The sequence below is a fragment of the Saccostrea echinata genome, unplaced genomic scaffold (genome assembly GCF_033153115.1).
Source record: "Saccostrea echinata isolate AGI-Se365-2 ecotype Australia unplaced genomic scaffold, CSIRO_AGI_Sech_v1 ptg000030l, whole genome shotgun sequence".
NCBI lineage: Eukaryota > Metazoa > Mollusca > Bivalvia > Ostreida > Ostreidae > Saccostrea > Saccostrea echinata.
The window spans coordinates 9,516,127-9,588,215 of NW_026889779.1; the positions used below are offsets into that span (position 1 = coordinate 9,516,127).

At 33.4% G+C, this 72,089-nt stretch overlaps 3 protein-coding genes and 1 pseudogene across 4 annotated transcripts; 2 read left to right on the forward strand and 2 right to left on the reverse strand.

Moving 5' to 3' along the window:
- LOC133196174 (uncharacterized) overlaps positions 1 to 819 on the reverse strand; it is a 1,037-nt pseudogene extending 218 nt beyond the window's left edge.
- A 5,867-nt stretch (positions 820 to 6,686) lies between these two features.
- LOC133196299 (uncharacterized) lies at positions 6,687 to 12,657 on the reverse strand. The gene is made up of 3 exons (XM_061332206.1): positions 12,567 to 12,657; positions 8,752 to 9,045; positions 6,687 to 8,368 (listed from the first exon to the last, which is right to left on the reverse strand). The coding sequence occupies exons 2-3, from the start codon at positions 9,026 to 9,028 to the stop codon at positions 6,717 to 6,719; spliced, it is 1,929 nt and encodes a 642-aa protein (XP_061188190.1). The 5' UTR covers positions 9,029 to 9,045; positions 12,567 to 12,657; the 3' UTR covers positions 6,687 to 6,716.
- Positions 12,658 to 14,265: 1,608 nt separating this feature from the next.
- LOC133197241 (alsin-like) lies at positions 14,266 to 43,069 on the forward strand. 2 transcript variants are annotated; one of them, XM_061333175.1, is made up of 34 exons: positions 14,266 to 14,341; positions 21,585 to 21,829; positions 22,006 to 23,376; positions 23,503 to 23,617; positions 23,706 to 23,802; positions 24,158 to 24,232; positions 24,320 to 24,432; positions 24,689 to 24,752; positions 25,037 to 25,208; positions 25,315 to 25,397; positions 25,517 to 25,689; positions 26,185 to 26,350; positions 26,532 to 26,666; positions 27,008 to 27,136; positions 27,392 to 27,418; positions 28,013 to 28,080; positions 28,217 to 28,283; positions 28,670 to 28,863; positions 28,992 to 29,057; positions 29,199 to 29,294; positions 29,547 to 29,713; positions 29,919 to 30,028; positions 30,292 to 30,369; positions 35,669 to 35,811; positions 35,963 to 36,136; positions 36,365 to 36,485; positions 37,052 to 37,209; positions 37,377 to 37,472; positions 38,371 to 38,547; positions 39,938 to 39,980; positions 40,694 to 40,755; positions 41,579 to 41,642; positions 42,374 to 42,556; positions 42,826 to 43,069. In XM_061333175.1, exons 1-34 carry the CDS (start codon positions 14,313 to 14,315, stop codon positions 42,871 to 42,873), a joined length of 5,109 nt encoding a protein of 1,702 aa, XP_061189159.1. In that variant the 5' UTR covers positions 14,266 to 14,312; the 3' UTR covers positions 42,874 to 43,069. The 2 variants fall into 2 exon arrangements, with proteins under 2 accessions (XP_061189159.1, XP_061189160.1); XM_061333176.1 differs by lacking the exon at positions 27,392 to 27,418 and having other exon boundaries at positions 42,826 to 43,068.
- An 8,682-nt stretch (positions 43,070 to 51,751) lies between these two features.
- Positions 51,752 to 53,533, forward strand: LOC133196300 (uncharacterized). The gene is made up of 8 exons (XM_061332207.1): positions 51,752 to 51,853; positions 51,978 to 52,225; positions 52,490 to 52,534; positions 52,670 to 52,756; positions 52,854 to 52,904; positions 52,987 to 53,049; positions 53,206 to 53,295; positions 53,420 to 53,533. Exons 2-8 carry the CDS (start codon positions 52,172 to 52,174, stop codon positions 53,480 to 53,482), a joined length of 453 nt encoding a protein of 150 aa, XP_061188191.1. The 5' UTR covers positions 51,752 to 51,853; positions 51,978 to 52,171; the 3' UTR covers positions 53,483 to 53,533.
- The last annotated feature ends 18,556 nt before the right edge of the window (positions 53,534 to 72,089 follow it).

The window sequence follows — 72,089 nt, forward strand, 5'->3', positions numbered from 1 at the left end:
TGAACTCCTCGTTTTTGTCCGGCTGAACTATTAGCTCTCTGCGCCGGTATGAAAGGTTGCAATACACAAAAGTCATTAATTTGAGGCTGTCCATCGCCAGTTTCGTAACCTCACCAATTGGAGCCGCTTCACCCCCCTTCTTTTTTGACTTGAGCAGTAAATCTAACTGTTGGAGTTGTGGTACAATAGCCTTGCACACCAGTGCCTGAGTTTTTTGAAGTCGGACGTCCTGTGTCCTGACTTTTCTGTTCGATGTGCCCAGATTTCGCCGTTTACTTTAGGCGTGACCAGATATGCAACGTTTTTCGGTCTGCTATATTTTTCACTGATCTCCTTTATTTTGTCATTGTTTAACTTTGTTCGCATGCCTTCATTTGCGACTTTCGCTAATTTCTCATAAATTGGTTCACTACATTTGTCATCAGAACCAAAACATTCTGCCAGCTCTTCTAAGAGATCGTCGGGATCACTTTCTTTTTCTTCCGTCACTTCGGATAGAAGTTCTTCAAATTCGTCTTTGGTATTGTCCGCATCCGACTCGGAATCGGACACACTACAGTCATGTGCCTGCTTTTTACTTGTTAATTCAGACTGGGGTTTATCCTGCGCCTTGCGCTTCTCCCCCTTTTTTGTTGGTTCGCCGTTCATGCGTTCTTGCATCTTTTGTACCGTTTGTGTAAGAAACAACATTGTCTTTTGATTTTCTGATAACTGTTTTTGCATTGTGGCAACTAATGATTCCACAGCTGTCTCAGGTGCGTCACCTTTGAGAGTTTGATCATTGTCATTGACGGCCATTGTTTCAGAGTCTGTGCTCATGTCTTTGGGCGCGTCGCCACTAGACAATTAATGATATATAATGTTCAATCAAGAAAGTTCCAAAGATAATTAATCTGTCTTGAAACCACTAAAATAAGTCCAATAAAAAAGTTCACACATTATCTAAACTAAAACTACTGCACTAAACTAAAACACAAATAATTAATAAAAAATCCAAGAGTATAAAAATTTTGCTGCCGTACGAATCACGTTTGCTTTATCTCTGAATCACGTGGTAAGCTTATCATCTCATTTGAGACTGAGGCACACAATTGGGAGAAGAAATGCGCTTCTTTTGGCTCTACGGAGCATTTAATATGACCTTTTTGCACTGTTATTATGTCTTACACGTAAATCAATTTTCTGAAGTTTTCCTCCAATATTATTTATTCAAATATCGGAACAAACACAGTCCAATTTCATCCTGAATAGACACATTAAAATTTGTGACAACAAAAAAGTTTCAAATTACTTCGCATGGTCAGTTATTTGACCTTTCTGCACTCAAAAAATGTCATTTTTCTGGCATTAAAATTTTAAAAAGCAATAAAATCATTCGAAAGAAATGTTATTTTACTGAATTTAAGCAGAATGTTTAAATTATCATATATATTCAGAAAAGAAAATTAAAAGTGGGGTCTTTGATGTTGATTTAAGGAATGAATTTAATAGCTACCCAATTTATACGGTATAAAGTGGGTTGGGACAATTTACGCTTTATAAACCGCGAAGCGGTTTATTAAAAAGTGTAAACTGATCCAACCCACTTTATACCGTATAAATTGGGTAGCTATTAATTTCATTCCTTTATTGTAAGAAAAAATATGATTATCTTTGTAAAATGACTTCAAATTGTACAAAATTTAAATGTAACGTCAGGCGGAACGATACGTTTTTGACGCAAGTCATTGTGACGTAGGCAACCCAATTTATGCGATATAAAGTAAATTTTTTATCCAATCAAATGGCGCGTTACAATTAGAATTAAATTATTTTTAGATATTACTTGTAAAGTGTTAATTTTAAGCTTAAATTTGGACTATTTTTTTCTGGACGTTCACAATATATTTGCTATATTTGTCAAATATGATGATACGGTTAATTAGATATGTAATTTAGGACCAGTCTGAATAAAACAGTACACTGCACAAAATAATTCTGTGTGCAGGTTGCATGGAAAAATGGGAATCCAAACTTAACAGTACTGTAAATACTTCAAAAGAGAAAAATTGATCATTTTCTTCTTTAAAAAAAAAAAAAAAAACATCTTCCGCCACAAAATATAGTTCCTCACTTAATGCTTTTGATATGGAATGTAATCATGGGCTTTTAATCTAATATACAGTTGAACTTCAGGATCTCGAACACTGATATCACTAATAACATGGTATGTCAAAGTGATTTTTAAGTCCCAAACACTTACTATTCTCCAAGTATTTTACCTTTGATGTCTCAAGTCCTTGAATATCTTGAACTTTTTTCTTGGTCCCATTGAGTTTGAGATAACGAGGTTTGACTGTAGTTTAATTTGCATTGTAGAATCCAAATTTATCATAGGAACTAAAACATTACACAGATTTTTTTAAATAGGGGTCAAGACAAAAATCTGCTCAAAAGTTCAGGAGCAAACCTCTTTAAATACCTAGGTAGCTATTAATAGCTACATATATAGGTAGAAAGTCTTTGGATTGGACCTGTTAAATGGGTGTAAACCAAAGTACTGAAGTGCTCCTGATTTACCGATATGCCCCTGAAAACTACCGAAATTCCCTTTAAATACATTTATATATTATATATGTTGTAATGTATGTTAAATTTCATTTGAAAAAAAAAAATGTATTTTGAACAAAATTACAAAAATGATGCTAATTTCACTCAATATCATGACATCAAAGAAGGATAACTCTTGCAATTTTGTCAGTTGAAATGCTTTTTGAAACTTTTATTTTTACAGTTTTATGAAATAGTTTTAAATCTGAAAAAAATCTACCTCAAATCATGTATTATATGGCAAATTGAGTATATAACCAGCAGTATACATTTATTGACTGGGCAACATGCGTTTTGTTGGACCTAAGAACTAAACTTTTAAGCAAACAGTTTGGTTTGAGGGGTCAACAAAACACATTTTGCTGGAGAACACAGTCAATAAATGTTTTGTTATACCTTTTGACATATCTTATGCTGGCTTCCATGTTTGCAATAATTGAAGATAAAGCTGATCTTGCCTACAGTGTGATGTAAAAAAAAGTTATAGCAGTCCAATATCTCATCAACATGCAGGTCCAATATCTCACTCAGCTGTCCAATATTGATTTTTTTAAGTGCTCAAAAACACAATCGAAATGTTTCAAAAATTTTTTAAAGTATAGATTTATATAGGAAATGATTTTTAAAGGTATAACAAAATAATATAGAGTAAATGGGTTTTGGCATAGAATTATATGTGGTAAACAAGACAAAATGTCATTTCTCTGATTGTAGAATGTCCGAGTTATGGTTGCAACAGTATTCTCCAAAAAAAAAAAAAGGTGTCAAAATTGATAAAAAATAGATTAATGGATCAATTTAAGCAGAATTAATTGGTATGCCAGTATTTTAAAATATGTCAAAAATTCTTAATCATAGGTTATTTAAATTTAGAACATTGTTTTGAGAAATATAAAATATATCTTCTAAAAAGCTTGAGAAAAGCTTTATGTAAGTTTCGATTTATGAAATCGCAGATTTCCAATTGAAATAGGTTATTTTTGGGGAGCTAACAGTGAGCCTTTTTGATTGAAATTTGTCTTTCGTTCTTGTCAGAAAAGTTTCACAATTTCATCTTCTTCTCCAGAACCACTGTGTCATTTCCAACCAAACCTGGCACAGAGCTTTCTTGGGTAAAGGGGATTCAAGTTTGTACAGTGTATTATGAAAATGAAGGGCCATGCTCAAGGGGAGATATTTATCTAAGAATTAGTGAAAATTTAATGGCATCTTTTAAAAATCTTTTTCTCAACTTCAAGAATCTCTAGGCCAGAGAAATGAAACTTATGTGAAAGATTTGTTAATTAGGTAAAGTGAAATTTGTTCAAATCATAACCCTCAGGGAATTATATAGAAAAAAAAAATCTTAAAGAATCTTCTTAAAGAGAGTGGCATATCCATGATAAGTAACATTTATATAGTAGCATCCTCAGTTAGTGCACATTAAAATTTGTTCAAATCATGATCCCTGGGGGTGGGGAGGGGCTAAAATGGGGATCAAAGTTTTCCATAGAATACATAGAAAAAATCTTTAACATTTTATTCTCAAGAACAAAGCCATGATTTGTGATATTTATATGGAAGCATCCTGAGGTAGTTTAGATTCAAATTTATTCAAATCATGACTTTGGGGGTAGGGTGGGGCCATGAAGGGTGATCAAATTTTCACAAAGGCCTATATAGAGGAAAATCTGCTGATGAAGAACAGCAGGGCCATAATGACTCAGGTGAGTGTTGTGGCCCATTTATTGTTTTGTACCATAAGTATTTCTTCAGTCATTGATGGGTTGTCTTTTACTATTAATTCACTATTAATTCAGCATTTTTCACGTACTATTAGTTTTTTGTTTTGGCTACTTCACATTGGATATTTATGTGTATTTCTTAACACATGTAGATGTATTTGTGTTCTACATATTTAGCGTCCTTACAACTTCAGGGACCCTGAGCTCTCTTGGCCATGGGACCCCTGAAAAACTTCTTTCGTTTTTTTTGGGCTGATCGACTTCTCTCATTGAGAGAATCAGATTGGGTCTTCAATAAGTATACAAAAAATGTAAACAGAAAGTAAGCCATTAATATTAACTTCTCAGTACATGTGATACAGGTTTTTTGTCACCAAAAGACTAAATGTGATTGGCTGAGAGATAAGAAAAACAATCAGGATTTGTAATTTCTCTAAAGATGTCACTACCATCAACTTGTAAAAAAAGGAAGCTTTTCAAAGATTTACAGCCTTGAGTGGACTAAGGAACCCTGACATTGTGAGAGTGCATATGTAGAGGACAAACTCTGGACTGTGCACACCATTTCAAAAAATCTTTCTGAAGATACTTAATTCTTGCAATGAATTGAAATATATATGTGTATTATTTTATGTGACTATAAAAACAAGATTCGTATCATTTACAATCAGTTTATTGCAAAAATACATACACCTGTAGTCCTGTACCAATATATATACCAAGCATTTCATAATTACGTGATTGTGATTATAGCAATGGATAACATTATATAAAAAATATTCCTCTAGAATTTACTTTTAAAATATAATATTGCATGTGTAGCTGGCAATACTTGTATACATTTTACAACTTGACACCAGACAATCATGGGTTTGTAAAATGATAAGTGTGATGGTGAAAATGTTTTGATTCTGTCACACTTGACATTTGAAGTGGAAAATTGAGAGAAATAAAAAATTTCAATAAGCATCAGCATAATATTGCCAGGCAGCATGTCACATATGGGTGTATGTTAATCGGGTCAGAATATGAAACATAATTATCATTTATGTTCAGCAAGCACTTGTACTTATTGAACTATTTTAATTTATCTAGTCAGAAGGGTGCTCTGTTTATGTACATATACAATTAAACTGGATACATGTAATAAAGAGAAATAGGATACATTTTATGATATAAAATTCCCAGGATTCCCTTTTTTAATAAAGAAAAAAGGTCTTTAACCCCCCCCCCCCCAACCCCCCAAGAAAAGAAAGAAAACCAAAGAAACCCTTCCTTTTGGTTTGGGGGGGGGGGGTTTAAAGTCTTTTATTCCTTTGTATACTTGTAAGATCTGTTGTACATAGAATTGCATTATTTTTACCTGTTAATGACCATATTGCCACAATAGAAATAGATTTTACTAGCATATATTCACTTCCCTATTTAAGATAAATAATGCATGATACCTCATCAATTATGCAGCAGTACCTCACGTGAAAGCTCCATTTCTTTTGTATCTAACATAGTACATATTCAACAGTAGAGAACAAAAAGAAAATTTCTTGGAATCAATATCAGTAAATATACATTCCAACAAAAATGTAATATTATGTGTGGGGAGTGCCAGACCCAGCCAGCTTGAGAAATACAAATGTTTATGGTAAAACAAATTCAGATGTATATAGCATAGCAGCTAGATTTTCTGATTGTATATTTTGGGTATTACAGATTGGTATAAAGAATATATACACTAGTTCTTAAATACTTATTGATTACATAACACCTCAAAGGCTGTATCATATCTGATAACAGGATAATTATTGATTAAGTGTAATCTGGAATAAATTTGATATCTCACACATAAATATAGGTACACATACATGTATCAAGCATTTAATAAAAATATCTCAATGACATACTACAAATTAAAAATCTGTCATGTTTTTCCATATTCTGATTTTGTGATGCTGTACCTCATATGCATACCATTATTTATAGGATAAACAATATATGTGCTACAATCAAAGTACCTTTTTTCAAAACTTTATAAAAATCAAAAAACTCGTAAACAGATCACATAAAATTCTAAGGACTAAGAAATTTTTCCATAGTTTTAAGCTGTGAATTCTGTATGAAACAAATGTGATGTGCTGAAAAAATACTGCAACTTGCACGTAAATTATATTTTACATTTCTAAGTAGCATTTTTTCACAGATAAAAATGCTTTATTGCAATTTTTAACATGATAATCCATTTACTAGTATATGTAATAAATTTTCAGTCCATGGTAAAGAGAAAAAAAAAATTGCAGTCTCCTGTATTGAAAATGCAAATGGGACTTCATGTAGCACTGTCTGATTTTGACCAATGAAAATACAGAATGAGCCATATAAAGTTTGTCTTTGGTCTTTGGTTTCAAATTATAAAGCAGCATCTGCGGAACAGCAGAGCAGAGAGGGAGCACTGTGAGAGAACTTGGTGTGGACACGGACAGGAGACCTTGGCTCCAGATGGATACCGGCTTGTCCATTTTGTATGTGTCCATTTGGATGAGGGGAGAAGTGGGGGAAACGTTTAGGACGGTTGAAAAGGGGGACAGAATTTCTCTTCTCAAGGTTGACAGGATCAGAGCATGGTCCAATATTGACAGGCATTTCTAGTAATAACTGACCTCCACAAGTGGAGAAATGGACCACTATACGGAGGTTGTATGTAACCTGTATAAGTCTACATCCTGGATTTATGCTTGGTAAAATATTCATTTGAGTTGGCAGTGTGATGTCAAAGCAAGCCAGAGTTTGTCGTAGTTTGTTAGTTATCACAGTTCCTTTGGGTTCTTTTACTCCAAACGTTGACAGATCAAATATAAAATGGGATTTAGGCTTCACCAGGGTTATTTTTTGTTGTAGACAACCATCGATCATTTTAATACGTTTTGCATACTGATTCTCTACTTCGAGTCTGACTTGTATGTCATCCCCTGCTAGGAAACAGGAACGATCTATACACAAGTTTACACTGGCAATATCACTGGAGAAAAACGAACAAGACGAAAGTGTGATGTCCTCCTGATGAATCACAGGCAGGAGTGCATTGGGAATGGAGTGAATGTCAAATCTCCTTCTCACGGTGAAGGAATTCTTACGAGAGAGGATGATTTTTACCAAGTTGTTCAATGAATGGGTACTTCTAGCAGAAGATGATCCAATGTCATCACATATTCTAGCTTTCACTGTGTAAACAATCTCAGCACCAAAACCATTGTGTTCATCCTTGTATTTCATTGAGGATGGAATGTTACTAGGGAGGAGGAATTTGAATTTTGAAACATAGTGACCAGGAGTGACCAAAGACGTCCATTTACCATCCGGTGTCCCCACTATGTAGTTACGTTTGTTCAGAAACACGTCCCGAAATGTTTTGGTTTTTCCTAAGTTTGCATTTCTAAACAATGTAATGGCAGAGTGTCCTGTGACAAGAAACTCAATGAATCGGATTTCTAATTTCCCTTGAATGTCAAAGATAATTTTGCCAGAGATTTCTTCACCAGGATGATATCGATGTCTCTCATGCTGGTCCAGCTCTATATCAAATCGCTTCACTAGATGTTCTTTGGGTTGATAACTTCTTCGGAAAACCACAGACCCTTTTGAAAGAGTCCCACTTGGATATCCTTTAATAGTTCCATTGATTGGTCTCCTTACATGCAAAGGAATGCTACTGTGTACACTTTGTTGGCTGTGGACAGTGGCACCTCCTAAAGAATGGTGGCTCCTGATGGTACCACTCAAGTTTTTGGTTCCCAAGTTATCAGGTAATCCCCTCAGAGACCCCATTTGAGAGGTAGGCCTTGAAGGTTTAGACTGAGAGCTTTGTGGCCCCCATGTGGAGCCTCCAGGGACTGTGATCATTTTGTTGAGTTTGGCCTTGGTTCCCTCCCTGTATTTAGCTGCTCTGGGACTGATGCTGTTAAAAACAGCATTATTTTGTTTGTAGTGTTGTCTTCCTTCTAAGTTTTCAGAATTATGGGGAGAAGGGTCAATAATGGCATTTATCGTCTTAATTTCATCATCTGAAAAATCAATATTTCTATATATATATACACAATGTATATGTCTTAGTACTAAAAATAGATCATAGAAGACTGTACATTTATTATTAAATTGTGATAATTCATAAATGTCTGGACTTGGGTCATGGCGGCCCTCAGTGTCATAATTAAATTCAACACAAGGTCATTTGTGTTAGAATGTCAAGTTAGACTATGGAGGAATGTCTAATGATTATAATAATTAAATCAGTGATATCTGAAACTTTTTTGCAATTTGAAATTCATAATACATGTAAAATATTTCAGTAATGTAGCTATAAATTTAAATAATTAAAAAAAAATTAGGTAAATACTAGGCACAGTAAAAGAACAATGTTGAATTATTAAATATAAAACTGACTTACTTTCAACATTGAGTTCCTCTAGTTCTATTTTATGAGGGGAGAGAATCTCATCCTCTTCAAGTGCCAGATTTATGTGCCCCTGCATTGTGTTATTATTCTCCAATTCCCCAGGGGTCAGATGAGATTTCTTTATTCCGACATTTTCCTGGCCATGAACAGTGACCGTGACCTGTCCTTGACCTTCCATAGATGCCATGTTGATTCCTATGGGATAAAACTCATAATTTTTCTTGTAAAGAAGGCCTTCCACTGGGCCCTTCAGAGGATATTGGTTCATATGTGAGGTCCCTCATTCTAATAAATAAATCAAGAAACTTGTTAATAGGAGGAAAAAAAATCTGCTAGCTTGTGATTTTTTATTGCATGACTAGACTTGAAATTAACATAAATAATGAATTTGAAAGAAATGCAACATTTGTTTTCTTGGAACTGCTACTAGTATAATTAAATTTGAATTTGTTTGGGAATATATATTGTGTTTTATGATTTTTCTCTATAGTATTGGATTGCAGTAGTAATTTTTAAGATAAAAAAAAAATGAATTATCAAAAAATTCAAATGAGTCTGTAGAAAAATGTTTTTAACTAAGTCTATTTCACCTAACGACCAGTATACCAGTCTTATATACAGAAGGTTCCAGGGAAAAACAAATGGTTGGCATAAGGACATATTTAACAGTTTTAGTAGAAAAATACTTACTTACAAAATAAATTAACGTAGGTCGCGGGTTTGCTGACGTCGTTAAAACTGAGTACGCAATTTATATGATTTGGGCGACTTTCTTGTGCACATTTGATTATGACGTCACAATGAGTAAGACATTTTTTTAACTCTTCAGTACAACAAACTGAAGTCACAGATTGAAAACTTTTTTGCGATTTTTTTAATGTTCGAAAATCGAAAGCGTTAGAAATTTATCATCACATTGAGACCACAACAGTATCACGAAAAGATACGGAGCAACTGAAAAAGTGTCAACTGCATGATTATTTTTTTTTTTTCTTTTGACGTATTTTAATAAAAAATTTGTTGCACTGATAAACCGTCATTATATAAACAACCGCAGTTACAACTGTTATGTCAAAAGTTTAAACTTTATTTTTAAAAAGGAAATTTTAAAAATACATGTACATCTATATCGTAATTGAAAAACTGCTCAGGTATGAAGTTGTTTCGCCTGATTAAAAAAGATCGCTGGCAGACTCTGGGTTAGAAACTCCCTAAAATTACAACTCGCAAATAATTGCGAGTACCAAGAAAGTGAACTCGCAATTTTATAAGACTACTCGCAATTTTCATATAAAATTAAATTAATATAAATTAAATACATGTAACTTTAGGAAAAAGTAACTACCGTACAATACACAAAATACAGCTACAGTGTGACTTTTATTTAAATTACTGATTTAAATCAAAAGCATTGTGTTCTGTCATATTATATAATTTTGCTACAGTTTCAATGCAAAAAAATCAACTCGCAAGTTTTTGCGAGTTACCTAATTTTTAACTCGCAATTTGGGAATTCTAACTCGCGTTTTGCAAGTTGTATATAGTGAATTTCGAACCCTGAGACTTACATTGTATGAGGAATTCGTGCTGAAGAAGATATTAATTCGGTAGGAATCTGAGGAGGGGCGTGCCCCCATAATTTTTTCAATGTATATAATAATAAATTACTTTAGAAAATCGAGCTATTTTACAGTTGTTGTCCCCCTCGATAATATTACCAGTACATGAAAATATGATACATATTAGAAAACAGAGCTAATTTGCGGTTGTGTCCCATCAAGAATGTCTGCTTCAGGCCCGTAGAACGCGGGAGCTGCGGGGGGGGGGGGGGGGGGGGGTGTCCCCCAACTTTTTTCTGAGTATAGTATTTTTCCTATAGATGCATGCTGGTTGCCCCATCCCCCACACTTTTTGTTGCTGTTATGTCGAGCCTGGCAAATCCAGGATTTGGACAGCTTATTAGTTTTTTTTTTTAGGTTGCCCCCCCCCCCCCTCCTTATTGAAACCATTGCTACGGGTCTAAACTTTTCTGTATCTGTTAGGTTGCCCCCCCCCCCCCCCCCCACTAAAAATTGCATCCTATGTTCCTAGCTGTGTATCTTAGTATCTTTAAAAAAGCTCATCAAAGACTAAATTCTTTAAACTATTACCGGTATAACACCATGTTTTGCAAATACTTTGACAATATCGAACGGTGTCGAGAATGAAAAATCGGACGCTCAAAAAATGACAAAATTCGGTGAAAAATTGTGATCTTTTCATATAAAACACGAGTAGTTCTTGTTTCTTGTTTTTTATTTACCAACAGAATGGGATTTATTTGGAAAAACGCTGCATGACATGATACCACAGCGACATCCTGTTAAAAGAGCAGTTGTATGCAGCGTGTGTACTCGTATAAGCATTACCAATATGAAAATTCCGTATACGGATCATTTGAAAGCACTTGATATACGTATCACAGGCATCAGAAGCAAATTACATCTAGAATACAAGTGTGTTGGGGGTCCAAACTGCGTTGATCAGTATTGAATTAAGAACAAGTCTATTTGTTAGCACTTCAGCTGTTGCTTGTGAAGATTATTTATTTAGGATTTATATCAAGCAAAATGAAACGAAAATTAGTCTTCGATTTAGGAGAATATTGGACATATAACATGTATCATTTCAACTCTACAGAGAATAGATATGTATTTGTTGAAAAAAGATTATGTACTATACTCATCCCCTACCACATTTGCTCCTGAATAATAGTTGTACCTAACCACTCACCATTTCTCTTCCCTAACGTTTTGGCAATTACCCATTTTCTTACTTTTCAGAAAAATTTGAACTTTTTTTTCTAATGTTATTCTCTAATTAATGTTCGCTCCCCATTCTTGTAAGTAAAAAGTCTCTGAATCACGCAAGGAGTACTGTTCCTGCAAGCCCCCCCCCCCAGCCTTCTCTCTCTCTCTCTTAGTTACAGCTTAAACAAGGTGTTTCAGACAAGATACATTGTTACATAACTCATACATCTGTGCTTATTTTAAATACAAATTTTACATTAAATGTATATAAACATAAATTTCTTTTTTCTTTTTTGTATTTCTGCACTTTATACCGGACCGTATTCACGACGTCATGCGTGACGTCGCCATAGTTTATAGCGTCATTCTTAAAAATGCTACATTTAGCAATGTAAAAGCAATTATTCGCATTTAAATTACGAGAAAACTAACTCGAAGACATACTAATTTTTTTACATAGATTTATCTGAAATCATCTTGGGGTGAAATGACCCAAAGGGAAACAATTTCGTCTGCACCATTTAAAAGTTACTGAGATTTTTTGAAAAGAAATCTTTCCTGAAAACGAGTCAAAAATGACGTTTTCCCTATAGAATTCAATAGAATAACGACGAAAATGTTACGACAACAATGACATGTTTGGGATTTAATAACGCAAAAACGATGCAGACGAATTTTATAAAATTTTCAGAGAATGTACAACAAAAGTAGGAGATTCATATATGTAATTTTCTTGGTATGTTTTCAAGCAATTTTAAAAGGTCACCAACCCCGCGACCTACGTTAACATGACTACATTTCAACATTTCAACAAAAGTGTTTGTATCGATATATTGAGTATCAGTATAAGTAGAAAACATTCCAGATTCTATAGAAAAGAAATTGTTTACAAACTTGTATGTGTGTACGTGAGACATTCATACTTCTTAGTCTTATGCATTTTAATGATACAAGTTTTGTTACCATTGGTCTTAAAATCTAATCTTCTTTAGTAGAAAACAATTAAATCATTCCTACCTGAATTGTTAAAACATTTATATGTCCATGTGAATATTTCCTAACTAGGAGCCCTGGCCATGCTTAGTAGACCAGAAGTATTGATTAATTCAGAAGGAAAATAAATTCTAGGTGCAGGTGCGATGTAAACCTTCCAGAGAGTGTAGCATAGAATAGTCTGGGTGAATACCGCTATAATTAAGCAAAGGCAGAGAATGCTTTGTGGGTGCACTGCGAAAAATTTGTATGAGTGCTTGAAAACTTGTTTTTCAAGATATAAGCTGCCTTTACACTGCTATCATGCCTGGTTAGGTTTTTGTTATTGAACTGAGCACAACAATGGGACAAATAACTTGTTTGCATAATCATTTAAATCTACTTATCAAGAATATTTATCAATATGGTCGAGAATTTGTTGAAATGTTTTAAATTTGGTTTTAAAATTTTTACACATTGTGTTTTAACATTATATTTGGCTGTTAAAATGTGAGTGTATGCTCAGCAGTTTAATGATTTTATTTAGCTCAAACTCTAAATGGTTCATAAATTTATGGATATATTATGAAATTGATAAATGATCTAGAAAATAATTGGTTTTCTCTGAGATGAAAAAGAAACCCATTAAAAGCATTTAAAACCTATAAGACAAAATGTTCAAGCTTGAGAACTGTGAATTATCTAGTTTTTTGGGGTGATTTTAGTAAATCTCAATGTGCTAACCAGAAGAAGAGTAGATAGATTTAAATATTTTTGCTGTTGTATTTCTTTTTAACAGTTTTGAGTTGAGTGTAAATATTGTTATGATTGGACCATCCAGAAAATACCCCATTTGTTGGCTGCTTTAACTTGTGATACATAATAACTTAGGAATTTTTATACAAACTGCAGGAAAACTACACCATTATTTAATGTTTAGGTGATATAATAAAAATAACTTAAAATTCTGTGTTACAAATTCACTATCATGGATCTTCTAAGTATGACTATGTAGTAGAGAAGAATATATATATAGAGTTATACTGTATGTATCACCTATGTAAAGTAATTATCAAGCCTCATACATTATGTAGGTATGGGGGACGTGATTAAAAGCCGCTGGTAAGAATGAATGATCAAACACATTGATCAGAGTAGATCATCAACTTCTTATCAGTCCTGGAGTTACCAAAGTCTGTCTTTAATGTCTCTGTTTAATTATTACACTGTACATTATAGGGAGAGATAGTGAAATCTCTCATCAAGTTAATTATATATGTCAGAGGGTCTTGTAGGCATATTTATTGTAAACATACAGGACACTGACATGCTATATATGTCACTTCTATAAACAGAATACTATGTTACATCCTGTTAGAGTTGACCATCTTGAACAAAGAGTTTTATTTTAATTCTCAATATGAATGGTATACCTAGTAAAACTGCTGAGTTGATAGAGTTACAGTGTATTTTACTTTTTTAATTCAAATTTTTGACTGCCTGGAGATTTAACTATAGAAACTTGATAAACCAGGTGTTTGAAGGCTCTGTATATCTACATGTTCTGAGGCAGGTCAGTGATCTCAAGCAGTCTTACATTTCATTGTATACTCTTCTATACAAGGTAATATGGAGAGATTTATCATACATTATCAATAAATAAAACACATACCTCAATCTACTATGAACTATATAGGTATTGTATGACTGATTTATTAACTTACTGTTGTTTTGTTTGATTCCAGCTAGAAGTCATGCTAGAAAAGAGTTCCTGTATTTTAAGTAGATGTGATGGCAGAAAGTAAAAAGAAAGAGGAAAGGTTTGTTCTTTCTGGAAAATTTGTTAGTCATTTATCGATATAAATTTTGTTTTTCTATGTATTTTACGTTGACACAGTCATTTTTGATAGATTGCTATTTACATTGCAATCTATTGAGTAGGACATGTGCATTCCATTTAAGGTAAACTGTTGGGAATGTTTGATTTGGCAGTGTAATTAAACAAGGATTCTTATGTGAGTCCAAAAAAAACTTGAATAAGATAAATACAGTTGAAATTCATTATCTCTCACTTCAATATCTCTAATACCATAGACATGTCTAAATCAGTAATGAGTTTCAATCATCTTTTCTCTATGTATTTTAACCTTGAATGATACATGTATTTCAAATCCTCGGATATCTCAAAGTTTTTTCTTGGTCAGATTGAGTTCAAGAAAAGGTTTGACTGTATTCTGAACAGCACATACACATTTTATTGAAAGGACCCACATATCAAGTATACATAGTTTCATTTCTAAGGTGTTATTAAGACCATCACCTGGTCCTGAGCTTCAAACTCCCCTTACTCCCCACCCCCACCCCTTTCTAAAAAAAAAGGGTAATTTACTATACCTCTTGATCTTATAGTGTTAACAATCCTTACATAGATGTGAAATGCTTTTCCTCTAGCTTCTGGTGGAATGAACTATTTAAAATGAGGTGGTAATCCTTAATTCACTTAAGTTTGATCAACCATCCAAAAAAGCTTTTTCATTCATTGAAAATATACACAAGAATTCTTTGTAGTGGCAGTAAATTGAAATGGCAGGGTGTGAGAAATGGATTCACTCAGGTATGACTGTAATAAAGGTCTGGCTAGGGGTGGAATTAACCAGAGATGGGTCAGCGATTCCAGCTGATGAATGCTGGAGTCTTAATGACTAGAATCTGTTAATAGGTTTTTTTTCTGGATCAGGGAAGAAACATAAATTCTCATACCTTGAAAGACTGTAATGTTAATTTAATTGTCTATCAGAAATTTTATATCTATGTTTTGGATAGGAGACAATTTAGTCATTTGATTAGACATTTCTCAGTCAGTTAGACCCAATCTGCTCCAAATGTTTTTCATTTTTTTAATTTTTTTTTTGCTTTGGCATTGATTTTGTCACAGTGCAAAGTATCAACATTGTAGAAAGTCAATGAAAATACAGAATTCAAAACATCTTATAGTAATACTTTATATGCATCATAACAAAGTTTTATCAGTTAATAGGATTTTGTTTGTAATTTAAAGGGACAGAGAAAATACCCAAAGTTAATTCAGAAAGCTAATGAGATCTTTGGATATTGCTTTAGATCAATATGGGTTCTTAATGGAATTATTTTCTGTGAACATTGCAAACACTTTATAAAGTTAGATTAAGTCAAAGGAAGAAGAAACAGAACAGAAATCTATGAAAACTGCTGCAAATGTAGCTTATAGACTCAGAATTATGAACTCCATCTGCATACATTTAGATAAATAATTATCATTTTTGACACTAGAAATTCTTTGCATGGAAAATGAGCAGGAAGAACACAAAATAATAGAATTTAATAGTTTATAAAATGTTTTCATTTAATCAAATATTATGCAAAACAGCTTAAATGTAGAATAGGATACTGTGTAGTGCCAAATTTTATGCAGAAAAGAAAGAAGTACTTACCAAAGCAGATAAGAAAATGAATTGGTCCTGGAGAGCTCTGTGAGGTTAAGAGACCTGGATTTGGTAAAATGGAGAATGAGTTAAGATCCTAGCTGTAGAACTCTCTCTCTCTCTCTCTCTCTCTCTATGAAGGTACAAAACCATGAAATTGCCTGGACTCATCAAACAATGAATTCCAAGTCTTGACACATTTAATGTAGGTGAAAGTAATTCTTCTGTGCTGTCTCTAATTACAAAATTAATTGTGTTTGACCAGAACTAACACACTTGAGGCACAGATCGCATTGCTCTCATTGTGCAAGAGACAATGAGAATTTAATGAAATGATTTCAGACCCAGTCCTAGGGTACAATACCACATTTTGGATTTGTAAAAGAAACTTGAGATGGGCATTTTTGTTTTAGTCAAGTTTGGTTATTTTTATTTATGTGAAAAGCTGTAAAATACTTCAATCAAAGTAGAGCATTCTTTGGACTTTTAAATACTAGGTCAACCAAGCCATTGTTTGAGGGGGTAATATGACACTTGTCATAATGAGGAATACAGAACCTGCCGAGTTGGTAAATTTGAGTTTACATAAAGCGTCATTCCCATTTCTAGAATTGTATGCTGGGTGTCCTAGATGGGCAAATGATTAATGTAAATGCTCTGAATGCACTTAACCAATACAGTAGAGCCTTGATATCTCACACTTTGAAATCTCATTCAGATCTGACACAACATAGAAGTATGCAGTTTACAAAGGATATCATTCATGAATTCTTTTCTTTTCACCAAATCCAGACAGTCACTGATATTTTTACTGCTCATTTAGAATCTGAATTGACATAAAGGCCCTTTCACAGTTGGCGTACAAACACTTTACAACACTTTGCGATCAGAATATTTTAGCTTCGCACGAGCTCTTGCATGAGTTGCACGATGTCTCACATTCGTTGCATGCGTTTTTGTGGTCGCGTCAAGTCTCCTCAAAATAGTGGACATGCACACTATTCAGACGCGACCGAATGCGATCCAAATTATCGCAATGCAATGCACGAACATTAGTACGAACGTCTTACAACGTTTTGTGTACTCGCAAGAGTGATGCACGATTTTTAAAGGTCGTAAGATGAATCGCAGCATTCAATGTGTGTGTTTTGCGACAATGAGACTGTTGTTCAACGTGTCTCATGTAATCTTGCAACGTTTTACTATCATTGCACTATTTATAAGCTTCAATTTGTCATGCAAATATTATATATATACACCGTACATAATATATAAATACACCAATACGATATCAAACCGCCGAAACACTTTGCTATAATAGTAATACAGTCGGTAATTAATTACTCATTTAGAAGGATGTCAATATTAAAGGTGCTTAGACACAGATTTGAACTTAATATTTTCTCAATTTTTCTGTATAATATCACGACTTATATATTGCAATAGCATTTCACATGAAAATATAATTAAAAACTTATTTTATCTGGAAATTATTGGAACTACGAATTCCGGGACGCGTTTGATTAACACATCTTTGCACTTACACAAATTTTAACTTTATCCTTAAAATTTAAGAAAAGAAGCGATTTTGTTATGTATTAATGAAAAATATTACATCTTTAATCCAGAAAATTCAGAGTAGAAATGTTCAAAAGCAAAACCAAATCACCAGTATTGTCAGTCCGTGCTCTGTGATGTGTACAGAGTTTAACAAATTGAACACACCCGTGAAACGTAAACTGTTTTTATAAACAGGGCACGAGCTCTGTTATTGTTAATGTTTACGATTCACCGGGTGTGTTCAGTTGTTAAACTCTGCACACACCACTGAGCACGGACTTCCAAAAAACTGTGAATGGGTTTTGCTTTCGAACATTTCTACTCTGAAATTTCTGGGTTATAGTTTTACTATTTTTCATTAATACACAACAAAATGGCCAATTTCTTAAGTATTAAGAATAAAATTAAAATATGTCAAAGCGCAAGGATGTGTCAATCCAACGCGTCCAGAAATTCGAAGTTTTAATAACTTTGAGATGAAATAAGATTTTTATTATATTTTAGTATGAAATGCTATAGCAACATATAAGTCATGAAATTATACAGAAAATTTAAGAAAATATTAACTTCAAATTTGTGTCCAAGCACCTTTAAGAAGAAATCAAAATAATTGCAGCACTGTGTTGCGTCCTCTAAATTTAAAATTGCGTGGCTGATGGGTGTTGCCTAAAAGTACTCGCACTTGCATTCGTTCCATGAAATGCATGATCGCCCGAGCGCCGCACGTCCAATCGCATTAGCGCACGTTCAATCGTCCGATCACCTGATCACTCGCTCGATCCTATCGCATTATCTTACAACGCTCGCTTTTATTGTACAACGGTCACATATAGACGCAAGATATATCGCAAGATTTAATGCGTTTGCATCGCACAACGGTCGATTTAGATCGTGCGAATTTCGTACGAAAACTTTTTCATGTGCGATTATTTTGGCAACAGTTTACGATCCACATCAATTTTTTTCAGTCGCACTAATATTCTGTCGCTTCTGCTCGTGTGCCAATTGTGAAAGGGCCTTTAGGAAACTTGAAGTTAAAGTCAGTTTTTTATTCCCCCGGATCGAAAGATCCCGGGGGCATATTGTTTTTGTTCTGTCTGTCTGTTTGTCTGTTTATCTGTTTGTCTGTTTATCTGTTTGTCTGTTTGTCTGTCTGTCTGTTGTCAACTTTAACCTTGCCCATAACTTTTGATTGGTTGAAGCTATGACTTTCATATTTCACATGTGTATTCCTTTTGACAAGACCTTTCTTTGGGTACCATCATATTTGACCTTTTGACCTTGACCTTGGAGTTTGACCCACTTTTGCAAAATTTTATGAGACTTTAACCTTGGCCATAACTTCTGAACAGTTGGTGCTTGGGGTTTCAAACTTCACATGTGTATTTTTTGTAACAAGGCCTTCCTTTGGATACCAAGAACTTTGACCTTTTGACATTGACCTTGGAGTTTGACCTACTTTTGAAAAACTTTAACCTTGGCCATAACTTTTGAACAGTTGGTGCTTGGGGTTTCAAATGTCACATGTGTATTCCTTGTGACAAGACCTTCCTCTGGATATCAACCTCTTTGACCCTTTGATCTTGACCTAGGAGTTTGACCTACTTTTGAAAAACTTTAACCTTGGCCATAACTTTTGAACGGTTAGAGCTAGGGCTTTCATACTTCACATATGTACTCCTTGTGACAAGACCTTCCTTTGGATACCAACCACTTTGACCTTTTGACCTTGACCTAGGAGATTGACCTACATTTGAAAAACTTTAACCTTGGCCATAACTTTTGAATGGTTGATGCTAGGGCTTTCATACTTCACATATGTACTCCTTGTGACATCACCTTCCTTTGGATACCAACCACTTTGACCCTTTGACCTTGACATAGGAGTTTTACCTATTTTTGAAAAACTTTAACCTTGGCCATAATTTTTGAATGGTTGGTGCTAGGGCTTTCATACTTCACATATGTAATCCTTGTGACATCACCTTCCTTTGGATACCAACAACTTTGACCTTGACCTTGATGTTTTACTTACTTTAAAAAAACTTTAACCTTCGCCATAACTTTTGAACAGTTGCAGCTAGGGCTTTCAAATTTAACATTTTTTATGTTTTGGCGTGGATTTTGACTTGCATTTGAGAAACTTTAACCTTAGCCATAAGCTGCCATACAGGGGCATCAGTGTTTCTCAAACACACCTTGTTTTTATATCAATCTATTGTAAACCAATCATTGTGCTTTTTACAGCTACTTTTATAGAAGGAAAGGTCATGACTATATAAGCATAAATTACAAGTGTAATTGTTTGTTAACACATAATCCTGTTTTTTAGTGTGTAAAAGACAAAATTAAGCAACATTGTTGTTTTTTATATCTAGTTAAAATGACACATAACTGATTGACCACTGAGGTGGTGGTAAATATGGAACCATGGATTGCACTTTTATCATTCCAATTAGCTGAGAATGGTGGTAAAAACAGGACCACTTGTACATACAGAACCACTAATATCATGATACCAATAGCTGAGATGGTGGTAAATACAGGACCACTTGTAAACAGAACCACTAATATCATGATACCACTAGCTGAGATGGTGGTAAATACAGGACCACTTGTATATGGAACCACTTATATAATTACCACTAGCTGAGATGGTGATAAATACAGGACCATTTGTATACAGAACCACTAATACCATTACATTTGTACCACTAGCTGAGATGGTGGTAAATACAGAACCAGTTATATACACAACCACTGATATCATTACTTTTGTACCACTAGCTCAGATGGTGGTAAATAGAGAACCACTGATATCATTACCATTGGCTAGCTGAACTTAGTGATGAATAAAACTTGATTTTGACTTCAATTCAGGATTGCATTTAAGTAATATACATACTCATAGGCACAAAGATGTTATTTATTTCAATTTTGCTGATGGATTTTTAGCTCACCTAAACAAAGATGGGGGACCTTATGTAATACCCTGGGCGTCGGCATCCCAGGTTAAAGTTTTTGGTGCAGTTTTCTTTTCAAGTACATCTATGGCCTATATTAATCAGAGATTCTTGGAGGATGCTTCTGATATGTTTCATTGTACCGGTCAAGGTTTCAGATGTTGCAATTTCAGCTGAAGAATGACCAGGTTGATGTTTTTGGAGCAGGTTTGAGTTCTTGGAGCAGGTTAAAGTTTTTGGAGCAGGTCTCATTTCCAAGTAACTATAAGCCCTATATTGACCAAACTTGCATGGATGATACATCTAAGGATCACACTACTGGACTTGCTTCGGATGCTGTATCTGACCTACATTTTGCGGATGAGTGACCAGGTTAAAGTTTTCGGAGCAGGTCTCATTTCCAAGTAACTATAAGTCCTATATTGACTAAACTTGCATGGATGATACATATAAGGATCACACTACTGGACTTGCTTCGGATGCTGTATCTGACCTACATTTTGCGGATGAGTGACCAGGTTAAAATAAACTACAAGGGCTATCTGAACCAAACTTGCATGGATGAGGCATCACAGGATGAACACTCTCAAATTTGCTTCAGATGCTGGATATGACTTACATTTTCTGGATGAGTGACTAGTTTTAAAGTTTTTGGGTAAGTCCATTCCTAAGTAACTGCAAGCCCTATCGTGCCAAAATTGCATAAATGTTACATCTAGGGATGCACACTACTAGATTATTAGTTTGGGACTTTGCCTTACTTAAAGACAACATTCATTGAGGTGAGCTCTGTAATCTCTGATTACCTATGTTTTTAGTTATACATCAATTTTAGCTCACCTGAGCCTAAAGTTCAAATGAGCTTTTCTGATCGAAACATTTTGTCCAATTTATAGGAAGATGTTAGTAACTAAGAACTAATTAACTCAGGGAAAAATTTTGACAAATTCCATTTACAGGTATTTGGAGGGAGGTATAGCCATTCTTAGTGGTACCTGCATGTAAACAACTGTCTTTCTTTGACAAAGATATTGGACGTCAATCAATGCTTGGATTTCCACTCATGTTTTACATTGCAGGAAAGAAGAAAAAGATGGACTTCTGTATATGTGGCAAGGTTACCATGGAGATGTAGAGGTTGTAAAATACCCAAGTCTATTTGGTATTCCTATCAGAAAAGTTGCTATAGGAACAGATCACTCTGTTTTCCTCACATATGATGGTCGGTTGTTTGCCTGTGGAAGCAATGACTATGGTCAGCTAGGAGTGGGTACAGGGAATGAAAACCATGCGTATGATCCAGTGCTGATTTCTGGTTTGTCAGGTACAATACTGTTGTCTGGTTCTGATGTTAGCAAAAAAGCTTAAAGAGTATAAAGACAATACAGGAAAATCAATTATTTTAGAATAGTTTTTCTTAATAATGAAGCAATTTACAAGAACAATATTTACATTTAAAAAAAAACATTTAACTCACACATTTTCATACAATAATTTTAGGTGAGAGTATTAAAGATGTGGCCTGTGGCTCCAATCATTGTACAGCAGTCACTAAATCTGGTCAAGTGTACTGTTGGGGGGATTCAAGGCAGTACCAGTGTGCCTCCACAGAAAAGAAAGTGACCACCCCACAACTGGTCAACATCAGCAAAGTCAACTCTGAACATTGTGTGCATGGTGTCTCCCTGGAGGATGAGGATGTTACAATTGTCAAGGTGTCCTGTGGGAGTACCCACACTGTGGCCTTGTCTGACGCTGGGGAGGTGTGGGTTTGGGGGTCAGGGGAAGGGCTTGGGACCAAGAAGACTTCTACTGCTTCACCTGTCATCCTGGAGAGATTAGTGGGGCGAAATGTCCTGGGTATAAGTTGTGGATTTACCCACACCCTAGCTGTGGTGGAGAGGAGTTTATTGGATGACTCTTATTCCTCAGTGAAAACTAGAAGATCAAGAGCCTCTGAGACAACCACTCATAAAAACCTTCCAAAAACTTGTGCCAAATGTAATTCTGAGATATACACCTATCTTGAAACCAGTGATACCTGTATTATTAGTGAAGAACACCTGTGTCAGTGTGATGATTCATCTGAAACCCCTGCCTCCTCAGGTGAAAAATCTGAGGGGGAATTGGTGCAGAAATCCAGAAAAAGCGAAAGCTGTGATGATGTTTTTGAAAGTCCCGAAGAAACGAGTCGGAAGAAAAGTAGTGATCATAGTCTTTCACAGACTCTCAAAATTGTTGAGGATCATTCTGAGGAAACTCATGAGGAGGATGTGTGGGTGAAGCAAGACAGTTCTAATACTGGAGTATACCCATTGGAGAATACAGCAGAAAGTCATGGTATGCACAAGTGCCCAGGATCCAATAAGTTGGCAGCAGGGAGCTCTGTCAGGTTTGTCAATGAAGAGGAAGCCAGAAAGTACCTAGCAGAGCAGTATGAGGACAAAAAAGAGGAAGAGGAAGTTCCTCCACAACAGGAAACAGCCACCTCCACAACACTTGGAAGTCTGTTCTCCTCAGTACAAATGTATCCATCTGATGTGATGGGTCATATTTCTTCTGTTCCTCAACAAATGTCCTCCATGACCAGTAAAGCCTTCACTAGTATAACTGATAGACTGGGCTTTACTACAGATAACAAACCAAAGGATAATGCCTCTGAAAGCAGCGGGACTGGGTCAAATCTGTTTCTGGCAGGATTTGATACTTCAGAGGAGGATTTAAGATCTCCTGGGGTGGAGGATCAAGGGAACAGATCTTCTCAGGAGACTAGTTTCATAAGTGATAGCAGTACTGATGATTCAGCAGAGAGGCTGTCATTGAGGACCATACAGGCCAAACAAGAAAACCTTTGTAAAATGGTCCCTTGTGGTATGTCTAATGAAAATTGTCATATTGCCTAGTGATGTATTATTATCCAGTTTCCTTTCCCCAAAGAACAATGAGAAAAACTAACTCCCACTTGTAATGGAATATATATTTCTCTTGTTTTTCTAGATCAGCTTCCTGTCATCACAGAAACATCAGATACATTTATCACCTTGGAAACAGAGGTATGGTCATGGGGAAAAAACAACAAAGGTCAACTTGGCCATGGAGATGAAATTGACAGGTCAGTTTGTATTTGTAATGATTTAAACTACTTGTATTTGATATTATACCCTGTAAGGGTCTCACTGAATGTTTGACTGTCAATGCAGAAATCAGCCTGAGGTTGTGAGGACTCTGAATGGTGCTAAAGTGGTGAGGGTGTGTGGTGGGGGATACCACTCTCTGGCTCTGACTGCTGACTCCAGGGTAAGATGTTCCTCTTCTCATTTAAAACTGGAGAACCATTCATTGATGTTGCTTATATGTGATTAAGTCTAGAGTTCATCATTCTTGTCTGTTTGGTTATTCTGTTATCACTAGTAATCTTTATTTCATTCTTAACTTTGTAAAATGTGCATGTAGAAAACCTCTAGAATTTACCATAACACTTGGAGGGAGTAAATAAATTATAAACTGTTATAAATATACTGTTAGTGTATTGCATTTAATTTTCTTAAAAAATAACTTTGCAAAAACAATAATCCTGTGTAACTCTTCATTAAAACTGAGTATAATTAAGCTTTCAAAATGAACAATAATTAACATAAATTATGTATAATAGGTATACAGCTGGGGCTTCAATGCTTCTGGACAACTTGCTCGGACAGACAATACAGCCAAGCCTTGTACAATACAGGTACAGTAATTTATAAGAACTTGATTTGTTGGAAAGGATATTTTTCTTAATATATGAAAGGGAAATATCTCTATTTGTTGTTTACAGCTGATGGACCGGTGTTATGTGTGGGATGTTGCTGCAGGGGAGAAATTTTCCATGTTTCTGATGGACAGGGATGGATTTCAACCAGAAATACACTTTGTGGGAAAACATCCATGGTAATTTAAGGATTTGTCAGATTTATATGGATAGCTTGACAATAACACTCCCAGCACACTGTTACTGAAATTAAATCAGAATTGTTCTGACAGTTTTGAAAATAATCATCAGGGAGATGTACATGGAAATGTATTCTGATGATATGTTTGTCAATATTTAATTTTACATGTACATTTTTTTAGTGAAATGTAATTTGGCAATAAAGACAGATTTTATATTTTATATTCCTAAGGATGTCTTGTTTATATATTGTAGTCGGGATCTGTACGTTCCAGTGTATAAAACAAACCGCCTTACTCACCTTAAGTTCTTGAAGCAGGTAAGGCTTTCTTTCCCTAGTACAGTAAAACACCATTATAGTGAACAAGCTTATATTGAATTACTTACACTGGAGTGATTTTCATTCCCTGCAGTTTTAAAACAAACTTATTTGAAAAAACAAATTTGATCATAAGGAACCAGAATTGTTCGTCCCTGGCACTTAGCTATGTGTGTTTACAGTATAATTTTGCATGATACTCTGGATTATAGACTTTCATTAGTTTTGTTTATGAATTTCATTTTTGTAGGATGTTTTCTTCATTTTTGAACATGTGTTTGCAGGCTGGATGGGTGCGTGCAATATCAGCAGGGGAAGATAACTCTGCATGCATATCCTGTTGGAGTTTTACAGGATTTACAGCTTCACTGTTTGAAGTGGCCGCTTCAGAGAGGCGATTTTACAGTTATCTCAATCGCATTGTTAAATCTGTGGTTCATCCCCTTAAAGAGTCAAGTAAGATAGTAAAAGTAACTAAATGAACCTTTAGAATTCTTCTACAAGAACAAAATGTCTGCTTTGCTTTGTATTTAAAATGTGAATTTATTATTTTGTCTAACAGGTTTCTTCAGTACCTTAGATGTGTTTCCATACAAATCTTGTACTCAGAATCTGCTGGCAGCATTTGAAAATATCACTAATCTAGTAAGTTACCATGTCTGTGCAAATGTAATTTATATTTTGAAAAGTTCAAGTATTGTAGTTTTCTTAAACACTAGTACATGTTTAACTGAAAATTGGTTTTTGTCATTATCTACTTGTAGATTGGTGAGAATTCAGTCGACTTGACTAGCAGGATAAGATCTATGGATAATTTTTTGGAGGCTAACTTTTTTACAAAATGTGAAGACATTATTAGTGAATTTAAGATTTTCTCTATAAGCTTTGCAGACATGTTAGCTATTGGTGGATTAGAATTCTTGTGCAAAACTGGAAAGTGAGTGTTGCATTAAAACACATATTAATCAATTTCTTTCATTGTAATTTTTGATTTTCTTTTAGACCTTGTGAAAAATAATAGTACATGTAACAATACATATAAGATATTTCTTACAGACAAAATATTAAAACAGCAACAATTGTTTATCAGATAATATTATAGTAAAAAATAGAAAAATTCATATAGGAACCTTATGCATTTACTTTCTGAGGAAAAAAAACTAAGTCAATATACTGTATATCCATTTTTTTTCACGTGTTGCAAATTTTGCGAAAGGGTAGAATTGTATAGTTTTTATTTTGTGTAAGTTATTTTTTGGGATTCAAAAAAAAAAATTTAAAAAGGTAAAGTTTTTATGGCACACAATAACCAATATAATTTCTGCATGTTTTATTTTTTGTGAATTAAAAATGATCGCAAAAAATGCGAAAATTAGATCATCGTGAAAAAAAACTGATATACAGTATAATGTGTTTGTAATTTCTATAATAGGCCATTTTTTGATACCTTGGATAAGGATCTGCAGGCATTATTAGACGGGTCTAAGTACAGCAAAAAGAACATGGCAGAAAAGTTACAAATCTTGTTTGATCGACCGTTTAGTCATGTGAAAGAGTACTGCAGACTTACAGAGAAACTCGCTTGTAACTATGAAGCAGTAAGACTTTTTTTATACACTGTTTATATGAATTATAACAGAAAAAAATTAGCTATGTGCAAATGACAAGTGCTAAAAGACAATATTTGGTACTGTGTTGTGTGTTGTAAAAAGATTTTGAAATGGAAGATTTTTTACACAACAAAGATTAATTTAAAGAATGTTTGTGTTTTGGAAACAGGAAGCTGCAGAGTACCGATTGTTGAGCAAGGTGACCTTGCAATGGCAGACCTTGAAACGAACGACTAGTAATGAACACAAGATTGCAACTAACACCAAATCATTTTGGGAATCTCTGAATTTCCATAAGTTAATTGTAAGCCTATCTTTTGAATATATTTGTTACTTCTCTAAAGGTGTTCTGGGTACTACTAGAAAAAATAAAAACTTTTCTGATTGAGATAGATTTTTTTTTAAGAATTTACAAGATTTTAAAATTTAATTTTGTTTAGAAATGAGAAGAATTTTTATTATTTAAGCAAATTTATATTTTTTGTATAGGGCATGTGCTATATATACTCTGTTATAATATGAACTGAAAAGATAGCAACTAATACATGTTCATGTACTTGAATTTAAAATCTTGAAGACTGAACAGTACGTGGTATTAACTCTAATTAGGGGAGATAACTCCAATAAAGTTCTACATCTTTCCAGGATGCAGTAAAGATTCCAACACGTCGCCTGATCCGTAGCAGCAGGGACCACCCCCTGTCTCTATATGGAGGAGGACGGATGTCCACCAATGATTTCTTCCTCTTCAATGACCTCTTTGTTCATGCTCAAGTAAATCTTTTATTATTTTAATATTGATTACCTTGAGTAAATTTCTCAATTAGCAGTTTATCAATTAACTATTCTTTTTTTCATTGGTTGAAGTTATAGCTTGATTTTGACTTTCTGACTTCTTCAACACCAAATTATGATTTCCTGTCAATAAATAAAGGGAACGAGTGTCTCATCTAATATAAGGATTTATTTCAAAAGAAATTATTACACAGCATTGTAATATAATTAACTTGCATTGATTTAATGTGATAGCTAAAACGTACCCTGGGTCATTTGAAGGTAGTATTTTTTGATTCTCTGCATCATTTACTGTAAAAATGCATTTTACAAAATTATTCTGATAAAAGCTGCAATCAAAATGCCAATCTTCATTCATTCTTATTTTAACTCAAGCAGAGAAGTTCTGCTAATCATATCCTTATTTTTCTGCTCCATGAAATAAGGAGTATGAGCATATTTAAGCCAGGACAGAGATGTCATCATTTTCATGATTAATAGCTTATGTTATTGCATTGAAATGTGAATTATGAAATAAATTGTAAAAATAAATTTTAGATATAGCAGTAGACATGTATATATATTAAATTGATATAAATGTTTGCATATATTTATATATATTTTAAAGGTACCAGTAATTGTGACATGATACCTGTAATTGTTCCCTGTAAATGAATTAACATGATGTAAGAACTAATTACCAGTATGCACCAAACATTCATTTTTGCATGAATCTCTAATTACTGTTATTGCCCAGTTTCTTTGTCACTGTGATTAAAAAATGATACATACAAAATTTAAAAGTGGTGAGTACAACATTTCATCCAGAAACCAAGACAAATGTGTGATATATGTTTGTATTTACTTATATTTTAGTACTCTACATTCCGGTCCTACCCGCTGGACACCCTGTGGATTGAAACACTGGAAGATGATAAACAAAGGTATGAACATATGCTTTAAAAATTAAATGAACAATTTTATGAAGAGAATCTAAAATTTATGAATTGTGGATGAATTAGAAAACTTTTTTGATCTTTACAACCTTTACCTGTTTGTAAATTAATGTCTGAATTTTAGAAACTTGATCTCCTTGATTATGCCAGAAGAGAAATTGACCCTGGTAGCCTCTGATGGGAATGAAAAGGTAAAATATGGAACACTGGGGATTAAAACTCACTGAATCTAAAAAAAAAGGTTTAAAGTACAATGTTGTATTCAGTGTCTCATCAAACAGTGTATCATGAAGAAGCCACATTAGTTAATATTTTTTCATCCAGAAGGTATATAAGTTACTAATTTTTTTATAAACATTAGTTAATATTTTTTCCTAAAGTTAACCACAACAGTAAATATTTATGACATGAAAGATCAGTAATGACATGGTGATCTGCATGTACATGTAATTATCAACACTGTGTACCATTTCATATTGTGACTCACACGTGGCCAGAATTCCACTAGTATCAATTTTTGTTTTTCCAGTACTTCCCGACATCTTTCCTTTATCTCTCTGTGCTGTTTCTTTTCCAGACAGAGTGGCTTGTAGCATTAAACTCAACCATCAACAAAGACCTCAGTCGTCAGAAATCTGTGTCGCGTAGAGGGAGTTCGGACCGACTGACTCCCCCAGATATTCGCTTTGCTAACCATCAGTTTATACGACATACTGTATTTAAGGGTGCCACCTACTCTGGATACTGGATGACTGGAAAAATACATGGCTTGTAAGATCTTTTTCAGATCTCAGTTGTTTTATTGTTTTAACAATAGAGTTATTATTTTTTACTCTACTTATGTATAGTGAGTATGATTGTAAATTTCAAGATTAGTCCACTTGACTGTCATTTTTCAGTGGAGAGATGAAGTGGGCAGATGGAAGAAAATATATAGGGAATTTTAAAGAGGGATTACAACATGGGTGAGGAGAAAAAAATGTGAAACATAAAACTTCTTTTCATCAAGTATGTCTTTTAAGAAGTTCAGAGAAATTTAAATAGAATTAATAAAATATACTACAATCTCCTAGATTTTTAGATAAGATTTACTTTGTTATTTTTAGACATGGTAAGCTTATTCTGAAGCAGGATGATGGGAGTGAAAGAACACAGGAAGGTTACTGGAGAGATGGACTGCTTCATGGGCTGGCCAAAGTCAGGTAACTCCTGACCTGTGTAGAAAAGTTGGTGGGGGTCAGGTGATAAGTACCAAAAAACATGAAAGTAGAGAGTCTGTATGCCAGGGACAGGCATAGTAAATAACATAAACTCTATGTACAGTATAATTTTTGAACTTATTAATGAAGTTCTTTTGAAACAATTGTAAATAGAAAAAATTGTTATATACATGTACATGGACCTTTATATATATACATGTGTACAGATATTTGATCTTATATCAATGATTCAAGGTATTCTAATGGAGATATCTATGAAGGAGCTTTTAAGGATGGACAAAGACACGGGCATGGCATTTATCGTCATGGACAACACACATCAATGGCTGCAAGTGTTTACATTGGAGAGTGGGTTTCTGACAAGAAACAAGGATACGGGATCATGGATGATGTCATGAAAGGTATTTTTTGTAAGACGTTCTACTGAAGTTCCAATATTCCATAATCTCAAATTTCATAAATTTTATGTATAGCACCATTATGTATAAATGTGCAGGGTGATCTAATAGTTTTTTCAGACTGTACTTTGGCGTCAGAGATGCTCAAGCGTCCAGACTATTAGATCTGTTTTTTCAGGTTTTACAGTTTGGTTTTATTGTTTCAAAGGAGAGAAGTACATGGGTTTGTGGCAGGAGGATATCCGACAGGGCGGTGGTATTGTGGTCACGCTTGACGGAATGTACTTTGAGGGAAACTTCACCCAGGACAAATTAACAGTGAGGCACATTTTCTTGATTGTAAACATTACATGAAAAACATTGGTTTAAACATAAATGCCATCCAAATCAATTTTTTGGGAGGCCATTATAAAACTAATTCATTTTTGACTGTATTAGTACCTTGCATTAGAAATATGAAAAAGTCGTTGACTTTTATTTTTACCTGGTATATCTGTAATCCTTACTGGTTATTTTGACAGGGTTTAGAATAAATGTGACTTCTATTTTTGTTGTTTCTTAATTATAAGTTATTCTAACAGGGGTATGGTTTAATGCTTACCTATGATACCAGTACCTATGAAGGAGAGTTTGCAGGGATTACCCAGCTCCAAGGCAAGGTAAGAAAAGATGCATGTACATGTAGTACTGATTTTCAGGGTTCAACAAATTTTAATGTTTTTTTTGTGGATTTTCTGATGCTTTTTTTTTTTTTAATGTGAGAAACTTTTCGAGGAACTGATATTTTACACCATTGATACACTGATATATTGAATACCAAGGATATGTCAAAGTGATCTGAAAGTCCCAATCCTTTATTCTTTAAGTATTTTTCTCCTGATATCTTGAATCCTTGCATATCTTGAAATTTTTTCTTAGGCCCATCGTGATCAAGATAATGAGGTTTGACTGTACTTGTACATACAGTACATGTACATGTATATGTAGAAATGATGTCAAAACTGTGCCTGTCTTAATTATCATACCTGCCAACCTTCTAAAACATTCAGAGGTCAAATAAGGCATGACAACATTTTTTTAGCTACATTTCAGAAAACACTTACTGTAGATCACCAAATATTTGTGACACCTTATTTTCACGAGATAGGTATTTGGTATTTATAAGCAAGACAAAAATTTCATGAATGCTGGTTATGCTGTATATATCCTATGCCAATAAAAATATACACGAGAATGAAATTTTCGTGAGCAGACCATCTCGTGTAATTGTGCGAATTTAAAATAAAGTTCTCACGAATAAAAAGTGATTTACAGTATTCAAATTTGTAATATTTTGTTTATTTCAGTCTCCTATTATAAGACATGGATGCCATTTTGGCATTTTAAGCACTTTTTTTTAGAAGGGCTGTACTCATAACAATAAGAAATTTTAATTTGTTTGACACGCAGTACAGTTAAGGCAACATTTTCTATAAAAAGACACTGAAAACAAGACACTTGAAGTTTAACCGTCTTATTTTCTAGCATACGACTCTACTGAAAATATCTTTGTGTCTTCTTGAAGAGTGTGTCCTTCGCTTTTAATATTGATATTTTTTGTCATCATGTGACCCTTAGTAGTCACGTGGGCTCCTACTTTAGCTCAAGATATAAAATATCAAATTTAACTGAAAAGTTCAAGGGCAAGGCAAAGAAAAATTACACTGCACAAGGTTTCAATGTGTCCCCAAATATCTATCCTATCTCAAAAATAATGCTCATTCAGTTAGATTTCTGGTATTATTTAGTTATTCAGTAAAAACAAAGACTGGTATTGAAAAAATAGGGTACTTTCCGCATTTCATGTGAAATAATAAATTACTTAGCGAATTACAGAGAAATGAGCATCACTTTTCAAAAAGTATGCAGTAAAATAAACAATTTAATACAAAAACCTACCTCTTCATATGTCGCCTTGCCCTTGAACTTTTTAGTTTAAAATCGAAGTCTTGAAACATTCATTCTAAATATAGTTTTCAAACGCATTAGTGACCCGGCACGGGAGGTAACTCTTTGGTATTTGTAGAGTTTGTTTACCTCGCGAATTTGAACATGTAACATCTACAGAGTATGCTAGGCTTTATTCTACTTATTCAAAACGGAATGCATATAAAGATCTTGACTTTAATTACTTTCCTTTGTATGTCTTCGTCCTTTTCATACACCAGACAAGACCTTGTTGAATACCTTCCGCATTTTCTCGACGATCTAGGCCTTTATCATGTACGTATATACATGTATAACAATCAAGTTTATCGGCACTGCCGCAAAGTACATCATATAAGTAAGATTGAAAAAATGTCCATTACTAAATTTCAATCATTTCTGATAAACGTTTAGATCTCCCCTCCCTCATATGATGAGAAACCATTCATCTCCCCCCCCCCCCCCCCCACACAGACATAATAAAAAATACATATCTACAACAGAATGAAGTTTCACATATGGGTTTTCCTCAGTGGCTCTCCAAAATCTTCTTTTGTTTAAAAGTTCCTGTTGGCTTATAAATTACTCAAATATAAAAACCAGGTGAGGATTATTTACACCTGTTAATATAATTAGTTCTATCCTCCTTTGTGCATATCTAACCCCTTATATTTTGCTTCTTAGCTCCCTTGATAAAAGGACAATGATATATACTTGGGCATTGTTAACTTGTAAACATCATGATCTAGTTTTTATTTATTAGGATATAACGATTGTATCTCATTTAGAGCGGGTGCTTTCATTTTGTTTTTTAAAGGGGGGGGGGGGTGTCTTTTCCTGTGATAAACTTGTCTGTGTATAAAAGCTTAGGGATTGACATTTTCTCCAAAAAAAATGAAAGCACCCGAGCTAAATGATATAAAAATGTAATCAGAAAATAGATACTTCCTTGATACAAGTGATCATGATAAATATGTAATTATGCCAATATTAGGCTTTATTTGTTTCAATGTATCTAAAACACCATGTTCATGCAAGTCTGGATTTTCACACCTTTACAGCCTTAAAAGCTGACATTCATATCACTGTTGCCATTGAAAGATAACAGTTAAAGTATTATTCATCTAGTAAATTTATTTAATAACTACAGCTTCTCCCATACAAAGCCAGGCTGTGAGGGTAATTCTGAGCAGGTGCATAGTTTTTCCATCAAGACATGTACTCTGGGATAAAATCCATTCTAAAAATAAAATGAAATATTATTAAGTGTGCTGGTGATTAAAACAGTAAAACTTGAAACAATGTAATGAGTAAAATCTAATGAAATCACATAAAAATGTATCAAATATCTGTAACTCTGCTGTTTTTATTTATCAAAATAATTTTTAAAATAATAGTGCCATGAATATGTGTGTTGTTGATATCATTAAGCATACCTTTTTACTTGGTCCATACACTTGCTGCCTGTGTCAACACTGGAATGGTTCAAATTCTTTGTGAACAGCTACTGTAACATAAAATATACCAAAAATGTAATGAGTCAAATACATATTAGGCCAAATAAAAAAAATATGTGTGGTTCTGGTTACACCTCCAAACAAATTAGGGTTGGTAGGTAGGTTTTTTTTTTGTTTTTTTTTTTTATTTATTTATTTATTTATTTATTTATTTATTTATTTATTTATTTATTTAAATAAAATAAAAGTCAAAAATATTATTAAATGTTCTTGAATTAACTATTGGTGATATTGGTGAGATAATATTTTTGCTTTCTTTCAAGTGGTGACATTTGTAACTGACAAAACACTTGTACTGCATGTTGAAACAATGTTGTCAAAGAAGGCCACCATTGCTGAAACTAAAACTAATACCGGAGCCAATGAGGGAAATCAGGGAAAATTCCAGAAATTTGAAAATTGTCAAAAAAAAGTTTAGGGTCGGGGGTATAAAATAGGGACGATCGGGTAACCGGAACCACACATATTTTTTTATTTGGCCTTAGTTAAAATAAATGGCACTGCAATGTGCAAAACAAACCATGTAATATAACATTTTCTAAAATTCATGAAATCTTTTGTTACAAAACTTCTCTGGGAATTTTAAAACTCTGCCATTTGCAATTTAGCAATTTAAGCTTGGAAAATAACTGATTAAAGGAAACAAAATCATAAATGAAATTCTTGCATCTGTTCAAAATTGAAAAACTATTATATTGGCATACAATAAAATTATTGTGAATATATTAATAGTGAACATACCATATTTAGAAATTGTTGCATATGTTTTCTGTAGATAACTCTGGATTATATGAATGCAGCTCCTGACAGCTACAATGATGAAAGAATTGTACATCATGTATTCAGACCAGAAATATAAAATAACATGATATTCAATTTTAAATTTAGAAATATCATTCTACAGATTTAGAATTTCATAATACAGATGCTAAGAATTATTTTAAAGTATGAAACACTAGCTGGTGAAAATTTAAACTTTAAATCCTATTTTTGATTTACAGGACTGGGGTATAAAATGCATACATGCATGTATATTACATACACAATACAGTTTCACTTTACAGAAATATACACTTTATGGATGTGCTAAATTATCATTTGATATCCTGCTTTCCTTTTCAAATTACATATTAACATGATTGTACAGTGTATGTCAACATAATTATGTGTTTAGTGAATCTTTTATCAATGATTGAAATTGAACAATAATTAATTTTAATAAATTTAACAGCAAACTTTTGCAAGCCTGAAGATCTCCATGATACATAGCCTATATTCTCTCAAAAATTAGTTGAATGACAAGGAATTGCATATTCAGTGCAAATTAAACTGTTGGTGTGCAACTTCATATCATGTTTGTGTGTGTAAGGGGAGGGGGTGGGGGGGGGGGGGGTGGGGGGTTAGACACAGCTCCTGGGCACTGCCAATATATCTTCCTACATGTATACATATTATACATACACATTCGATTATTTCATATTGATGTTAACAATAGTATGTCTAAATATTGATACCTATGCGTACATAATATACGAATCTAAATATGAAAACCCCTGCAGCTGCCCAGGGTAGAGAGGTGGGGTGCAATAGCCTCAGTAGTCCATGATTTCTCTAAATATCTGCCACATCTGATAAACAAACCATAAATCTGTTACTTTATTACTGTTCTCTTTAAAAGATTTACCTGTTTGCTGTATTTTCCACCGCAAATCTCAGCTGTTGTCTCCACGTCCTTTAAGTAAACAACATTCCGTGTCACTGAGTGCAAGCGCTTGGCTGAAGCCGAGTGCAGCCAAACGACACAATAAAAAGCGAACTATTTCGACAATATGATGTTCTAAACAAGAGAAAATCACTACTTCTAATTTATTTAAAGACAAGAATACGGACATTTGTTACAAATTCTTGCAATTGTCGTTAAATAGTTATTTTGAGCTCTAATTCCTTATATAGGTATATCAGGGCGGAGCGACTGTCATGACGTCAAACCTCATTATGACCTCATTACCATAAAAGTTTCATGGGTAGCCTTAACTGTACTGCGCAGACAAAAAAGTGCAAATAGTGTCATTTCCCAATTCAGATATATGCAATCTGTCTGAATTTTTTAGTCATGGAAAAAATACTTTCATATTGTGGGTCAGAAGGTAGGTAGGTTGGAATTGGGGGAGACAATTATGACCCCGATGCATGATCAGTGGTAGGCAGTGATGATGTGATTTTGGGGGTGTGACCTTTAAATTGGGGGGTCAGCTGGCAGGTATGGTTTTTTTTGTAAATACATGTATGTATGTATTAAAGCTTTTGCAGATTACAGTATGACTCCTCTCCAAAAATTAACAGTTAGAAATCTTCATTAAAAAGTGGCTAACTGCACTAGATTTTAATAAGCCATACTCTCTGTTTATCAACCAGCTTTTGATTGTGAACTGAAAAATTGCCAACATGAACTAATGAATCTCTGTGTTATTTACAGGGTAAGTTGACGATGCCAAACCATGACACCATTGAGGGCACATTTAGTGGATCATGGAATGAAGGACTCAAAATTAATGGAGTATTTAAGAAGGCTGCTTATTCTGAAGTCAATAAGAAAAAAGGTCACAATAACCTCTCCCCGTAAGTATGTCATTGTCCACAAACTTTTTGGACACTCATCATCATTAGGAAAAGGCATTTTTAAAACATTTAAACCAGCATTTTTCAAACCGTATGTTTTATTTTATTATTGCCGTTATCATACTAATAGATAAATAATTTCACGTACTAGGATATTTGGTACAATGGCTGTACCTGCCAGCCAGAGATGGGAAGGCATGTTCCAGCAGTGTATCTCTGTATTCAGGGTCAAAGGTCAGGATCAACTAAATACAGAGAAAGCCTGGGAAAATGTAGCCATTACATTGTCTAAAGGAGAGAAGAGCATCATTGAAATCCATAAAAAGTAACTGTTTAAGACTGAGTATTGACTGTTATAACTGAGTATTATTGAGTTATTTTAACATTTGTACATGGACAGTATATTTATATTAGATGAAATGCATGCTTTGTTTCTATTTGTAACAGAAAAGTTATTCATATATTTTTTTTATAGCTTTTTGGATATTCAGATATTCAATAGAGTTTAAATACATTTTCAAATAATAAATTGAAATGTGTCTTATTTTTATAGTCCAAACAATAAAATTAAGCGGATCCTGAACCTGGCAGAGGAGTTGGAAACTATTCCCCCACATAGTAAAGGGAGGTTAACAGTGGAGTACTACAGAGAGATTAGGCAGTACCTACATAAGGTAGGTTTGGAGAATTGATGGATGAATAAGAAAGAGATAATAGTATAGATGAGAAAAGATACAAGCATTGATAAAAGTTCAATTAAAAATTTTTTTAGACATGATTATACAAACATATAGTTAAAAGTATATCAGATTTGTGGTGTGATTAAGTGGTATTGTAGATGTGCAGTCAAAAAGCCATTGATTAAGAAAATATAAAGAAAGTGTTTCTTTAAAATTGTACTAGATAGAGAGAAAAAAAAGACTTTACAAGCTTGATTTAAATCATAAAATGATCAAAATATTTCTTTTTGGAGAGCATTCATATATAACAATGTCATTTATTAAAATACTGACATTGACCTCAGAGATTACTATAGTATGGTTTGACCACTGACTTGAAATTACATACATAGAAAAATCAACAAAAAAATTGGATTATAGAAGTCTATGGGGTTAAGGTTGTGAAAGTAAGGAAAAATGAATTATTCACACATGAACTTTTGATTGCAAGAATGTCAGGAATATTTGTTGTCAATTATGTGTAATTCTTGTCTTGTATATGGTATGCTTTATTTCATAAGGCTTTTGACTTGCCTTTTCACCCTCTGGGTAAACTGATGGAGGGACTGGTAGATGTCTTTAGAGCTGCCTATATTGGGGTTGGGGCACACCCCAGGCTTTTGGACCATGCTGTCAATGAGATTACTTCATTTGTGTATCGTTTGTATAAGTGTGTCAGGTAATGCTAACTTTCTTTAGTCGTCTGTGTTTTTTTTTGTAAAAATAAACTAGAGTAATTCAGAATATTCATCTGATATTGGATCAATTGTTAAAATCCTTACGTGAGAGAAAAGTTGCATAAAAAAAGATCTGAAGTTAAATTCTAAAATTTTGATTTTTCAATAGGATCCTATTTCCTGACCTGCCTGAAAATGGGGGTCCTATTCTGATTGAGCCCGAGACATCAGAGGAAAGGGAGATGACTCCTGAGGAAGACAAGTCGTACGCTCAAATTTCTTGAAGTGATATGGTTCAAACTTTGCATGTACATGCATTTCATTGAAGGGAGAAAAAAACTTCAACCTTATAGATTTTTTTCTTTTTAAGCAAAGAAAGTTATGTTGATACTGGTGATTAGAAATCTTATGGGAAACAGGAAATGAATTTGGCTTCATATTATGTTTATATAGAGTCAAAATAATTTATGAGTATAAGCAGAATAATTTTTTACGGAATTACTGTAAGTCCATTACATTTGGCTGTGTATTGTTTTTAGTGCCTTTGGCAGGAAGCTGTGTCCGCTTTATCATAACATCACTTAATGTCTTGGATATGTATATTTTTGACTGGCACAATGAGAAAGCACTACATCAAAGCTTCATTAACTTGTTGAAAAATTAATGTTGGCCAATTATCTTACATGCTAAAAATTATACATTTACAGTACTGTATGTGTACTTAAAAAAGTAGGCTTCATAATTTAGCAGCTATGGCACGGACAACGATGCTCTAATTCATGAATACCAAAAAAAAATCATTTATAAATACAATATACAGTGCGTTAGTGTGTAGCGCTAATTCATGAATATGCCAATAACTCTATACCCAGTGACTGCGCTAAATTTTGAATATGCCAGTTTATGTACATGTACAGTATTTTTCAGCATACATGTATCAGCATACACGTATATTAACAATATTTTTAAATGAGATCAAATAATCAAAAACAGATTCAAAATTACAAATCAATTCATTTAATATCACTAGATACAAGTACAGTGTAACAACTCAGAAGACAATAAATACATGTAGGTTACCAAGATAAAAAAAGTATCTGGAGAGATAGAATTTTTTGCTAACCAGTTTTACAAATTAATTAATTAAGAGCTTGTAATTGTAGAATGGTTGTGAGCTGTGGCACTCTCATTCATCCGATCCTCCTGCCCAAGATTTATCCTCCCCTGTTTGATCTCTATGCACTGTACAATGACAAGGAGAACGAGAAGTATTGGGAGAGAGTACGAAAGTTAAACAAGCAGGGAGATGTAGGATTAATGGCATTCCTAGGGATTGATCAGTAAGTGTGAATAACAGGTACAATTAGACAATGGGATGTGGGATTGATGGGATTTTTAAGAATAGATCAGTAAGTGGAAACATTTCGTAGAGTATGGTGTGCAGAGGGATGTGGGATTGATGGCATTCATAGGGATTGATTAGAAAATGTGAAAAATCAATACATTTAGACAAGCAGAGGGATGTGGGATTGATGGTACTCCTAGGAATTGATTAGTAAGTGGGAACAATCACTGCATTTAGACAAAGAAGGGGGTGTGGGATTGATGGCATTCCTAGGAGTAGATCGGTAAGTGGGAACATTTGTGTGATGCACAGGGTGATGTGGGATTGATGGTATTCTAGGGATTGATTATTAAGAGAGATCATTCAGTACTTTAAGACAAGCAGGGGAATATGGGATTAATTATATCAATAAGTTTGAACACTCAGATGTAAGATTAATGGCATTCCTAGGGATTGATCAGTGGAATGCTAGGTATAGGTAGAAAAGCAGGGTAATAGTGATTGATTTGTAGGGATTGATCAATAAGTGTGGCATTCTTTTGGATTGATAATTAAATGTGAACACTGTACATTTGGACATACAGGGGACAGTGGGATTGATGGCATTCTTAGGGATTGATCAGTAAGTGGGAACACTCGATACATTTACACAAGCAGAGAGATTTGGGGTGGTATTCCTAGGGATTGATTTGCAGGAGTGAACACTCAGTACATATAGACAAGCAAGGGGATGTAGGATTGATGGAATTCTTAGGGATTGATCTTGGTACATTTAGACAAGCAGGGGGATTTGGGATTGATGGCATTCTTAGAGATTGATAAGTCAGTGTTAACATTCTGTATAGTTAGAAGAACAGGGTTGTGGGATTGATGGCATTCATAGGGATTGATCAGTTAGTGTGAACACTCGGTATAATTAGACAAGCATGGGGAGTTGGGATTGATGGCATTCTAGGGATTGATCAGTCAGTGTGAACTCTCGGTATAGTTGGACAAGCATGGTGAGTTGGGATTGATGGCATTCCTAAGGATTGATTGCATGGTTAGTATGAACACTTCACATGTAGACAGGCAGCAAGATAATTATGGGATTGATGGTGATCCTTAGGATTGATCAGTCAGTGTAAATGCCCAGTACAGTAAGATGAGCATGTGGTTGTGGGATTGATGGCATTCCTAAGAATTCATCAGTACCTGTGAATACTGAGAACCATTATTGCTCTGTAGTTAAAGAATGAGTATGCATCTACCAATATATGTATCTCAGAAAGATAATTTGGGGGGTGTGCCAAAATTAAGTTTAAATTCAAGTTATGATCATATTGAGGAAGAAGTGAGAGTTGTGAATCAATAAATTTATACATTATGTATAAAATATTTTGTAGGAAGTTCTGGCTCCTTGATGCATTGCTGCGGGATAAATCAAAAGTAGGTTTTCTGAAATGTGAAGACAAGATTAAAATACATATACACTCCTTGCTTAGTCATGGAAATTTTTTTCTACTTTTCAAAATGCGGTAAAAAAAAAAGTTTAACTTGAAGCAAGTTATCCCCATAAAATTAAACTTCAATCATGTTTTGTAAGATCCTTTATAGGGATGGGTTTCGCCAAAAATTTTGTTTCGCGATATGTCACGATTTTTTACCAAAATATCACGATAATATCATGATATTTCTACTATAAATTTTTACAATGATTTTAAATGAATATTCATAATTTTTTTCTAAAAGTATGCTGGAAAAAACTTCACATTTCTCATTCTTTTATTTACATTTATATAGACCTAAAGAAAAAAGCATTTGCTTTAATAGATCTATGCATTATATAAAGCATGATTGGATGCTAAGATGTCGTTCGTTTACTGTTTTCAACAATTTTTACTCTTCTTGTTATTGTAATTTGAAAGATTGAACAAATGAATGAATAAATTCTTGAATTTATAATTATGTACATAAATACCAATATTTAAGTCTCTGTATCATGATACGTATCACGCAATTAAAAATTACAATATACCGGGTCCCGATAAAATCGCACAACCCTAATCCTTTATAAAATACGTATAATATATAAAATCTTTAGCCTTTATGTACATGTACATTTATATTTTAACCTTTATTGTCCTCTTTATATTTTATAGAGTTTGTCTGCCCTGAGGGATCATTGTTATCTCTCCTGTATAGAAACTCTACAGCACATCAGGTCAGTCAAAAAAGAAAATAACATCAAATACAGAAAATAGGACTGCTACACCTCACAGGTCAATCAGGTCAAAACCCTACAACACAAACAGTCTGTCAAACAAAAAATACTACAGTTTTATTAAAGTCATATATACAGAAATATATCATTCATAGGAAAGAGATACTACTGCATATCATACACTATAGCACACCAGTATACTTAAAAACCTGCACTGCTAAACTGGTTAATACAAACAATATAAAAATCTATAGCACATCATGCAGTTAAAATTCTAGATTGCAAATTCAGTTCAGTAAAAAAAAAAACCTAGACTAAAACACATCAGGTTAGTAAAAATCCTACACTAAAACACACTGTGTTAGGAATACACTACATTAAACTGGGTCATAAAAATCCTACACTGCAGCATATAAGATTATCAAAACCATACATTTTAGCCATCAGGTCTCCAAAAATATACACTACAACTCATCAGGTCAGCATAAAACCTACAATGGTTGTCCCCATATATTCTGTAGACAAATGTAGTTTTGTAGGAAGTCAGTGTCATAAATTATGGAAACTGAAGAAGCATAAAAATGATACAAAATAGATAACAAAAATCTATACAGTCTATAAACCTTGCCAAGACATACATGTATTTGCGAAGTTCAAAATTTCAGATATGTTAATTATGAATAGAGACTACTCTGTGCCATTAGCTGAAGCATGACTCCATGTGAACACTTCATTTATTAATTATTGGATCATTATGTGTCTATGTTTGTTCATGTACATGCATGTGTGGTCTGACCTTATTTCTGTATTTTTGGATTTTCAGCACAGCATTTAGTCCCAAGGAGAAACTGGAGGTCATACAGAAAACCTTCTCAGAAATCACCAAGGTACCAAACACATCCAAGATTTTTGAGAAATTACCCTGTTGATGTGTTCAATCATTGATCTTTTAGAGGGTTGAATGTATAATTTTAGTGAGAGAATGCTGAAAAGTGGAATTTTTATTAGAGAATGTGCTTTATGTTTGTTCACTTATCAATCTCTGTGTCTTGAAAGCAGGATACATGTATTTTGAGATTTCTTTTCACATGGTCAAACCTGGTTATCGACAGAACCAAGATTAAACTTCGAGATAACAAATTTCGTAAAGAAAAGGTGGTTGGGACTGGCATCTCACTAGACACTTTGACATATCTCTGGTATTTGAGATATCAGTGTTTGAGATAATGAAGTTCAACTGTAGTACCAGTATTTATTCTTGAGTTGCACCGTCAATGCGATATGTTTCATCTAAAGATAATTTCTGGAGTGAATTCAAGCTGACTTTATGAATGAATCCTCACTTCTTGTAGAAAGGGAAGAGATCACAAATATGTCTTGCTCTTTCAAATATAAAACCCTATACAATTGAACTTCGATATCTCAAACATTGATATCTGGAATACCATGGATATGTCGAAATGATTTGGAAGTCCCAACTACTTATTCTTAAGTATTTTACCCTTGATATCTGGAATCCTCATACATCTCAAAGTTTTTTCTTGGTCCCATCAAGTTCGAGATAACGAGATTTGACTGTATATGGACAATTACAGTAAAATATCTTTTCTAATAATAGACTGTGCAGGAGAGCATGGGAGATGTCCAGATGTGGTGCATGGATGATTTATTCCCAATATTCCATTACATTGTCATCAGAGCACAGATACGCCACCTAGGGGCAGAAATCCACCTCATTCAGGATTTAATGGAGCGCCACCTAGAGAATGGAGAGCTTGGCATTATGTTTACAATGCTGCATGTAAGTCTAAGGAGTGGATCCAGATCTAAATATTAGAAATTTTTCTTTCAAAATTATGAGAGATGTCCCTGAAATTCACCGAGGATATTGTTTGTTATTTCCTGGAATATAAATATTAAAGATTCCTTAAATTGACCGCAGATACTATGTACTTTAAAAGACTATGGAAATGTCATGAAAATGTGTTATATAGAAACTATGAAGTCTGTAAACTGAATTGAAATTGATAATAGAAGAAACTAAGAAAATGCATGATTTTTCTTTTTCAGGCATGTTATTTTCAAATCCAGAATGAGAAGATACCAGGTCAAGGTTGATTCTACTATTGATGTATCCTAGGAAACAAAGTACACAAATACAAACTTGTAAAACCATGTGTTTACCCAGGGACCAAAGCCTTATAAAGACTTTGTGCCATGTAATTTTGTTCTTTTTGCAGTTTTCAATATGTTTAACATATCAGAATTTGTTAATATGTAGTTTTTAAAAAAAAAAAAAAATTGTTTCAGTTTTATTGTGTATGACTATAAATCATGTTTTTGATTAAAAATCTGTTTATCAGTTTTTTTTTAACATACATGTATTTGCTCATATTTAAACATGGAGAGAATTTTGATAAGGAAATAAATCAAGTGATATCTGAAATAAAACCCAGTCTTTGCTCCTAGAAAGCTGTTACATTTAAAACAAAGGAACCACATGAACCACAACACTCATGTGAATCAACTTGGCCCTGCTGTTCTTCAGATTTTTAAAAATATTTTTTTCTTTAATTTGATCCCCAAGCCCAAAAGGATAATGACGTCAACAAACTTGAATTCACACATCATGGGTATGCTTCAGTATTAATATTGACTGACATGGCCTTGCTGTTCTGGAGGAGAAGATATAATTTTTTTTCTCTGTATAGAATTTATGCCTCTATTTTAGCTCCACCCTAATCCCAGGGGTTAATGATATGAAAAAAAAAATTAAAACATGAATCCACATAACTTGGGAATGTTTGCATATTTATTTGATTTAGTGGCCCAAAGAAAATTTTATCCCCAGAAACCATGAAATGGGGTGCAGAGGGAACATAGAATCTCTAATGCGAGGGTGTGTTTGTATACAAGCTTGTGAGCAAGATTAAAGGAGAACTCTAGTACTAAGGGTCATCAAACTCTGCCAATCTGATTAAAATCAGATCCTTTGATCTGCTCACTACAATGTAGATCACTTTACAAACTTTGTAGCAATCTACTGAGATGGAAGGATTTGGCTTAAATCAGATTTACAAACTGCAGGTGCGGATCTAGAAATTTTTTTCCCGGGGGGGGGGGGGGGGGACAGTCAAAAAAAACATTTCCAGCCCAAAAAATTCTTGACAAGCCAAAAAAAGAAAAAAAAAGAAAAGAAAAAACCACTAAATTCCCTTCCCTATCCAGTAAATTACTTGACAAGCCAAAAAAAAAAAAACACTAAAAAAACCCTTAAAAAATCCAGTTCCCAAGCGTTAAAAAACACCCATTTCGTGGTGGTGATGGTAGGGTCCACGTTTACTGGGTGGGGGTGTCCAAAGTCATTTTTTATTTGCTTCAGTATATACTTTTAATACCTCTGCAAATTCGGGGGGGGGGGGGGGGGTCCGGACCCCCTCCCTGACCCCCCTCTAGGTCCGTGCATGCACTGCATAATTATTTCAAATTGTAATAGGTTAAATCCTATTACTAGTAATTTTAAGATTATGAAAGGGTGTTTGCTTGTTAATATCACTAATCATGGCCCTGTCCTTGTTGAAAAGATTTTTCTCCATATACTGAATATTCCCATGTAAAACTTTGATCCCATATTTTAGGCATTCTACCCCAGGACATCACTATTTGAAGAAATTTGAATCTTCTCTACCTTAGGATGCTTAATTTAATTTAAACATATTTTATTGAGTAATTCAATAAGGATTGGGCAACAGGCAAGGCCTATGCACACCCTCTCCTTGTATAATAGGTCAAGACATAGACATTGAATAATAATACTTGAACATGGTAATAAACTTGCTAATAATACAAAATAAAGATTCATAATCAAGTATTATTCATCAGTATCATAAAAAAAGAATGATAACCCCCTAATTGTATACAAATTATTTACATACTGTTCCAGCTTTCATATGAATATTGTAAAAATAATATATATATATATACATTCAACAGAGTATTTAATATTATAGTGTACTCAACTAAGTCTCTTAGTAGATTTTATAAATTCATGTACATATGAAAATATTTTACAATTTGTTTGATAGGAATATTGACTTTTGCCTCTTAACAGAGTGTCGAGTTCAAAGACAACATCAATATCATTTAATTTTTTTACCAGTAAATTTCTTTGAACAATATATGATGGACATTTGATAAAGTAATGTTCAGTATCCTCTGTATAAAATCCACATTTTTGACATGATGGTACGTCTGATAAAAAATGATTTTTTAAATGTGCATTGAGATTGCTAGCATTGTTTCGCAACTGACAATGTAAGATATTCTCTTTTCTATTACCAAAGTTAAAGTACCTACATGGTTTATTAGTTACTCCCCAACTTTTAAGCTTTGCTTTAAAGATAGATAATGATGAAGAGTTTTTGATATCCTCACTAAGACTATTCCAAAGTTTTATAGTTGAGGGAATAAAACTATTATAGTAAGACATTGTTTTACAAACTGGTATACACAAGTTATTACATCCAGACCTTAGGTTGTATGCATGTGGAACTGGAAAAAAAGGTTGAATCAATTCATACAAATAATCAGGTGCAGAACCATTAATCATTTTATACATCAATATAAGTTTGTGTTTTTCTCTTCTAAGATATAATGGTTCCCATCCTAGTTCATCATACAAGCAAGTTCTGGAAGAATTAACTCTTAGTCCAGTAATAATTCTGGCAGCTTCTATCTGAACTTTTTCAAGCAATTCTGCATTACTTTGGGTACAATTATCCCACACAATATCTGCATATTCTAAAATTGGTCTTATGAAAGCAAAATAAATTTTTATTAGTGAATTTCTATCTATACTATGTTTCAATAACCTAAGTATATTCAATCTTTTACATGCCTTTTCATATATATTAGACATATGATTATTCCAAGAACCATCTGCCTGAAATTGTATCCCTAAATGAACATGAGTTTTTGATTGTTTTATATAATCACCTCCATAACCAAATTGAATGCCAGGATAACTTAAGTGTTTTCTTGTAAAATCAACATTAACAGTTTTTTCACTATTAAAATCAACAGCCCAAGCCTTGGACCAATTTCTAATTTTTTCAAGATCTTGAGTAAGGGACATTGTTGTATTAGTAATATCATTGTCTATAATAGCAAACAAAGAAGTATCATCAGCAAACAGTCGAATATTACTTGATATATCATTAGTTACATCATTTATGTATAACAAAAACAGGAAGGGACCAAGTACAGACCCTTGAGGCACCCCAGCATCTATAGTTGTATATGCTGATGAAAAACCTTCCAAATTCACTTTTTGTTGTCGTTCAGTAAGGTAGTCTTCGATCCAACCCAGTATATTACTTCTAAAACCAAGGTTTTTAAGTTTAAAAATCATTCCCTTATGCCACACCTTATCAAAAGCTTTGGAAATGTCACAGAATATAAAGCGTATATCTCTGCCTTTGTCTAGGTTTGACATAATATTATCATAAATTTCAACTAATTGGTTAACAGTAGAATCCCCAGGTTGGAAGCCAGACTGGAACTTAGACAATAAGTCATGTTCCTTAATATAATTAAACATATATTTAAAAAGTATTTTTTCCATTAGCTTACATATAGAACAAGTCAATGATATTGGTCTGTAATTATTAGGTTGTTGGGGACAGCCTTTATTTTTAAAAATAGGTGTAATATGTGCTTGTTTCCATATGTATGGAAGAACTTTATTTGTAAGTGATAGGTTAAATAACCTACATAAAGGTTTATATATAGAATAACGGGTTTCCTTTAATATTCTGGGGGAAATCCCATCTGGTCCACATGGTTTAGAGGGATCAAGTATGCTTAACTGATCAAGCACATCTTGATCACTTATTTCAAAATCACAGAAATATTCTGGAGGTCCAGCTCCATGTTCAGGCAAGTCTGGCTCATTTTCAATATGTGATATATTTGAAAAAAAATTATTAAATTCTTCAGCTTTATCAATTGGGTGAACCAATATTCTACCATCTTGTGATTTAATAGAGGATGGGGGATGCTTGCATTTTAGTATCGGTAATGGAACTGCTGTTGTTAAGTTTGAGATTTGTATGATTTTTTTCTTATACATTCTGAAGTAAAACTTCGATCCCTTATTTTGACTCTTAACCTCCCCCCCCCCCCCCTCCCCCAGACTTGAGCCAGAATTTGAAAAACATGAATCTACACCACCTGAGAATACTTGCTTATTAGTATCGTTAATCATGGACTTGTTGTTCTTGAAAAAAGGGGTGTAAACGATTTTTTTTTTTAAATTTATAAGTATTTCTTGGAAAGAAAAAGGTTTTAAAGATTCTTCTAATATGTTCGTAAAACTTTGATGTCCTTCTGAGGCCCCACCCTACTACTTTTGACCTTGGCTTGTACATTCTTTAATCTACATCGCCAGGAGTTTTCTAGAGTCCCATCCTATTTTGCTTTAATCTCCCCTTTTAAGAGAGCAGGACTTCATTTGAACGAATTTGATCCCCAAGCATGGATGCTAATAGTTTGGTTGAAATTGGTCCAGTGGTTCTGGAGAAGTCGGAAATGTGAAAAAAAGTTTACGACGGATGAGTTAAGAATTGTGTTTCTAATTTGGCGTGTTATCTGCAGGAATCGTGTGTACGAAACATTTATAGGTGCAATTGAACCAAAATATATATATTTTAGAATTTTAATAAATCAGTACATAAAATTAAACTGACAAACAAATTAATTGTTTGCATAGAAATAAAATTACGATCTATGCGAGGATTGAACCGAAAACTTCAGAATTCCAGAGTGCTCTGGACTGGTAACGCATGCTACTCGGCTTGGCCAAGATCAGGTGCCCATGTTGGTTGCAGATTAACAAAAAAAAATGAAGTCAAATGAAATGTATTACAAGTATGTTGTATGTAACACTACATCCTTTTGGCAGATTGTCTGAAATTTTTTTCCATTTCTGTCAAGCGGTTAAAAAGATTTCACTCTTACTATAGCAGAGACCCAAGTGGGCTACGGACTATACATATTCAGGCATAACATTTATATTTATCATATTCAACTTAACAAAAAAAGTATAATTCAAATACAAACTCTCCACAAAATATTGCCTGAGCAAAAAAATCACATAATTCATTTCCATTTAAATGTTACCGTATATGAAGGACATGGGTAAATTTGTTAATCTTTGAGAGTTTTTCTACTCTTAATATTTGGACATTTGAAATAAAAATACATTAAAGTACTTTCAATTTTTCTAAAGATACTGTATATGGTGATGAAAATTTCAAACTTATTTGGTAATACTCAGAGAAAAACTGTGTCAAATATTTTTTGATTGACTATTTTGAGACCTTGGGCTACCGACTATACATATAGTATTTTCATTTAATGAAAAACCATAGAAAAATAGTTGGGTTTTTTTCAGTAAATATTTGTTAAAATTATCATCTTGGAGTTCACACGTGTTTAATAAATCCTTTCATTTGGATATTAAATCAATTTATACAAAATCCTGTGAAATTTAACGAAATAAAACAAAAACTTTATATAAATTCACAATAAGAGTAAAATATAAATAGTCAGATCAAAATAATATATGTCAGAAATACATGTAATTGGTGTTTTGATAATAAAATATTGTTTAAAACCATCTAAAGACCAAGAATGAACTTTAATTTAACATCTAAGAAGGATGCATTTCATGTGAGCACGGGGGCTACGGACTATACCGTTAAACATCTCTATTGTGGACGATCAATTTAAAGAAAATATATATAATTGTTTAATCAAATTTTGGGCATTTTTTTATTAAGTGGTTTTCTATAACAGTTCACACCACTTAGTTTGAGTATTTATTATACCATACTTAAAAATCAATTGTCTTATGTACTATGTACTTTCAATGCCAAATGAAATTCCAGTTCAATTAATTAAAGCATTGTTGGTGTTCAAACTATAATGAATAAGAGCAACAGGAGCTGAAATTAAATCAAGGCATGATTTGTGTGTGTGTGTTTGTGTGTGTGTGTGTGGGGGGGGGGGGGGGGAGTTACAGACTATATTGCTTCATTTTTTTTTCGATTTAATGTAAAGCATATTACTCAAGATGGTCATTCAAAAGGTGTATCAGTATATAATTTATCATAATCATATGGTGTAATTCAAACAAAAAAAAATTGCAAAACATGATTGACCATTTGAAGTAGAAAACATAATAGTACAATATTTACCCATAAAGAATCATTGCTTTTTTTTAAAATTAACAATTCAGTGACAAGTAGATTGGGTGGCACAATTATAAGAGTGAAGGTCTCAGTTTGTACTAAATTGCAAAGTAAGGAGTTGATCCTTATGTTTTGGGATCAAATCCCACAATGGGATTTTAAGACTGGTCGATGAGAACTAATAAACCATTGAATCCCCATTTTGCAGTAGATACAAGTAGGAAAAAAAAATATCTTGCTAATACAGAAGTACGGTGATATGGTCTGTAAATTTGCTAAATTTATTTGTAGAGTCTGTAGCCCTTTTGTAAGTAGGATTTGTGTGGCTAAATAATCTTTTAAAAATATTCCAATGTTATCATTGTAAATGGATTGATAGTATGTATCACAAGAAGGAAAACTTTATCATGTATATTTAGAAATATGTTGTGACCACAAACATAACAAGACAGACTACAGAAGCAAGCCTTTAGTTGAAAAATGTTAATTTTCAGATATTTCATTTTTAATTACAGTGGTATTTGTATTTAAAAACATTGCATTTGTTCGAATAAACATATTTTTGTATTGTAGTTATTGTATCAATAATGTATATGACTTTTTCTGGAAGTTATTATATTGGGGCTACGGACTATACAGGGCTACGGACACCAATCATTCTTCTATAACTTCTTTTGGTGTTAGCGCAAAAGCTATTCATTACTGTTTTTTACTTTACTAGTAACTGTGAAAATATTAAACAAGAGCATGATTAATTCTACATTCTTTTGTTGAACACAAACTATAATGAAATTTGGGGCTACGGACTGTACAAAAAATTAGACTAGTATGGAAAATAAAATACAAAATGCGCACACATTTTACAATATAACTACTATATTTTTCTCACAGTACTTTTTATCTTAAGTTAAATAAAAAAAATAAACAAATTATATTTGCTCTTTTTTTGATAGAAATTATGCATTTATTCAAACATTAATAAATCTTAAATTTTATAACAAAGGTATATCTGAACACATTTATTCATAATTTCCAGAATTTTTATCCTTTTTCTTTTCTGTAAAAAATAAACTTAACCAGAGTGATTTCTCCATAATAAAGTACATTTATTTTGGAATGTTTCATTCAAAATATTTTTAAATAACCATTATTCAAAATGTAAAAAATCAAGTGCAACAGCATAACGCTTCAAAAATTATGAATCTTTGACTTTATTCTGTTGTTTTTTCAAAAATGCAGATACTATATATATGATATTATATACCAATGGAAAGCTCTCATTCTAATCTTTGCAATGCAATGAAAGACATTTAGATTAGATGCAACTATAAAGAGTTACATCTACATAACATCATTTAGTTGGAAATGGGCATCTGATCTTGGCCAAGCCGTACGGTGCTATCATCGCTACACGAACAATATGGATTTTAAAACGACAATTAATAAAGCATATTTACACAATAGTATTTTTTGGGAAAAGTTCATCTTTTGTGGTGTCTGGGTCTTCTCTTCATTTTTTTAAAATGTTTGCTCGTGTCTTTGAATGAAATGCAAACAAATAACGTTTTAAAACATGGAGAGATGACCCAGGGAAAGCAATTTTAGAAAATCGTATTTAAAAAAAGGAACATTTTGTACCAAATGACTCATCTACCCAATTTTCAAAACACAAAATCGGTACATATCTCCCTTACCTATTTCACATGAACCCGATACATCAAAAGAATGATAAAATTTCATGAGACAGATCAATGAAATTTTCATTGCATGTAAGCGCGCCCAGATTCCTGACGATTGAATGCCAATCAAACGCGCCCTCGTTCTTTAATAACAAAATTTGACGAATTAAAGAGTTTGGTAAAACTCGTATATTTCAATAACCTCGAGAAAATAAATCACTTCTTTGGTTAGTGTCTGTCTGCAGAGATTTGGTTGTCCTTGTCTAAAAGAAAAGAAAGGAATTAATTTGATAAATAAATTATAAACAAAAATTATTAATTGCCACAAGTAAATAACAAGAAACAGAAATTTATAATCTGAAGAAAGCTATATAATACCTTGTTAACTCTTCCATTCTTATTTTCGATTCTTATGTTCTTCAAATCCGTTTCAACTCACATAAATTTATCACTCCCTTCTCCATAGAAGCTTTTAAGCCTGACTTCAATGGTGGTCAATGTAAGCCAGATCTCCGAGGTACCTAGAGAACAGACCAAATAGAACTCTATACCCTTATTTAATTTATAAACAAATATAATTCGTGGCCACACCTTTTCTCTAAAGGCATGTTATATACCGGTACATGTAATAACGATATAAGTGAATTGAAGCAAATAAAAAAAAAGAAACAAACATTTTATTGAATATTCAGCACGAAAAATAACCACCCCCTTTTTTCGACAAAAAAGAATCATTTATGTTATTTATCATGAAATAAATAACCATGTGCAACCAAAAGAAACTCTCTTCTTCTCTCTTTCTCTCTCTCGGAGAATTGTGTTAAGAAATATAGATATGATTACTATGAACGATAACTTTTAATAAACATTGAGGAATAATCATATTGAGTTACCCTCCTTATTTTCATCACGTGACGTGTCTCTAGACAATGACGTCACAATAGAAACCATTGTTTCTTCATCTCCGATCACAAATTTTGTGGTATTTTTTTCACACTTTATTAATATGTTATTGCAGTTGCTGTGCTATAACTTATCTGTAGCATTGATTGTTTTGTAACCTTACAGATTTGGAAGCCTTTTCCAAACATCAGTTATTGAAGATTTCTGATTTTTGGACGAAACATCTCTGCTGTTTGAGGTGGATCTTTGAGTTTTGGGAAACAGGTAAGATTGAAATCATTATTTAATTGTGTCAACCATCAATGTCATTCTGTATAACTGTATTCAATACCGATAAAGAACTCCATCTGTTCTGATTATTATTCATTAAATTTTTTTTTTTTTACAGGATTGAAGAGAGGCATTTGAATCCTCTAAAGTTTCCGATCTTGGATACTTTTAGTTGGTTACTGGGTTATACCTGTCGGTATCTGAATCAACTCGGTCATACAGATAGGGATTTAATCTATTATTGAGTTTTAATTCAAATTATTGTTACTGTTCTTTTGTGTGTGGTGTTTCTCATAATTTTTGTAGTTTACAATGGATCAAACAATGGTTCCGTCTGTGGATGAGTCTTATTCAGTGGATACTAGAGTATGTACCACTGGTCTTGTCTTTCTTGTATTAACACAGTAGTATTTTCATTAGTCCGTACTGTAATTAATTACCTTACACAGGTTATTAATTGTAGTATTCATTATAATTATATTGCATTTACCAGTTATCCATATTAGAATATACCAACATTAATTGTCTTGATTTATTGTTAAAATTTCTTTGTTATTTATGAAAACTTGTTTATCTTTTTTAACAATTTATTTATTTAATAATTCATTTATAAATTATTGTGAACAACAGACTGAAGAAAAGGATATGAATAGTCCTCCTCCGAGGAAGGAACTAGTATGTATACAGTATACCATGGTAAAATTGATATAAGCAATTTTCAAAAAATATGTCAAATATCAAGCAGTGTTAAATCAGTCAAGCAATTTGTATATAAAGCTGATTTTTTAAAATGATGTTTTGTGGTCTTAGCGCACCAAAGCTTCCTTGATGATAATGATGGTAGAACACGATGATGTTGACGATGAAGATGAAAGTCCAAAAGAATTGGATCAGGCTGTATGAATATATATTTATTGTTACATTCTTGTCCATGCTTTTTTCTTATTGCTGTAAATTAAATACCGGTAATTTAAAAAATAATTAAATGTTTCAGACGATGTCCAGCATGTGCATGTTGCCTGCAGAGATCGCATTGAGAGAACAGGTACTAATATTGAACAAATTCGCTTAATTTTAAATTTGCCATAACTGTCTTCTTATTATCTTACCCATTGTTCTTATTTCAGGCACGACAACTGTCTGAGATGAGCATGAAGGATGCTCTTGCTGAAGCCTTTATTGAATCTGAGGTATATCATATAAAAGTTCGAGGACTGATCCCTTCATTAACTTCTGATCTAAAGATAACAAAAGTATATGTGAAATACACATAAAGTTAAATAAATCATTGAAATGTTATATAAAGATTTTATTTTTATGGGTTTTATGTCAAACTTCATTTACAGACCAGGAGAATGTCTCTTATCGCCATACATTCAGCATTCTCAGCCGCTGCAATGTTGCAGCCAGAAGGGAGTCGCCCAGCTAAACGCAAGGTAGGATTCTGTCTAAAACTTTATTATCTTAAGCACTTTATAATTTGTTTCATTGAATCTTGATTGAACTTTCGATCACATCGATTAAACTCTATTAATTATACAAAACAATTTTTCATTTCAGCCCAACTTCTTCAGGAGATTTGTTTCTTGTTGTTTTTCATGTTTTGGAAGAAGGAGCCGTTAATTTATTTTGTATTGTTAACTGGTATTTTAGTAATAAAATATTCTAACCAAAGTGCTTGTTTTTCTCATTGAGTATTTAGCTGATTGATTGATTGTATGTTGTTTTACGTCCCGTTCGAGATTCACTCATATTGAGACGTCACCAGATACCCGTGAAGCGTTTCAAATTTAGACCTCTACTCGGCACTCAGGGCCATTTCGCAGTGAGGGTTCTTTTTATCGTGCCAACGCCTACCGTTACACAGGGCCTCGGTTTTAAGGTCTCATCCGAAGGACCCGCAACTTTCACTTCAAAGTGCCGAGCGTTTGGCGAAGAAACAGTTGCTACCTATTTTTTTATCGACTTAGGTCAGTCGCGGCCGTGATTCGAACACACGATCTTCCGATCACGGAGCGAGCGCTGAGTATTTAACTGGAGAAAAACTAAATTCTGAGAGTATTCCATTATAAGCAATACTGAGTATTTATCGGTATGGGCCGTAGATCGATAAAAATCATCACAACGTGGCTATATTCAAAATTTGTAAGTAATTCATCATGATATAGTCTCGCATCCCCCCCCCCCCCCCAAAAAAAAAAATTACAAGAGAGTCTGAAAAACTGTGTAGGACAGACAGAAAAACATAGATACACAGACAGACAGACAGACGGAAAGGAAAGGAAAGTTCTGTTCTGTAGGGGGATAATATTAACACTGCAGTAAATTATAAATTTTTTGGCTAAGCAACATGCGTTTTGTCGGGCCCGAGAAGCAATGTATTTGTCCAAGTCCGTTAGTTTAGTTCGAAAGTTTGGCAAAACGCATTACTCTGAGACTTCAGTCAATAAATTTTGGTATTTATAATAAGTCGAGATCACTCAAGCTCAACAGATTTGGTTGAAGTTGTTACCTTGGTGAGAGTTTTCTCGGTGACCGTCACAGCCTGAGAAAGATTTTTTTTCGGACAAGTGTCCTTTCTGACATATTTCATTTTGTCAAATAAAATCTGCAACATGACTAGTTATGATTAAAGATAAAATTTCACTTTGAATTTTAGTCAATTAATATTTCAATTTGGGTTAAGATTAATGTATGTGGATATTTTAACATAACATTTTGGGTATTCTCGTTTTATAGGAATTATATAGTAAAGTCTTTATTTTATTTCCTGTTACAATTTCAGATATATGTATAGAAATTTGGTAATAGTATTTTATTTGATGAAAAAGAAGGAATGTCTTTGAAGAAAAAAATAAGTACAGGTAATTGTCTAAAATAAATAATATGTGTTACTCAGAAGATTTGGCATGAGGGATTAGTAAACTGTTTAAGCCTTTAGCCATACAATTATGTAATTTTGCTGGAAAAAGAGAACAGCAGTAATTTGTAGATAGGTGATGTGTTTTTTTTTGTATATTTATTTATGGGTTCTTTTATCTTTTTTATCTAGTGTCAAAAACACTATCAAACGAAGTAGAATCCATTAACCTATTGTTAGGGGATTAACTTGTTAAGTGGCAGGTCAAATACTCAGGTAATGGTCAGTTCATGTCATGTGATTTTTCAAAATACGATATTTTGGCTATTATTGATACAAATTAACAAAGAAAAACTAATTTGATTGGACAAAATAATTTACGGCAAGCGTGGGTCTCCGAATGGAATTGCGCCCGCAACTCGGCCATTCTATTCGGAGACGTGAATAAAGTAACATCGTTTTTAATTTGATCCACGCTTTGCTTTTCCTTATTACAGGTATGGTAAAAATGTTTTATTTGGTTAAGTTATTTTTCTAGAACTTATAAAGAAAAGATTAATTAATTATTTATTAACATTTGCAATTAATTTCTGGAGTTTACAAAAATTTGAGCTTTAGTTTACAAAATTTGAGCTTTCATTAAAATAGAAATCTATTATAAAAGTATTATATTGAGATCAGGGCATTTATATTTGATGTGTGTTCTTATGATTTTTGTTGTATTTTGGTAGTTGTAGTCCTATGTAGAGTGTAGTTTTATAGTTAGACACGTTTTACTTTTTATCGGTTCTATACCGGAAATATAATGCCTTTCTTTGTTTGGCTCTATTATTATTATCAAACTCTCCAGTCGAGGGAGGTAAATTTAAATGTATCCAGTGTAAACAAAAGTACGAGCTTTAGTATTTCAGTTGGAAATTACATTGTCTAGATTTTTTATTATATAGAGTGAGTCTTTTTAATATTGTTTAATCACTCTATGAGTCACCAGATGTTAGGTAGGTTAAGGCACACTTGTTTGTAATGCTACGAGCAACTCATAATGATTTATTTTATTGTGCCTGGTGACTATTTGTTGTACATTCTATTCGGAGACGTGAATAAAGTAACATCGTTTTTAATTTGATCCACGCTTTGCTTTTCCTTATTACAGTGCACCCAAACCTAATCTGGACCTGGTGGCCGAAAAGCAGAATCATTATAATTAAGGGTCTCTCACAAGCGAGCGAGCTATAGACAAATTCCCAAGATAAAGTGCGGTCACCCAAAAGGGCGACACGACACAAGTTTGAACATCCATGGATCTTATTTTCACTGAGATGTAAAGAATAATACTTAAGACTCGGTTCAAATGAATTGATGCGTGCAGCAATTGAATTTAAGAGAGCAATAATTGATTTGATGTGGACATCAATTTAATTGTTGCTCTCATCACTTTAATTGATGCGCGCATCGAATTAATTATTGCTCTCATATATTCAATTGAAAATAGAAACTCCACAGCAAATCAGGTCAGTCAAAAAAGGAAATAACATCAACTAAAGAAATTATAGAATTGTTACACCTTACAGGTCAAACAAGTCAAAACCCTACAGCATAATCTGTCAAACAAAATATACTACAATTTTATTTAAAGTCATTCTTAGAGAAACATAACGTTCACAGAAAAAAAGACTATTGCATATCATACACTAAAGCACATTAGAGCAGTTAAAACCTGCATTACTTAACTGGTTTGTAAAAATCCACATACCTAACAGCACTTCAGAGCAGTGAAAAATACCTTAACTACAGCACACTGGAGCAATATAAAAAACCTATAATACATCACGTCAGTTAAAATTCTAGATAGCAATGTTTCAGTTCAGTTCAGTACAAAACCTAGACTAAAACACAACAGGTTTGTAAAAATCCTACACTAAAACACACTGTGTTAGGAATACACTACATAACATTGAGTCATAAAAACTCTACAGCCATCATTTCTTAAAGAGAAAAACAAAACTATACTAGAGCACATCAGGTAAGAAAATTACCTACGCTAGGTTCTAAATATCAAATACTTTGATAGTTTAACTATCAAAGTTTTTCTTCTGGTGTAATAAAATTGGTTCAATCTTGACTTCATTTACTCACTAACACTGGAGTTTGATAAATTATTACCATGACATAAGAAGTACCTACCTGGTCTATTAAAAGTAGGGCTCATGCAACTAGGATAGACGAATTCTAAAATGTGCAATGCTGGTAGCTGGTAGTTGCCCTATATATCATCCTTCATGTTATAGGTCTGGGAAATAAATGTGAAGAAAAAAATGTGCAATGCTATAGAATAGGAGGAAATTTGGAGAAATTCTATGTAGCGTATGAACATTTAGGTTAAATTGTGGACATGTAGACAAGTGGACAGGTCGACAGGATGACAAGTCGACGGGTTGACAGAATGTTTGATTGACAGGTAGACGAGTCGATAGGTTGACAGTTCGACGGGTTAACAGGTCGACACGTTGACAGATTGTTTGCTTGATAGGTCTACATTGTATCCAGTAAGACAGGTCGACGGGTTGACAGGTTGACAGATTGTTTGCCTGACAGGTCTACATGTATTCAAAAAGAAAGGTCGACAGGTAGACGAGTCGACGGCTTGTCAGGTCGACAGGTTGATGAGTTGACAGGTCGACAGGTAGACGGGTTGACAGGTCGACGGATTATTATCTCCAGTGGGTTAATGCACTAACCTTGATCTCTCGGGTGGGTTCGAGGATTAACCCTAAACTCTCGGGAGGGTTCGAAAATTAACCCTAAACTCTAAGGTGTGTTCGAGGACTAATTCTAATCTCGGGTGATCGATCAATCGAGTGGTTTTACATGACTAATCCTAATGTCTTGTGTTTGTTCGTGAAAAACAAAGCTTATTAATTCGAGAGGATGTTTTGAGGGTAAAAGGAATACCTAGAGGTAGTCAACTTTCGACTTGTCAACTTTTGTTTTGAGCTATAAAGGAAACCAAACGGATATCAACTGCTGACTTGTCGACCTTTGTTTTAAGTGAGAATAGTATCCCAAATGGGGGTCAACTGTCGACCTGACGACCTTTGTTGTGATGGATAAGATTTAGCAATTTGATAGTCGACCTGTCGACCTTTATTTTGAGAGATAAGAGTTTAACAACTAGGTGTCAACTGTCGACCTGTCGACCTTTGTGATGACAATACAGGTTAAGTGTCAAATTGTCAACGATTTAGGAAAAAACTCTTCTTGTGGATTATTTTTTTCTTGTGGACTATTTTATGTTATATGGTAAAACACTCACTTTTTGTTTTATAAAGGGAACTATTTCTTTCCTTGTTTTAAATTTGAAAGATGTTTATCGGTTTTACGAATCTACTTTTCCGTATACCCTAGTTGAACCAAAAGTAGTGTCAATGCCCAGTATTGAGAAGTTCTTTGCAATTGTACAGTTTTTCTCCATTTCTTTAACCGGAAGATTTGATGCTAAAAAACACAGTAAATTCAGGAGTACAAACTAACTTCACGTACAAATACGAGTATTTCTTTCATTTGCTCCTGTGATTTAGCAAAGTCAAAAAAGTTCTGCAAGTGAATCACAATTGCTTGTACAAGTTCTCTTTTTTTTGGTAAAAATTTTGATATATTCATTGTTCATCTCGTGGAAGAAATAATCCACCTGGTTTGTGTTCTATGCCTCCTTGCTTTTCTATAATGAAATAAAATATGTCTTTTTGGTCGTTTATTTTCGTTAACTCATTTTGATAAAAATCCTGAGCTGAATCAGACGACTGAACGTCAGAACTATCCTCGATGTCTGGAAGAGAATCTGAATCAGGAGTAGTATGCTGACCCTACCGAAATCCTGGAGACAGGTTTCTCTAGACTTTTCATCAGGAAATAGTGAACATCATTGGGCATTTTCTCTGTGTCTGGAGGAGTAAGCCTCCTTCGTGTTGTTTTCAAAGATAAACAACAGGGAAATTTTCTGGAGAAGAATCTCAGATTCCAAGAATTTCATCTTGAAAGCAGATTTTCTTTCAAGGACTTCCAAGTTTTTCCCTTTTCTCTGTAATGCGTTTTTGCTCTTGACCAGAGCTAGCAAATCTTCTGATGATCCTGAACTGCTGAGTTTGGTGTATGGAAAACATGCACATGTACTTTACTTTCAATAATACACTTTTCTCTAGAGTCCATCACTTTACAAAAAAAAAATGTACACGAAATTAAGAAGAAAAATAATTATATATTTTCATACTTTCATTTGTATCATATTGTATAAAAAAAGTCATCTAAAAAATGAATGAATAAAGAATGCAATATGGAGATAACGAACAGTATTCAAGCTCAAAAGTCCATTGAAACAAAAAAAAATACAAATCGGGAGCAGATCAAACACGGACTTCTAAAAATATCAGAGGTGGGATCATGTGCCATGGAGGAGTAAGCATCCCGTCAACCGGTCACACCTGCCGTGTGCTCATTGTCGTGATTGGGCAAACGGAAAAATCCGTACACAATTCAGTTTAAATAATGGCATAACAATTAGATTGAAAAATGTCAGTCAGCATTCAACTTAATGACAGATTGTTTTTACTGATAAGGTCACTGTATCGACAATAGAACTTGCAAAATGTTGACTTTAAACGAGACTGTTGATACCCTTGTTCCATCAACTTTTTGTCAAAAGCTTGCTTTGTTTTATAAATAATAAATACGTGGAGCATGCTCTTGCGTATCGAATCAACTGGATGTGGGGTGGGGGTTATAGATGTAAACCCCATATGCAGGTGATAAAGGTATATAGCTACATAAGTGAGGGAAGTTGGTGATAGAAAAGTTGATAATTGATACGACGTCGTCGATATATCTACATGTCGAGTTGAAGGCCACAGCAAGTGTTCTTATGTATGTCTTTGAATAAATTTTGCTTCATATGAATACAGAAATAGGTCTGGTTATAACGGGGCGTTATTGGTTCCATGAGAATTCCGACAGATTATTAGAAGATCTGATCTCCAAAAACTACGTAGATATTGTCAATCAGAAACTCAGGCATCTTTTTAATAACTACTTCAGAGTATTTTTTGTACAATTAGAATGTTTTTAAGAAAATTATGTTGCAAATGACCAATGACAAGGTAAGTATTTTTTTTCTCATTTTTTTTTTTGAAAAAGCAACTGTGACTGATGTCTAAAAATTTATCGTGGGGAATGGTTGTATGAAGTGTTGAAAAGTTTTGATGTTGTTGATTTTGGAAAAAAATTGTGATTTCAAATTTTCTAAAAGTTCCGTGGAATATTTTAGTATCCCCATCTAATTTAAACCACCTCTCGAATATATTGTTGCACAGCCTGAAATTCTCCTTCACTGCTATTTTAATATTTAAGTGAGGAGTAAAGAAAGAGGCTTTGTAAAACATTTACTGGAACCCGCTATGTATCTTTGTTTGTAAGGATTTTTATTAAGTCTAGGAATCCAGTATAGGTATGGTAATTCAAATTAAATTTTAATGTTGGAAATATTAAAAATATTCAAAACTGACATATGATTTTGAAGAATTTCCTCATTAAAAAGGGAGCTATGACTATAAGTTGGATAAACACTTGCAGAATTAAATTCCAGTTTCTCTAAAATACAATTAAAATAATGAGCCTTACAAGGACATTGTTGTTACCTGTTTATATTAAATGTTACATTACATTGTTATACATTAAATGTTCTTCAAAGACTGACAGAGGCCTATATGAAAGAGAATGAGATGGGCTTGCTAATAGTACTCAAGCACTATTTTTCTGTTTAGTGTACATGGTGATCGTGACAAATATAGACAAATCAGGCAAGTAATTATAACTACTTTACGATTTGTTACTAAGTACTAAACTAATTACTAGTATTTTGCTGATTCCTTCATCCTATCTCTCTTGCTTTTTGGAACAAAGTTACATCTATCAGTTCATTTGATTTATTTTATGCTTCTGAGTACCCTTTACAGTGTTGTATTACTGTTAAGGTCTTTGGGCCTCTTGTTTAACTACGTGTTCCATTTATGATTTGCCACACGCCAAGCAAAAATTGTCCTTTAGTTAAGAATTTTGGCATTTTAAAATTCTTTATTGATTCTTATAGAAATTTTCTTTTCTTTCTACTGACAAATAAGATATATTATTTCGCTATGTAAAAGCTTTAAAAGATCGCATGAAAATGAAAAAAATACATACTTTGTTGTGCACTAACAGCACTAATAATCATAACGTCAATTATTTGTATAAAATGTTTGACGATACACTGTAAATGTGTTAAATGAAAACATATGTGCATATCTCATTTTGATTTGATTCACTTCAAATCATAGATAAGTCATCGTAATAATTTTAAATAACAAATATATGATTGAATAATCCCAAGCTCTCCTATTTGCTTATATCTATCCAACCTTCTTGAAATCATACTAAGTTATGTTCAACTGCATGTGACCATCCATATAAATACAAGTATTTATTTATTTTTTTTTTAACATTGGTCTAAAAATAAAACGAGAACTTCCAGACTGATACAATTCATTCCATTTTTTTCTACATCTGTTAATTTCATTTTACTTCTCTCACTGCATTATACTAGGACTTTAACACATTTTAAGTACTGCTCAGGTGGCTAAGTCATCGTACTGACCTCTAAAACAGTGCAATTATTGCTTAATATTTTCAAAAGCAGGCCAAGTAAAATGGTTTTCAAAGTGGTGAAAGGGGGGGGGGCAGTCGCAAAATTAATTGACAGTCGAAAAATAGATTTCATTACACAAAGTCGAAAATGCTATTTCGTGGAGGGGGAGGGAGGGAGAATAGTTTTTAATACAATAATCTGACAGAATTCGACCTCACTGCAAAACAAAGTAATAAAATGTATCTTCATATTTAGAATACTAAGTCCTTGAAATCTAAAAGAGTATTACAAGTTTATATTATCCAATCCTGAATGTTACAATAAAACTGCTTTTAACACTCGTCTTAAACAATTTACACTTTTACATGTTTTAGTTCTGAGTGTGCTAAAACGGAACCAAACAAACAAACAAACAAACAAAAAACATAAAAGAAAATAATTACGATGTATACTGGGATCAAGTGTGGTTTATTATGTCTGAAGACTATATTTACTAGTATTTAGACTTTTTATGATATTCTGATTCAGTAAATAATTTACTCAGGTCCCTTGGAAATAGACTAGAAACATTGAAACTTAAAATAGAAAACAAATTGAATTGATAAACAATTTTTTAAAAAGGCCGACATGATTGATAACTACGCTGTCGTCACGAGAAAAACGATCCTCTTTATTGTTTGTTTCATTTTCATGACATGCACGCAGAGAACAATAATATATTGGGATGATTAATAATTCTTCGTTCTAACGGAATTTACCCTAACATTTGTATTCATCAATATTTTTGCAATGTTCGTCAAAATTTGCATGTTTCATATTACTTATAATTAATGTGTGTTACTCTTTTGTTAACTGTCATGCATACATTACATTGAAAGAAAATGTCAATTAAAATTTTTTTTGTAATTTTGGGTCGAAGCTTTTTCATTTTTCAGCTTTAATTATTAATCAGAAATATAAAGTGAGACTGTTATGCCTTTGCAAATTCACGAAAGTGTCTAGAAATCATTATCATAGCTGCATATGCATAGGAATTGAAAGAGATAGAGCAGGCAAGTGGCATTTAAGGAGGGGGGGGGGTTCTCAGTCTCTTTTTGGATACGATAACACAAGATCGAGTGTTAGACCATACAACAGTAACACCATAATCTAAAAGACCCAAACAGCCTTTCAATGAACATTTCCATGGTAAATTAGCATCAAAAGACCCTTTTCGACAGGAAGGACAGTCACCCCTTCCCCCTTATACTATGTATCTGTAGAGTATTAATATTACATTTTTTATGTCCCCGTATCGAAGATTCGGAGGTATATAGTTTTTGTCCTGTCCGTCCGTCCATCTGTCTGTCTGTCTGTTTGTCTGTTTGTCCGCAAATACTTTAACATTGCTCATAACTTTTGATTGGTTGCAGCCATGGCTTTCATATTTCACAAGTGTGTTCCTTGTGACAAGACCTTTCTTTGGGTTTCATCATATTTGACCTTTTGACCTTGACCTTGGAGTTTGACCCAGTTTTACAAAATTTTACCCAACTTTAACCTTGGCCATAACTTTTGATAATTGGTGCTAGGGCTTTCATACTTCACATGTGTTATCCTTGTGACAAGACCTTCCTTTGGATGCCAACACCTTTGACCCTTTGACCTTGACCTACGAGTTTGACCTACTTTTGAAAAACTTTAACCTTGGCCATATCTTTTGAACGGTTGGTGCTAGGGCTTTCATATTTCACTTTTGTATTTCTTGTGAGAAGGCATTCCCTTGAGCACCATTAATTTTGACCATTTGACCTTGACCTTGATGTTTGACTTACTTTTGAAATTTTTTTACCTTTTCCATATCTTGTCAATGATTGCTGCTAGGGCTTTCATATTTCACAGGTATATTTTTCTCGGGACAATACCTTACTTTGGATACCAACATATTTGGTTAGCATTTGAGAAAGCTTAACTTCGCTATAAGTTGCCATACGGGGGGATCAGTGTTTCACAAACACATCTTGTTTTTACTTGTCTTTATCCTTGGATAGCTAATCAGCTCTGTCAACTTCCACAAAAACACATGCAATAAAAAGCAACAATTTTAATTGACAAATGTATATGTGATTTAATTTTTAATATCTTGCCACTCTGAAGTGCATTGTATGATTAGAAAAACAAAATTTCGTTTTATCTTATTGAACTTAGAATAAGGAATATCTTTAAATTCATAGCTGGACACGACTTTTTGTGGCCAATATGTGGAAATGTTTATTGAAAACATATGGATATGTTCTTTGGTTTCAACACAGTTTCCTTTAAAAATCGATCACTTCGCAAAATATTTTCGTCTGATACATGTACGAGTGCACCTGAAGAAAGGAAAACAAGCTAATTCAGAGAATTTGTGTCCCCCGCTCAGGGAAAAAAGAAGAGCATGCGCAGTTGGGGTGGGTGGGTGGGGTCGGACTCCCCCCCCCCCCCCGGATTTGTAGGATTATTAAATGTATACACGTATATTGAAGCCAATAAAAAATGCCAATATAGATATAAAGATTTGATTGCTTATTCCTTAATATGAATATAGAATATTTATCACACTGTAATAATGATTTTATGAGTTTGTACAAGCCAGACGTCATAACTTTTTCATTTCATATGCTGAATACTATCATTTGGTAAATCAAAAAGAAAATTCAAAAAAAGGATCATCCGAGATTTGAACCCGGCACCTCTCACATGCTAAGCGAAAGTCATACCCCTAGACTACGAAGGCATTTGATTATATAGCAAATTAAATGCAAACATTAGGTCAAATATAATGTTTGTATTCACGTTCGATATTGTCAAAATTTTACACAATACATGGTGTCTAATTTAGCCTTTGCTAAACAGTTCTAATAGATGTCATTAGAATATAAAGTCCGCCGACAACCTGTATTATAACTCTCCACAGGCCCCTGCGCTAAAAATAGTGCCAAGCGACTTTTAATACAATAAATGGAAAAAAAACGGGGCGGGACACTTTGAGAGTGGCGAGAAAGGCCATTGGGAGTTATGGTATAAAATTTCATTGCAAAAGCTCAAAAGCTTCTTGAGATATCGACCGGAAACGAAAGTGTTACACACAGACGGAATGTATGAATTTACGACCTTGAACTTTGACCTTTTGACCTCAAAATCAATAGGGGTCTTTCTTATGCCACAGGGAGTTATTATGTAAATTTCATTGCTAAAGCTCAAAGGATTCTAGAGATATCGCGCGGAAACGAAAGTGTTAAAACAGACAGAATTTATGAATTTATGACCTTGACCTTTGACCTTTTGACCTCAAAATCGATAGGGTTCTTCTTTAGGCCATAGAGAGTTGCTATGCAAAATTTCATTGCGAAAGCTCAAAGGGTTCTCGAGATATCACGCGGAAACGAAAGTGTTACAGACAGACAGAAATACAGACTGACGGACAGACAGACCCAAATTAATATAGATCCCCCACTTTCAGTGAAAGCGGGGGACAACAATTAGAAATGTAAATATATGTTGAATGCCTCTAACATTTTTATTTCAATTGATTTTTTTTCAGAAATAATTACACAAGTTTTACAGTTCTTATGAAAGATAGTCTTTGTTTTATTAAGTGTTCCGTATAAGATTTGTGACATGCCAAGCAATATCCTCTTTTAACTAGGAATTTTGGCATTTTAAATTTTTATTGATTCTTGTAGGTCTATTCTTTTTCTTTTTAATAATATATAACATGACATGAAAAGGCTTTAAAAAATCGCATGAAAATGAAGGAATATAGCCTACTTTAACCAGCATCGACAATACTAATTGTTCATTTTTGATTTGTGACGCGCCAAGCAAAAAAGTAGTCTTCCCTTAACTAAGAATCGTGACATTTTAATTTTTATTGATTCTTGTGGAGATTTTATTATTCTTTCTAACGATATATAACATAACATGTTAATACTTTTAAAGATCGCAAGGAAATGAGGGAATACATTTTGTACTTTGGAGTTCATCGACAGCACTAATAATCTTAACGTCAAATATGTGTACATAAAAGGTACGATGATACACTGTAACTGTGTGAAATGGCAACATATACGTACTATCTCATTGTGAATTGATTCACTTCAAATCTTGAATAAGTCATCGTAATTATTAATAACAAGTACCATATAATAAAAAATCCCAGCTCTCCAATTGGCTTGAATTTCAACATTCTTCAAACCATTCTTAGTTATGTTTACCTGCAATGACCTTCCAGACAAACATAAGTATTTCTTTTTTATACAATGGTCTAAAAATAGATCAATAACTTTTAGGCTGATACAATTAGTTGTCAATTTTTCCCCACATCACACCAGAAACAAGAAAACATTGATGTTGCCATCTATTACCGCCCGGGAAATAAATGAAGTTAAATCTTGATCATCAAACCGCTTTGATTTGTGTGATAAAGGCATACGTCTGAATGATCGAGACTATAGTCGAGAAGATTTACGGAAAGTTTCTAATCGGATGAAAATCGAACAAAAACGATATCGTTTTAAACTTTATCATTTCCTCAAGTAACTGGTGGCTGCATAAAATATAAATTAGAATCAGACACATGTATAACCTACCATCAAAAATATATTTGACTTGATGAATATAAAACACAAACTGTGTAACGTACGTTTTTAGGCGATTTATAAGTAAAATTTGATGTTCTAAAAAAGGGACCTGTCGTTTTGTCGATAGTAAATGATAAGCAACTTTGTATATTACATATGAAAAACAAATACTAGTATATTTTTGAAGATGTACTTTATGGAAGTAAATGTATTGTGTATCTCGTAATTTATAAAGGGAAAGAGCATTCTGAAGTATAATCTTTTTAATGTATAGTTAACCTTTAATTCTGAATAACTTCTCCCACCACAATCCCATACACCAAAACTTAAACTTATATGTATAGAGCAGCTCGGTCCTCCGGGCTGCAATAAGAGAAGAAGTTCCACATATATAATAATTTCGTCTTACTTCTCCCTTGGACTTCAAAAAATGCAAAGTACTTTTCAGGTGGTTAAATCATCGTATTGATCTCAAAAACAGCGATTATTGCGTACAATACCCACAAGCAGACCAAACAAAATGATTTTTTAAGTGGGGGAAGGGTTTGGACAATCACAAAAATAATTGACAAGCCAAAAAAATCTACACTGCCCAACTTGAAAATGCTATTTCGTGAAGGGGGAGGGAGGGAGAATAGTGTTTATTACAATTCGACCTCACTGCAACAAGAAAAGTAAAAAATTAATGTATCTTCATATTCACATTTACTATGTACTTGAAATCTGAAAGAGTATTACAAGTATTATAGTATCCAATGTTACAATAAAACTGCTTTTTTGAAACACTTGTCTTGAACAATTTTAAGTGTGTTAAAACGGAACAGAAACAATAAAAGAAAATAATTACAATGTTCACTGGGATCAAGTGTGGTTCATTATGTCTGAAGACTATATTTACTAGTATTTAGACTTTTTATGATATTCTGATTCAGTTAATAATTTACTCGAGTCCCTTGGAAATAGACTGGAAACATTGAAACTTAAAATAGAAAACAAATTGAATTGATAATCAAATTTTAAAAAGGCCAACATGATTGATAACTACGCTGCCGTCACGAGAAAAGCAATCCTTTTTACCGTTTGTTTCATTTTCATGACATGCACGCAGAGAACAATAATATGTTGGGATGATTAATAATTCTTCGTTCTATGATGAATTTACCCTAACATTTGTATTCATGAATATTTTTGCAACGTTCGCAAAAATTTGCAAGTTTCATATCACTTATAATTAATGTGTGTTACAGTGTTACTCTTTTGTTAACTGTCATGCCTACATTACACTGAAGTAAAATGTCACTTAATTTTTTTTTGTAATTTTGGGTCGAAGCTTTTTCATTTTTCAGCTTTAATTATCAATCAGAAATATAAAGTGAGACTGTTATGCCTTTGCAAATTCACAAATTGTGTTCAGAAAGCATTACCTAGTTGTACATGCATAGGAAGTGAAAGGGATAGAGCAGACAAGTGGCATTGAAGGAGGAGGGGGGGGGGGTCCCAGTCTCTTTTTGGATACGATAACATGAGAGGGTGAATGAAATGTATGGAGATAACGAACAGTATTGAAGCTCAAAAGTCCATTAAATAGTACAAATTTTGGAGAAGAGCAAACATGAACCTCTAAAACATCAGAGGTGGGATCAGGTACCATGGAGGAGTGAGCATCCCCTGCCGACCGGTCACACTCGCCGTGTGCTTCTTGTCATAATCGGGTTATAACGAAAAAAAATCCGTCGACAATTCAGTGTGTAAATATTGGCCTAACAATTATTATGAAAAAGGTCAGTCAGCATTTGACTTAATGATAAATTGTATTTCTGACAAGGTCATTGTTTCGACCATAGAACTTACGAAATTAAAGGGTGTTAGACACTATAATAGTAACACCATAATCTAAGAAGTCCAAACATTTCCATACTAAATTAACATCAAAGGGTCCTTTTCGGAAGAAAGGGCAGCCACCCCTTCCCCTCATACATGTCTGTAGAGTTTTACATTTTTTTTGTCTATATCCTTGGCTAACTGATCAGCTCTGTCCACTTCCCCAAAAACACATGCAATAAAAAGCAATAATCTAATTGTTTTTGACAAATGTGTGTATGATTTAATTTTTTTATTTCATGTTACCCTTGGTTGCATTGTGTGATTTGAAAAAAAAGATTTTGTTTTATCCTATTGAACTTAGAATAAGGCATATCTTTAAATTCATACCAGGATCCAACCTTTTGAGGCCAATTTGTGGAAATGTGCATAGAAAACAGGCATATGTACTTTGGTTGAAATTATACACTTTCCCCTAGAAATCCATCACTTTGCAAACTATTTTCTTCTTATACCCGTGCACCTGAAATTAAGGGGAAAAAAATAAATATATGATATTTTGATACTTTCATCTATATCATATCATATAAAAATAGCTATATTTTAAAAAATTAAAGAAAAATGAATGTAGGAATGAATGAATAAATAATTGAATAAATTAATAAATAGATAAAACAAAAACAAAATTATAGCTTGTCCATGTCTTACACACCATCAGCATTGGATTTTTGCAGGAAAAACTTCTAAGACATTCTTCACAATTGGGCAGAGAGTGCTCGAAGACTGCTGGTATAGGTAACTGTATATTGTACTCAGTAAGGACAACATTCGCTACCTCAGGAAAATCAAATAGTATAAAAATCATTGAAAGATTTTTCCATTGCATCAAATAATGTTACTGTAATACCATAATCAAGCTGACAGCATTCTGCTTTAGTATCCTTTTAAACATTGAGAAATCAGATATAATTCAGCACATCGTTATGGGGATTATTAACATTCTTTTAAAATTCCCATTCTCCAATTAAAAAAATCTATTAAAGTCTACATTATTGTTTTTATAATAAACTGCATTGGTGATTGATACGCCGATGAGCAATGTACAAAGACATGTCCGATCACTGTCATCATCGTTTACATCAATGTAAAGTCATGATTACTCATATTTATATGGAAGCATTCTTTGGTAGTGAAGATTCAAGTTTGTTCAAATCATGACTCCCGGGGGTAGGGTGGGGCCACTAAGAACGATCAAAGTTTTACATAGGAATACAAAAAAAAAATCTTTTAAATTCTTCTTCTCAAGAACAGCAGTCATGATTGGTCATATCTATATGGAAGTATCCTCAAGTAGTGTACAATCAAGTTTATTCAAATCATGACCCTCGGTGGTTGGGTGGATCATGATGGGCAGAGTTTTATATAGGCATACAAATCTTTAAAATTCTTCTGAAAATAGCAAAATCATGATAAGTCATATTTATATGGAAGCATCCTCAGGTAGGTTGTATTTGCTGACAAGGTCATTGTATCGACCAAACAATTTGCAAAATGTTTACTTAAAACGAGACTGTTTACATCCTTGTTTTATCAACTTATTTGTCAATAGCTTGCCTTGTTTTAGAAATTGATTGCACGTAGAGCATGCTTGCGTGTATCAAACCAACTGAGAGACGTAAACTCCACATGCAGGTGATAATGGTATTTTGCTACAAAAATAAGGGAAGTTGACGATAGAAAAGTTGAAGTCATCACGTTTATCATAAAGTTTTGTTGTTAGGTAACCATTAACATCTTTTTCTAGTAAAATATCCAAATATGAAACAGATGTATCAGACTCTGTGGTATCTTTCATTTTGAGTTCAAAAGGATATATCAAATCAACGTATGAATGAAAATGAATATTGAATTGAAGAAACGTCGTCGATATACAATGTATCTAATTGTTGAATTGAAGGCCACAGCAATTAAAAGACTTCTTCTTTTCTTGTAAGAAGTTTTTGAATAAATTCTGCTTCATATGAATACAAAAATAGGTCTGCTAATTACTGGGCGCAATTAGTACACATATGGGAATTCCGAGAGATTGTTGAAAGACTTGATCTCCAAAAAATCAAATAGATATTGTTAATCAGGAACTCAAGCATCTTTTTAATATCAACTTCGGAGTACTTGGGTGTGCAATCAGAATATTTTTTTAACGAAATAATTTTTCAAATGACCAATGATAGGGTAAGTAAACTTACGAGTTCCATTTTTATTGGGGAAAAACAGCTGTCTATGATGTCAAAAAGCCTGGACTTTAATTTATTGTGGGAAAGGGTTGTATAAAGTGTTAAAAAGATGTACTTTTTGATGTTAATGATTTTGGTTAAATTATGTGATTTCAAATTTTCTAAAAGTTTGTTGGAGTTTTTAAGTATCCACTTCTGATTTACACCCCATCTCGAATATAATGTTGTACAGTATTCTCGAAGTTTCTCCTTCACTGCTATTAATATTTTAGTGAGGAGTATAGAAAGAGGCTGGGTTAAATATTTACTGGAACCCGATATGTATCTTTGTTCGTAAGGGTGTTTATGTAGTTTAAGAATTCAAATTCAATTTGACTGTTGGGAATATCAAAATATTCAAAACGGACATGCGTTTGAAGAATTTCCTCCTTAGAAAGGGAACTTTGAGTATAAGTTGAATTACCACTTGCAGAATTAAATCCAAGTTCCTCTAAAATATAATTCAAATAATGAGCCTTACAAACAATGTTATTACTGCTTTGTCATCTGGGGCCGGTACATATTGATCGGGTTATCTATCTAATTCCTTTTTTCACTTTTGAATTACTAGTATTAAACACAGACGAATAGGTGGTTTTCAGATTGCCCCTCATCGCAAGATTTCAACATCCATCTAATACATTTAATCCATTCTGACGAAGTGTTGTCAAGTCTTCTTTTTCATATCATGCCCATAGCCTGGTGTAATCTTCCCAAGATTTCATAATATTTATGAAATTATGCCACCAATTGAAAGACCTGGATTCCCTAAAGTTTGGCCGTTTTAAAATAAGTGCCAAGTACTTAGACTACATGCATAGTTTTGTTGTGAAGAAGAACATACATACAAGTAAAACTGTCTTTGCATATAATTTAATTTATTCTTCCTAACCTACAAAACACATATAATATGAAAACGAGCATTGATCTGTGCGAGTGCACATTTTACATCAATGAATCTTAAAGAAAATAATTTACGTTATGTGATTTACGTTATCAGTATAATTCATATACAGGTGACTCTAGAAGTTCAAGGGACCGTAAGAAAAGTTCGAGGGGGTTCGAGAGATAAAATGTGAATAAAATCACAATGAAATATATGTAACGGGACCCAGGTCTTTGTTCGAGAGAAAGGAAACTTCTCGAGAGTAAATTTGCTTAGTTATATAAAAAAAATGGGACCGGAGGTTCATTTCAAGAGATCGAGAACTTCGAGATATCGGAGTTAGGATCATCGAAAGTCACCTGTATGGTTCCTATATTGCAAATACGACAATAAGGAATCATGCAGAAAAGTTATTATTGGTTTCTCTCAAACTTCAATGTAGATCTGATGCAGGAAGCGCCACCAGATAACATAAATTTCGTGTTACCTTTAACAACTTTCAAATATTTCTATATTGATTTGTCCAGGATGTTTTTGTTGTGAATTTCAATTGATTTTACAAACAAAGTGTTCCTTGCTCTAATTGTAGCAATATTTCACAAATAAATTTTTCTTCCTTGGTAGTTAATGAGGCAAAACATTAATAACGTAAATTAAAGAAAACAAATCATAAATTAAATATATTTTAATTACCTTTCTCCGTAGTTATAGATCATAAATTACATTTAACAGAGTTGGTAAAGTCAAAAATAAAAAAAAAGCATACAAGGAGTGAAAGAAGATAATATAGGTAGAAGCATAACTAGAGAAAGCTTGGGAAAAATACATACCAATAGCAGATATTACCTTATCATTATATTTAACTGTGAATCACTCAAAAGGATGAAAAATTATCAGTGTTTGTGGCATTTTATGGGTACTAGTATTTGAAAATACTGGATGTCATTTAGAAGGATAAAAAATAACTTCAAGAAAACTTTATTGTTTGGTTGAAATATCTATAAAATTATAAGTTACGTTTTCAATATATTTCTTTAAGAAAATTGATTTAGAATTAAGTTTCTCCCTAAATTAAATATTGAAATCCTCTTTTCTTCAGAAACATAAAATTAAGTC

Excerpts from the sequence above, each read along its gene's own strand:
- LOC133197241 (XM_061333175.1), top strand. The coding sequence starts at position 14,313 with ATGGCAGAAAGTAAAAAGAAAGAGGAAAG. Across the intron at positions 25,209-25,314 it reads TCATCCCCTTAAAGAGTCAA|GTTTCTTCAGTACCTTAGAT; the intron begins GTAAGATAGTAA and ends TTTGTCTAACAG. Across the intron at positions 28,864-28,991 it reads ACTGGAAAAATACATGGCTT|TGGAGAGATGAAGTGGGCAG; the intron begins GTAAGATCTTTT and ends GTCATTTTTCAG.
- LOC133196300 (XM_061332207.1), top strand. The coding sequence starts at position 52,172 with ATGGATCAAACAATGGTTCCGTCTGTGGATGAGTCTTATTCAGTGGAT. Across the intron at positions 52,535-52,669 it reads CTCCTCCGAGGAAGGAACTA|CGCACCAAAGCTTCCTTGAT; the intron begins GTATGTATACAG and ends TTGTGGTCTTAG. Across the intron at positions 53,050-53,205 it reads AAGCCTTTATTGAATCTGAG|ACCAGGAGAATGTCTCTTAT; the intron begins GTATATCATATA and ends CTTCATTTACAG.
- LOC133196299 (XM_061332206.1), bottom strand. The coding sequence starts at position 9,028 with ATGAACCAATATCCTCTGAAGGGCCCAGTGGAAGGCCTTCTTTACAAG. Across the intron at positions 8,369-8,751 it reads AGAGGAACTCAATGTTGAAA|ATGATGAAATTAAGACGATA; the intron begins GTAAGTCAGTTT and ends TTGATTTTTCAG.